A 72,089-nucleotide genomic window follows, 5' to 3' on the forward strand; every position below is an offset into this window, starting at 1 on the left:
TCATAGTCATGAGTATATAGGATTGGAATCTTTGTCGTTGAACCGATGTTGTTGGAAATATTAATAGGATTTGATTGCGACTCGTCCATTATGATCGAAAAAACCTGTTCAAAGATCAGACTTGTAATAAAGCAGATTAGGGCAAAACAATAAATATCAAGATACGTCAATAATGAGATGACGGCTCAATAAATATTAGTAATTGCGGAAAAACCCTAATTGAAACCTTTTCACAGAAAAGATGTGTATCGATTACACAGCCTCCTGCTCTGATACCAATTGATGAGATTAATAATCTTTAATCTATGAAGATCGAATAGATCTTGAACAAGTAATTAAATATAAAACTGTAAGAACATGAAAATAAGAACGAGACAAGGTTGAATCAAACGTGTCGAATGATTAAACAAAATCCTCAGAAGAGCTCGATTAAGAACATCAACTGTAGAGGATTGGTAGGTTACAAGAACGATTAAAGAAATCTGGAAAATACTATCGTTATGCTCTGATCTATCGTTCTAATTTGTTAAATGTTAACCTGATATGCATGCAAGCATATACTTATATATTAAACATAATGGGCTCGCGGTTGGACAGGCCCAAACCGGAATACAAACTAAATAAATAAACTATCGAGCCCAACGACGCAACACTTCAAAATAATCTTCAGCCCAACAAATTCTCAATACATTTAGGACTTAAAGTTATGTTTTATGGTGGAGAATTTGTGAATCGTCATTCACTTACCTTCATATTATTTGCATGTTGGATTACGGCATCCCTTTTCTAATATGTAAATATTGTTGTTGGATCCTAGCCCTAATTTTTCTTATTGGGTGATAATTAGGGATTCATATTCTAATCTATCTTTGTCCTTTCTATTTGTAGATGTCGAACGCAAACAACGCTGCTGCTAGTTCATTCACATTGATGAGCCTTTGTCAAAAGGTCACTTTCGATGGGACGAACTTTAGCGAATGGAAAAGATACATTCGCACGATTGCTCACTATGAGGACAAGGAGTACGTCCTCGATGAGAAGCTCGAGAAGATCAACCCATAAATCGCTACTCCGGCTGAAATGACCGCTTTTGAAACTCACGAGCGTGATGCAACAAAGGTACATTGCATCATGATTGCCACCATGAATGCCGAATTCCAAAAGTCCTATGAGGACATGTATCCGTACGAAATGCACCAAGACTTGTTGGAGAGATACCACCAGAACGCAAGGCAAGAGCGTTACGAGATTTTCACTAACATGATCTCCGCTAAAATGGGTCATGGAGAATCTCTTACCGTGCACTTGCAAAAGATGCAAAGGTATGTCGATCGTCTTCGCAAGTTGAATGTTGACTTTGGGGAAGACTTGGTGATCGACATGGTGCTTCACTCTTTGCCTCCATGTTACAATCAATTTAGGATGACCTACCACATGAAAAAGGAAGAGGTCACCCTAAGCAAGCTCCAAGGTCTCCTTAGGGTTGCTGAAAGCAACCTAAAGGACAAGTCTGTTGCACCCACTCCCAACCCAATCGCTGCTCCTGTTTTGGCCATTGGGCAAGGAAAGGGCAAGAAGAGGAAGGCTCCGTATAAGAGCCACCGCAAGGGAAAGTCCCGAGATGGTTCCTCTTCTAGTGGGACCAAAGTTGATCCTGCTAAACCCTATCCTAACCCTAAGGAGGCAGAGTGCCATCATTGCCATAAAATAGGGCATTGGAAGAGAAGCTGCCCAGACTACCTGCAAGCCATAAGGGAAGGAAAGATCAAGCCATCTTTCGCAGGTATTTATACAATTAAATCTAACGATTCATCTCATTCTATTTCTTGGGTCCTTGATACCGGTTGTGGTTACCATATTTGTTCTGAATTTCAGGGACTAAGAAGAAATAGGGACGTGGAGCATGGAAGAATAAATCTAATCACAGGGAACAGAAGATCGTTGCCTGTGACCAAGATTGGAGTGTATTCTTTAGTGCTTAGGAATGGTTTATCTTTAGATTTGAACAATTCTTGCTATTCACCAAAAATGGCTAGAAACATCATTTCATTTCATGGTTTGTTTAGACAAGGTTTTAGATTTTCTTTTAATAATAAGAATGGTTCTATTCTTGCTTATCTAAATGGTGTCTTATATTTTGAAGCTATACCATGTAATGGAATTTATGAAACCGTTATGATTGTAGATAACTTAGGAAATGATGTTTTATGCATGGATTCTTCCAATGGTATGGATAGAGCATACTCGTGGCATTGTCGTCTTGGACATGTCAACAAGAAGCGCATAGCCCAACTCCAAAAGGAGGGAGTGTTAAAGTCATTCGACCTTAGGGAAGATGACACATGCGAGTCTTGTTTACTTGGAAAGATGACTAAGTCACCCTTCACAAGTACATGTGAAAGGGGTGAGGGTCTATTGGACCTAATACATACCGATGTATGTGGACCATTTAGATCAACCACGAAGGATGGGAACCGATTCTATGTGACTTTTACCGATGACTATAATAGATATGGGTATATCTACTTAATCAAGCAAAAGTCAGAAACTTTTGAAAAATTCAAAGAGTTCAAGAATGAAGTGGAGAATCAATTGGGCAGGAAAATCAAGATGCTTCGACCCGATCGAGGAGGAGAGTACCTAAGTCTTGAATTCCACGATCATCTCAAGGAGTGTGGAATAGTTTCACAATTGACGCCACCTAGGACACCACAATTGAATGGTGTGGAAGAAGGGCGTAATCGAACCTTGTTGGACATGGTTCGCTCTATGATGAGTCGTGCTTCACTACCTATCTCTTTTTGGGGGTATGCCTTAGAGACTGTCGCCCATTTCCTTAACCGAGTCCCTACTAAGAAGGTTGCCAAAACACCTCACGAGATGTGGACAGGGAAAGCTCCCTCGTTGGCACATATCAAGGTTTGGGGTTGTGAGGCTTTCGTAAGACGAGATACTCACGACAAGCTCGAACCTCGTAGTGAGCGATGTATTTTTATCGGCTACCCGCAGAAATCCTTTGGATATCTCTTCTATAGACCGAAGGACAATGTTGTCTTCGTTGCGAGGAGAGGAGTTTTCCGGGAGCGAGAACTCATAAGCCAAGGAGACAGTGGGAGGCAAATCGAGCTTGAAGAGACTCAAGAGTCGATAGATGAAGGAACCTCTACCGCTGGCACTCAACCCGAGGAGGAAACTCCGGTTGAACCGATTGACGAGTCCTTACCTCTTAGACGTTTCGAAAGAGTTAAAGTTCAACCCCAGTTTTATGGTTTCCATATTACTACCGAAGGGGACACGTATATTAGTGATGGTACACTAATAAATTTAGATGAACCTAATAACTTTAAGGAAGCCATGGCAGGCCCGGAGTCTGCGAAATGGAAAGAGGCAATGGACAGCGAGATCCGGTCCATGTATGATAACCAAGTTTGGAATTTGGTTGATAATGTGCCCGGACGCAAGATCGTTGGGTGCAAATGGATCTTCAAGAAGAAGACCGACGTGGATGGAAACGTACACACATATAAAGCGCGATTGGTTGCGAAGGGCTTTACTCAAACTCCCGGAGTTGACTATGATGAGACCTTCTCACCAGTTGCAAAGATAAAATCTATTAGAGTGATGCTAGCTATTGTCGCATTTCATGATTATGAGATTTGGCAAATGGATGTCAAAACCGCTTTCCTTAATGGGAAGTTGGCCAAGGATGTTTACATGGTTCAGCCAAAGGGTTTTGTCGATCCAAAGCATCCGAATAGAGTGTGTAAGCTTGAGAAGTCCATTTATGGACGTAAGCAAGCATCTCGCAGATGGAATCTTTGCTTCGATGAGAAAGTCAAAGAGTTTGGATTTGTACGAAGCGAAGATGAATCGTGTGTATATGTCAAAGCCAGTGGGAGCATAGTTAGCTTTCTCGTTTTGTATGTCGATGACATACTACTCATAGGAAACGATGTACCGACTCTGCAGGAAGTTAAGTCTTGGCTCGGGAAGTGCTTCGCTATGAAGGACCTCGGAGAGGCTTCCTATATTTTGGGAATAAGGATAGTAGGAGAGAGAAGTAAGAGATTAATAGGACTTAGTCAGAACACTTACTTAGATAAGGTACTAAAACGCTTTAGTATGGAAAACTCGAAGAAGGGAGAACTACCGATACAAAGTAATGTCAAGTTGAGTAAGACTCAAAGTCCGAGTACCGAAGCTGAAATAGCAGAAATGAGCTGAGTACCATACGCTTCCGCAGTTGGCTCAATCATGTATGCTATGACTTGTACTCGCCCCGATGTATCCTTTGCTTTGAGCATGGTTAGCAGATATCAAAGGAATCCTGGCAGAGCACATTGGATTGCGGTGAAGAATATCCTTAAGTACCTTCGGAGGACGAAGGAATGGTTTTTAGTCCTCGGAGGGAGTGATGACTTGAAGGTGCGAGGGTATAGTGACGCCAACTTTCATACCGACAGGGACAACTACCGTTCACAGTCGGGTTGGGTCTTTACCCTGAATGGAGGAGCAGTGACCTGGAAAAGTTCCAAGCAGGAAACCGTAGCTGATTCAACGTGGGAATCAGAGTATATTGCAGCGAGCGAAGCGTCGAAGGAGGCGATATGGTTGAAGAACTTCATCGGTGATCTTGGAGTTGTACCTGCCATAAAGGAGCCCATGGAGATTTTCTGTGATAATGAAGGAGCGGTTGCCTTGACCAAGGAACCGAGAGATCATGGTAGATCTCGACACATCGACAGAAAATATCACTTTATTAGACATCGTGTAGAAGAAGGACAACTCGTAGTGAAGAGGATATCATCAGAAGATAACCCAGCAGATCCGCTTACGAAGGGACTGAGTAGGGTTAAGCACTTGCAGCATGCTAGGAGTATTGGGCTGAAGGATGATATTAGCATAGATTAGATAGTAGTAGAAACGTGTAATAGATAAATGTAATTAACATTTGATGATTAAATAAAAGAGTATTATTTATGAGTAATGTTACTGTCTTATGTTGATTGTTTAACTATTGTTTCATTTTGCATGTTTTGACTTCCAGAATAATTTAGTTTATTAAGAATAATCGAATTGTTCAAATTGTCCACAATCGTTCATATGTTGGAAGTAGATATGAATAAAGATTGTCATGAATTGGTGTGTAGATTGTCTAAATGGTATTAGACATAGCAAAAGTTTGCTGCAATGTTCATGAGTGCTTATGAACTAGTTTTGAGCATTGGAACAAACCCGCGCTTGGTGGAATCACCTTATGGAATATGATGAAAAAGGGTGATCGCAAGACGATAATATCATATAGTCTTAAAACCTAGATATATGGTTTGTTATTTGTTAATTGATTGTACATTGATAATGCGAAACCGCATCAGTAACTTGATGTTATAAAACGCATTGTTGTGTATAATTGATTAATGAATAAGTAAATGCATATAAGTCGAAGTTTATCTGTTACTTTTATCCCAAGGAGGTAAAAGCGATATCTCGGCCGCTTGATGATTTGATTTGACTTATGTGCCGGGCCCGGTCAGAACTGAATTGATGTGTTCGGTTAAGTTCTGTGTCAAATAAATCGGAGATCGAGAAACCAAATGCTAGACAAATTAGTTCCATATAAATGTCAGCATGATATCTAAACAGAGGACTGTACGATCCCTTATCTAAAGGACAAGATTGATTAGATCAGAGTTTGACAGCATCCTTGGGAGCTACGATTGCTAATCGGAATATACTTGTATATATAGTTACTAGACTTATCCAAGTGGGAGACTGTTGGAATAGTGTCTAAGGCTGCAACTATATTAGGCAAGTATCTGATCCGGTTGTGCATGGTCCTTTTGGGTTGCCTTCACCATAGCAACTTGACAGGATGATTTATAATGAGAGAAGGAATATTATTAAGGAATAATAATACTGTTATTTGATTAATATAAGTCATAAATTAATTAGGAATTAATTTGGTGACTTAAAGAGATTAATTAAATAAAGGGGTATAAACTGTCAATTGTTTGATAGTTGCACTTTGGGCTATATATCCTTTAAAGATAAAGGGTGGACGATTTCTAGGGCTATGGATAGCCATAAAATCGTCCAAGGCTTATCATGGAAAGGATTTGGATTGCTTAGGGCCTAAGTTATCCAATTAGGGTTTAAGGGTGAAACCCTAGGAGCCTTACTAGTATAAATAGACCCCATGGGTTAAGGAAATCGGCACTTGTGCTTTAAAAAGAAACCCTGGCCAATTTCTATTCCCTCTCCTCTCTCCTAAATCATCTTCTTGCTAGTTGGTGTTTGTAAGCCATTAGAGGAGTGACAATTGTGACTCTAAAGCCTCAAGGACAACAAGATCAAGCAAGTGATTCAAGGTAAGCTTCTAATCTCTGATTTCATATTGTTATTATTGTATATTAGTCATTAGAAGTCTTGGATTCAATGTATGTTCAATTAGAGAAACCTAGATCCAAGCATTAGGGTTGCATGTGCACATATGGATGTTCATATGGTTAAAACCCATCACAAATATGTAAGTGACCGGCGTTGGGTTCTTATCCGACTCTACATCTTCAACCAGTTCTCTAATTATAAGAGCAAATATCCCACAAAAGCGAAAGAAATACGCTGAATTTTTTAAGAAAGGGGAGAAGGATGGGTCGGAGGTAAGAGGTGGGGAGTGGAAAGGATTTTGGAAGAATGAACAATTTTTTTATTTGTTTAAAAGAAACGAAAACCCTCCACGGAGCATCGACTCCAAATTCAGAGATAAAAAGAATAGAGGGGTGATGTCCAGTGGAGCGCGTAATCAGGAAGAGGCGGAGAAGCGAGGTGGTATAAGAGGATAGACGATGGCGGTGACGAAGCAGATTGATGGTGGTGGTGAACGATCACATGTAGGGTGATGGCGGTGAGGTTTAACCGAAAAAAAGAATCGAGAAGCGATGGAGAAAGGAAATAGAGTAACAGAAAAGAAGATAAACATGAAATATAGTCACGCAACAACAACGATGATCACCACGTATACAAAGAAAGGAACTAATTACATAAAACACTCATATAGAAAAACAATCCCAAACTGCAACAAAACATATACTTAAGGGACAATTTATGCCAACCTTAGGTGGATAACTTTAATATATATATATATATATATATATATATATATATATATATATATATATATATATATATATATATATATATATATATATATATATATATATATTAATAACATGAACCGAATAAAAATTTGTGAATATATCAATTCTTAACAATAACAAATGATTATTTATATTTTTTTTAAAATAAAGAATTAACTATTTGTAACACAAAATAACCATATTAAAATACCATTTATTTTGTAAAATCATTTTTTGAGAAATTCTTTTTTCCTTTACATAATGATATCACCATCTTTTATTATCTAAAAAAAACACTTATGCAACAAATTTGTAAAACATATACTATTTGCCAAAGTTGATGGTGCACAAATAATGTTTATTACAATCACATGCAACTCTATCCCACCCCTAAATGTATATAATGTGATGATAACATCAACCGAATAAAAATTAGTGAATACATCAGTTCTTAACAAATGATTTATATTTTTTTAAAAAAAAATAAAGAATTAACCATTCCTATCACAAAATAACCATATTAAAATACCATTTATTTTGTAAATCATTTTTTGAGAAATTCTTTTTTCTTTACATAATGATATCACCATCTTTTATTATCCAAGAAAACCACTTATGCAATAATTTTGTAAAACATATACTATTTGCCATATTTGCCAAAGTTGATGGTGCATAAATAATGTTTATTACAGTCACATGCAACCCTACCCCACCCCTAAATGTATATAATGTAAGGATAACATGAACCGAATAAAAATCAGTGAACAAATGACTTATATTTAAAAAAAATAAAGAATTAACTATTCCTATCACAAAATAACCATATTAAAATACCATTTATTTTGTAAATCATCTTTTGAGAAATTATTTTTTCTTTTACATAATGATATCACCATCTTTTATTATCCAAAAAAAACACTTATGCAACAATTTTGTAAAACATATACTATTTGCCAAAGTTGATGGTACACAAATAATGTTTATTACAATCACATGCAAACCTACCCCACCCCAAAATGTATATAATGTAACGATGACAAATGTGGAAACTAAAACCCCAAAAAGAAACAAATGTCCGCTAATAATTGGAGAGCTTGCACTGTATTTGCAGCAATGGCGCCAGTATCATCGTCTTCGTATTACATCACTCAACATGCCAACCACATCTTCTCTCTCTTCACCCATTCATGGCGGAAAATTCTCCTCTCATCACTTCAGGTCCTCCGACTTTTGATACCGTTTTTTTTTCTCAGAAATTGTGTGCTTTCTTTCTGTTTGATTTGACTTTGGGCGAAATGTATGCAACTGTTTGCTGAATATTTCTACTAAATTTGCGTACTCATTCACTTCAGATTCGTTGTATTATTTACTTTGCATTTTAGACGTGTTGTTTCAAGATGCGATTTCATTATGATTTTGTTGCTAATTCAGGGTCCCTGTTTGTATTTCATTTAAATTACTTAAATTGAATAGCGTACATCTTCTAGGGTTTTGCGGAGTTTGTATGAATCGCATTCTGGTTTTGAAGTGCAACATGTGAATTGCTTCCGGAATGTAGCTCCTTCGTGTTCAGTGCAATGAATTTAGCTTCCTCAAATCTAGTATTCTTTTCCTTTCTCTTTCTTCAAAGTTGCATCTGATTTTATAAACAGAACCAGTATATAACTAATTGCATTTCCCCAAAAATTTTGCTAAGTTTTTGGATGCAAAGATGAGGTTTTGAAGTTGATTCTTATAACACCTGTTCTTATCTTACTATGATTATGTTAATACTCCAGTAACTTTTAAACTACTACAAATGATCAGTTTAGGCTATTTACTTGGTTTTAGAAGTGATTTGACTCTTACTTATCTCATCTAGATGATGAACACAACACTTATGTTTTGCTTGAGACCAAAGGAGAAGATTGTGTGTTGTACACTAGAGATGGAACAGTGGATTACCTCAACAGCCCAGCTAACAAGTTAAAAACGGGAAACTGGAAAGCATGCTTCTTTGTAGTTGGTACTTACATACATCCACTTTCATATTTTCTTCATCCATTTATGTTTATATCAAAGAAAATACTACTACTTAAAAAGATTTTGTAACACTTATTGCAGCAACTGCAAGTCTTGAAAGATTGGCGTTTTTTGGGATGAGTTCAAATTTGTTGCTGTATTTTAAGCTTGAACTCAATCAACACAGTGCTACAGCCTCAAGAAATTTATCAAATTGGACTGGGGCTTGCTACATTGCCCCATTATTTGGAGCATTTGTTGCTGATGGTTATATTGGAAAATATTGGACAATTGCAACCTCTTCTACCTTGTATGCCATTGTAAGTCTACTTATTTAAGTTTCTTTTTTTTACGATAAATGTACTTTATAACAGTTCTTTAACAATAGTTTGTATACATCACTTTATACTCAGATTACAACATAATGAAATCACAAATAAGTTAACCACTATTATATTATTTAATTTTAGGGGATGACATTGTTGACATTATCAGCTACAATGCCTCAACTAATGCCAACATGCTCCAAAACAAACATTTGTGATGCAACAAAAGCTGAAACGATAGTGTGCTTCACAGCGCTTTACTTGGTAGCAGTTGCAAGTGGAGGAATCAAGGCATGTGTGTCGGCTTATGGAGCAGATCAATTTGATGATAATGACAAGGCTGAAAAAAAGCTCAAGAGTTCTTTTTTTAATTGGTATTATCAGATGATGAATATTGGTACCCTTGTTGCTCGTTCTTTGATAGTATGGGTACAAGATAATGTGGGTTGGGATTGGGGGTTTGGGATTCCTACTTTAGCCATGGGAATGGCTGTATTTTGTTTCTTTTCTGGTACTTGGTTTTATAGGAACCATAAACCCAAAGGTAGCCCTTTCACACGTTTCTTCCAAGTAGTTGTTGCTTCTTTTAGAAAGAAAAGAATCAACATCCCACCGGATTCATCGCTTTTGTACGAGATTCATGATCATGCTAATTCTACAACCAAACTTAATCATACAAGAAATTTCAGGTCGATATCTATTCTCTAAACTCTAATAAAGTGGACAAAATATGTAACATATCCCCATACACACGTACCAAGATATTATCTACTTTGGGCAACGAGGCCCTTTCTAGGGGTACCATCATAATCCTGCTTTCGCTCGAGCATGCTTAACTATACCGTATACAGTTCTCATGGGCATGGGATCTGATGCCCTCATGGTCTTAAAACATGTCTTGAAAGGATAGTACCCACCACCCTCGTAAGGAGTGTTTTGAATGACTTTCTGTCTATGTGATATGTGAGATTGGTAATAAGGGTGTGGATACCTTTTTCGTTCCAAGATGTGTTTTAAAGTCGTGAGGACAGCAGATCCCATGAGAACTCTACAGTACTTAAGCGTTCTTGGGCGATAGCAAATCCGTGCCAGGTTACTCAAAGCAGACAATATCTTGGCACGTGCGTCCGGGGATGTTAATCTTATATACTTGAACTTTCTTGATTTTAGATTCTTAGACAAAGCGGCAGTGGAGCTCCCCACGGATCACACAAAAGGATCAACGAACCCATGGACTCTTTGCACGGTTACCCAAGTTGAAGAACTGAAAACCGTATTACGTCTGCTACCAATCTGGATCACGGGCATCATATTCAGCACCATACGTGGCCAAATGGACAATCTATTCGTCCTACAAGGCTCTTTCATGGACACCCAAATCCCCAACACAAGTTTCAAAATCCCACCAGCCTCACTAGGTACATTTGGTACCCTAAGTGTCATAATCTGGGTCCCACTATATGACCAAATCATTGTCCCACTTGCCCGAAAACTCACCGGTCACCCAAACGGACTAACCCTGCTCCAACGAATAGGAACCGGCCACTTCATTTCAATCTTTTCAATGTTAACAGCCGGAATCTTGGAACTCATTAGACTAGACATTGTTAGAAGACACAATTACTATGAAACCAAACCTGTCCCAATCTCCATATTTTGGCAGGTTCCACAGTTTTTAATTATTGGTTGTGCGGAAGTGTTTACACTTGTGGGACAGATGGAGTTTTTTTATGAGGAAGTGCCTGATTCAATGAGGAGTTTGGGGTCAGCTATGCGACTAATGACTATTGCTTTAGGGAGTTATTTCAGTTCTTTACTTGTGAGTGTTATAAAAGTGACTACCGAAGGTGGTGGGCCAGGGTGGATTCCGGATAATTTGAATTATGGGGAATTACACAAGTTTTTTTGGCTTTTGGGTGGTTTGAGTGTGGTGAATCTTGGGGTTTTTGTGGTTGTTGCCAAGTGGCATACAAGTAAAAACTCATATATCGTGAGAATGTAATTCCTTTGTATTTGTATTTGTTAGTTAGCAATTAATCATTACAAAGGTATCATTAAATCTGTAATATATTAAGAGTAAAACTTCAACTTATATTATTGCATCAAAATAAAGCACCAAGCATACGAACACTAAGATTATGCTATGCTTTTTGCAAATAAACAAAGAAAAGAACAAATTAACAAGCTCTACAGGGTTATGCTACATTGATACTCCTCTTAAAGAGTTGTGAGAGTACCTCTAAATATTCGCCATTGGTGGAAGCAGTTTCTTCCTGGACTTCACAAATGGTGGCAGATGCAGCTTTAGCAAGCTGCTGTCAAGATCACTCATAGAATGCCTACCACCTTCTTCACCAATGTGATGTAATTCACTTTTGTTTCTTGAACCCACATAGCTACTGTTTCTAACAAGCTTACCACTTGAATTTGAATCCTCTTTTTCAACTCCATTGATGTCCTTGTTTTGATTCAAAGAAACTCCATTGATGGAATCTTTGTTACTTTTGTCACCAGGTTTGTATTTATAGCTCCATAGATTAGACATCTTTCTCCATCTATTACTCATTTCCTTTTTGTGCCCGTTCTTGACTGTTGTAGAAGCAGAAATGGATCCATTTGAAGCATTGATAGAACTCAAATGCCAATCTTTTAATTCTCTCTCGGTTATCACCAACTTCGTTTCTTGACCATTTGAAGCAGATTTCATATCATCACCTCGGAATCGTGTTGTTTTGGAACTAGAACTCTTCATTGAGCTTGAACTACTTTCTGTATTTGAAGAACAAGTGTCGGAATTAAACTGAGCTGATGTGCCAGAACTTGAACCCTCTTCCTTGATCCGTTGAACTTGTTGATTACTCACTGTGATTCTGGTGTTTACAGGAGGCAACATGAGATCATCAACAATGGGGAGCATAGGTGTAAGCCGAGGAATTGTTCTTGCAATCATGTATCCATCCCAAGAAGCCCTATGTTCTTCGTATGAAAATCGTGGATCTTCTACAGACATACGATGTACATCAATGGAGAATCTAGGTTCTGTATCACAAGATCTTCTTCCCAGTACATAGCTTGGAAGCTCAGATTGGATTTGAGGATCCTTAGATTGCTCCAAATTTGATCTGTTATTATCAGCTCTGGCATTGCAGACCTCGATTTGCTTCTTCTCCTTATGCTTTTGCCTCCATTTCCGTAGCTTCTGACTGAAACCCGAAGCTGCATCCCAGAAATTCCTCTTTTTGTTCTGCAATTCCATTTCGATATGTTCCTTCATCGTTCTCAAATCATTTTCCTCTCCGATCTCATCCCGCACAAACAAATCATCAGAAATCCTAACTCCACTTGAACCACCATTTTCTTCGTCTATCTCCAACAGCTGCTCTGGAATGCCGGAAAACCCTATATTCTTTGATTGAACCCTCACAGGTCCATTCCGTCCGATCTTCGTATCATCAATGTCGAACAGATCCGATAGCCTATTACAAGCCCTTACATCACACGACTTCCGCCGCAGATCCAGACTCGATCCATTCAAAACCTCACATTTCTCAGCCGCTACAGACTTGCTCCGTCGCAGTTCAGGTACAGCTCCTGACGATGAAGCACCGGCATGGCCTCTGGTCCGGCGACTTAAGGGGAAAGAGATAATAGTTTCACGTTCAAGTTCAAGTTCGAGTTGATCGGTAGAAGAGTCTAGACCGGCGAGGCGATCTCGTAGACACAATGCGCAGAAATTGGTGACAGGTTCATTAGGATGGCGATGACAGGCGGAGCGACGGCGAGTGCGGGTCCGGTTTCGGACGTGGGTACGGATTTGGTGATCCAGCGGCATTAGAGGAAGGTAATCAGGTATGGTGCTTCAACAACTGAGAAATGGCGCATTAAATGGATCGAAGGGAAACACCCTCTCACTGTCACTGAGTCACTGCTGTACTAGTAGCCTAGTACCAGAATAGATAGAGAACAAGAGAGATGATGACGAAAGGGGATCCTATAGAAACCCTAGTTAAACCTCGGAATAAAAGTGAATCATAGTAATTAAAGCTAAAGTTGATTACATACATTAAAGTTTTAAGTTTTGAGTTCGAGGTCTTTTTTTCTTAATTCGATAAAATGCTAATTGATCGACCATCCATAAAACAAATGTAACAAAAAATACATACAAATAAATGAGACATCAAAGTAATTTTAAAAGTGCAACTATAATGATGTCTATGATATTTTAGAAAAAGGATAATATGTGTACATATTTTTCACCGTCTAACAATTGGATTTTGTTGTGTTTGATGTTATGAATTATGTTAATCAGTTAATTGATCAAATTGGATGGGTGATCAAACTATCAAGGAGTGACTATATTTTGAACAAATCGAGTTATTTGCATATATGGTTATCTTTTTTTCTTCAATATCAAAGAATGATTACTTACCTTTCTAAATGAGCTTGAAATTTTCGCGAGTGGGTTTGTCCTATACAGCCACTCATTTATTTTTCTGACCTAATTTCTTACAAATTAATTAATATTTGCACTTGCAAGCATTGAATTCTTTTTACGAGTGGAAATTAGAACAATTGGTTAAGGGCCTATGTTGTTGGAGGTTTTGAGTTCGATTATTACAACTTATTTTTTTTACGTCATAAACAAACAAGAACTCATGCAAGACTTTTAGGATTAGAACTCACGACTACGGATATCAACGGGGACAAACAGGACAGGCATCATTGATTTTGGGATATTTTTTATTGGGCTAAAATAAGTTGTTTTTTGAGCTTAAAGAAGTTATTTTTTAGGTTAAAAATAGTTATCTATAACATAATTTTACATGTTAAAAATAAAAATGTTATCACATCTCAAAAACATTATAATAACAACTTAAAAAACATGATTTTTTTGTTGACTTTTGGAAGCTCAAAATCATTATTATTATTATTTATTGTAGTATATTTATGTAATTAATATATATAAATACATAATATACTAATTGGGCCCCATGTGGGTTCAGGACGGGACTGCCTACCCACGTCCTCACCCCCGAAATTAAAACGGGGGTTAACCTTCCTCTCGTCCCCGTCCCCAATTTTTGACATTCCTACTCACGACCTCCTTGAAATGGCCATGATGTGCTAAACAGTTACTTGCAAAAAAAAAAAAAAAAAAAAAAAAACCCCTTAAAAGTAATAAATCATGTGTGGGTATTGTTTAGAGTTTAAAAAAACGAGACTTCTAAGGTTACAACTTGTGGCCTCTATCATAAAGAAAATAAGCACTAACCAGTTGTGCTAAGTAGTTGCTGTTAAATGAAAATGTCATGACCTTAAAAATAGTATAAGTCTCGCATGGGTATTCTTTAAAAAAACACACTTCCAAGAATATAACTCGAGACATCTAGCATAAGGACCATAGATTCTTACGAGTTGTACTAAATAATTACTCGCAAAAAAATGCAATGCTCGCTAATGGTAATTAATTTGTTAGGTATTATGTCAGAAAATGTAAAAAGGTTATGTAGGTCATGCCTCTTAGGCCATCTATAAGGTAACGTTTGGCATGTATGACCGGAGACACAACAAAATAGAACAATTTCCTCTCAAATAGGGTTTAGCATGACTCACACAAAAACAATATAAAATCTTGACCAAGTCAATGAGACTATTTTGTTATATTTTAGTACCACCCAAAATGATGGAAATAGATGAAACTTTTTTTTTTTTTTGACAAAAACACCCGTGTCTTTTGTTTCTCACGTCTCCCTCGTTTCTTCTTCATTTATCAATGGCTTCGAACTCAAAGAAAAGGATACGTACACAGCCATCCATATCATTAAATACAATGGATTTCTAAAGAATAATTCCTTAATCCTCTACTTCTCATCACAAATCAAAATCCTAGCACCTAGATATTTACTTTACTGAAATAAACTTTTGGTGTTCCTCGTCATTCCATGACGACAGAAGTTCTTTAATAATTTCAGTGAAATAGTTTATTTGATTGCACATACAAAAGAATTAGGCACGCCTTCTGACAATAAAAATAAATAATTGTTGATTGTAATAAAAATTTAACGGCGGCTTTTGTTCATCAAATATCACCGCAATGAAGACGTTTCTCTGTGTCGGTGTTTTCTAGTGTTTTGATAAAACAAAAATACATAAACTAATATGTTATTTAGGTTAGATATTTCAGTATAGAAATGGTATCATTGTTCCTCAAAATTTGATTTAATTTTGGGTGATATGCTTGGGTGATATGATTGATCACGTCTAAGGAGTATATAATTGTGAATCACTGATTGAAGTAAAAAAAAGATTTCACAACAGTTAGATAGAGATTTAGGTTTTTTTGTAGCTTAATCTTAAGGAAACGTAAGTTATTTTGTATTATGGACAATTTAGTAATTGTATTATTTTGTTGTGTTTTATTCTATTCATACTAAACACTACAAAAATAAGTTGTTCAGTAGTCTAATCCTGTTCAATTATATCCGGTCAGTTTTGTCCCATCTTGTCCATCCGCCAAACGGTGCATAATGGTCTTTACAACCACGACCTTCTTCAACCTCCATGTCACCACCACAATTCTTCCCCTTGCAACGGGATGGTGTGTACGAGTGAAGATCGTGATCAAAGCGAGAAAGAAGGATAAAGAAGGAGAAAGAAGGCAGAGATGAATAGTTTATGGTCAAATGTGGTGGTGACCACGATCCTCCACGACAACTGTAAGATTTTTAGAGTTTGTGGTGGAGATATGGATACCAACTTGGATCTTGAGTACCCTTTCCAAACTGATATTTCTACCTATGTCTTGGTTGCAAGAAATTCAGCTTAGGATAATCAAAGTGGACACTTACGATTCTAGGCACAGAAATTGTAAGCCAATTTGCTAGAGAGATTCTGTGAGAGCTTGATGAAAACGAGAGCTAAAATTCGTAACCCTCTTCTAAGAAGGAAGAGTCATTTATATATTAAACGAGATTAGGGTTAGGGTTGGGTCGTCATTAGTTGTTTTGTAAGCAAGCCAGGATAATCCATATTTAATGAGGATTTAGGGGCGCTGCCCTTTTGGAAACTGTCACACCCCTAAACCAGACGGCGGAAACGTCCAGGGGCTCGTGAGACTAACAATTGAATTATCATCACAATGAATATACATGAAACATAACACATTCATCACCAACATTACATATAACAACTAGTGTTATTCACATCAAGTACATTGTTATAAGTTACATAGTTTCAAGTTTTAAAAGTACGATAAATGATGTTACACAAAATAAATCCATACATTCTTGCAAATCATTTATGCTTAACGATTACCTGAGAATACAAGTTATTTTGAAAACGGTCAACATATATAATGTTGGTGAGTTCATAAGTATGATTTAATAAAAGTATTTGTATCCTTCGTAAAAACCCAGAAAATCTGATATTTTCTGTAAATTGTCTGAAAATGATGTGAAAATCAAGTATAAATGCATGTGTGAATTTCATAGTTATAACTTGTATGAGTGTAGTTTAGATTCATTGTATTGTGAATAAATGATAAATGTATATGAATAATTTCCCCAGAAAATCCGATATTTTCTGTTTTATAACAACGTCTAGTTTCTTGTATCGTTAAATAAGTCGTTTTGTATTGACACAATCGAAGAGTTTATCTTCGAAAGGTTAAATTTTTGGTATTGAATCCCTATATGAGCCGTTATAACCATGCATGATAATGACTAGGTTGCCCGTCTTGGCATTTTCCAAATGCGGTATTGCTCAAGATTTTGTCGCCCTAGACTGGCCCAGTCTAGCTGTAGTGAACAACTAAGGCGTGGGGGGTCACCCCGTATAGATCTATACACAAACTCCCGCTTTCCTTACCAGGAAACTCTGATTATAACTACAGGCTACGATTGTACACTCAGAGGTGCCAACCGACATGTCTCACTAGATTCTCAACCCCTTTTTGTACTATGTTTAATGTTTACGTATATGTGGTATGTTTTCGTATTCGGAAGGTACATATATAAGTATATGAAGTTTAATGATTACGCAAAGGTATAGTTACAGTCTACTAGCATGTGAAATTTCCATTCCAAGCCCTATTAGCATGTAATTAGACCACAAAGGCCCAATAACATGTAAGACGATAATTTAGGCCCAATAGGCATGTAAATGGGCCACAAGAGCCCAATAAACATGTAATCCATAACTTAGGCCCAAATTAACATGTAAGTGGGTCGCAAGGCCTAATAAACATGTCATGGAAAACATTGGGCTCAATATACACTTAAATGGGCCCTTAGGGCCCAACGGCCAAGTAACGTGAATATTAGGTCCAATAAATAGTTATCGACGTATTTCGTTCATGTGTTTTGTTTCGTTGTTTGTTTTAGCTCGAGGTTTACTAGCTTGATGATAAGAAGCTTTCTTTTTGTAAAAATGACATTTTTGGCCAATAATCCTACAAATTTTAAATTAAGGCCCAAAGTTTTGTAAAAATGACATTTTAGTCCATAATTTATAAAAATTTGCAATTTTGTCCCAAATGTTTAGAAATTCACAAATTTAATCCAAAATTTTATATTTTGACATTTATGGCCTAGTTTTGCAGAAAATTGCATTTTCAGCCTCTTGTTTGTAAAAGTTGTCACTTTCGGCCCAATCTTAGATAAAAGTTACGTTTTTGGTCCCATTTAGGAATAAATGTTATTTTTACCCCAAAATTTGGTTTATTTACATTTATGATTGAAACTTTGGCCAATTTACATTTTTAATCCCCAAAACCTCATTTTTTCGCAATTTTGGGCCTAAAACTGTGAGGCCCAAAAATTTGGCCCATTAAGCTAAAATTTACATTTTTGGCCTTTTGGAAAGTAAGTTTATCATAAAAATCCCTTTTTATACAAGTAGGACCTGTTTGGTCCCTATAAAAACATAAATGTCACTTTTTGTCATTGTCTTTTGTTTTCTTGACAATTTTTGACCTTTAACAAGGTTTTTGTTGAAATCTTTTGTATCTTAAACATGTAATCACTTTTGGCTTGATAATGTGATGTATATAATGTCATAATTCATAGATCTTTGCTCAATATTACTTAAAATTTCGAGATTTGCTAAGATCTAATGCATTTTTACCAAATAAACTAAGAATTCACATAAAACATACATATAACACATAGATCTACACATTTTACTTGCATTCTCCCCCAAAAATCATATGAAAACCTAAAACAAGGGGGTATGAACTCACCTTTGCTTGATGTTTCGGTTTTTGAAGAAGAATGGAAAGAAATGAAGTGATTTTCGGCCCTAGCAAATTCCCTTGAGTAGTTTTCGAACTTAGGTGATTCTAATGAGTTAGAACATGAAAGGAGGTTATGTAAGAAAAGATTTTTAGCATTAAGATGGATAATATGTGTTTATATATAATAAACACTTACCAAGAAGTTGAAACCTTGAAGATTACTCTTGGAGCACAAGCAAAACCTTGAGATCTTTGATGAAAGAAGAGGATGATTTTAGAGATGTTTTGGAGAGAATTTTTGAGTGTGTGTGTGTGTGTTTTTGGCTCTCGGCCGAGAGTAGAGGAAGAGAGGGGAGAGAGGTAGTGAGGTGACTTGTATGGGAATATGAGAGACTATGCCTTGATACATGGTGAGTATTATGGAGGTGGCACCTCCAAAGTCAACTCTCCCCCCCCCCACCACCACCATTTCATTTTTTTTGTTAAATGGTGTTGGGCCGAGAGTTTGGGCCAAGAAGGGTAGGGATGGAATAGTTTGAGCCCATTAACATCTAGCTAGGATTTTTGGAACCTAAACATAAAATTTTCGTCCCATTAGGCTCATTAGATAGCTCATGGCCCATTTTGAAAGAAAAAGGGAGTTTGTGGCCCATTAGGGCAAATTAATTCATTAAGGGCACATAAGGCCCATTAAGGGTAAACTAATTTTTTTTGGACCCAAAATGGCCCAAAAGGCTAAGTTTTATGGAAGTGGGTCCAATTAGACTCCAAATAAGGTTTCTAAGCCCAAAATGGTTGAATTGGATGCTTATTTGTCCATTAGGCCCAATAAAGAAATCCTAGTCCAATATGGACTTAAACCATGGTTCTTAAGGCTTCAAACTCTTTGATGAACATAAATGGTGAATCTAAATGAGCATTGAGTGAGATTTACTTAGAGTATATGTTTTACAATAGTTGAATGGTTACACAGGAATAAAATTTCCTAGCTAAGATGTTAGTTGTGACATCATCCCCGGACCCAGGGGCGTTGCCCCCGGACCCCCCAACTAGTCGTCGAACATGCTTCTAGTTCGATCTTATACATGCATGCATTCTGCACAACCCCGTACATATATTAGAATACAAACTATGAAGCCTTTTAGCTCACATGTTAGATACAGTTACTTGTTACTTAAAATGACATAGTGAAACTAAAATCACCAACAACAACGAGCAACCACGGAGGGTCGGGATAGAGTGCACGACCGTTGTTCGTGACCACGTCGACCACGACGAGCCTCGTGTTCGGTATACCGGAAGGTCTTATGAGACTAGGGAGGTTATTAACAAGGTAAGTGGTCATTCATTGATAATTGAAAAATAATTAGTTTTCGAGGTATGTATAAGTTTCAAATATATTTATTTTTAATGAATAACTCGGTCAAATATCATAAATAGTCGTTTATTTTGCAACATAAAATTTGTGAAATCAAATTTTAGACTTACAAATTTTTAAGGTTGGGTTTAGTTACGGAAAAACAATTTTCATTTTCCGGTTTTCGTTTTCCCTTTTCATTTTTCATTGGAAAATTTAGAAAACGTGTTTAGTTAAAACTTATTCATTTTTCATTTTCAGTTTTATAAAATTAGAAAACATGTTTAGAAAACAGAAAATTTTCATTTTTCGTGAAAATTAAAAAAAAATAGATGAATTAAATGCGTTTTCAAAATTCTCATTTTTCTTGGAAAATTTTCTCAGAAAACGGTCTATTTTTCCGCAACTAAACGCACCCTAAGTTTTTGAAAAGTCTCATTCGTATTAAATGACGAAAGCTTTGTTTATTCCTAAATAGAATGATTTTTTTTAATTAATATATAGTTTTAGTTTTTTGATAGGTTCTAAATCTATTTGGGATTAGATTCATTCGTCTTTCAACAAATCAATAAAGAATTACAAATAATAAAATAAAATAAAATAAGAAAAGAAACCTCCCAATGGTTTTAGCTTTATGCGTGTGTTTGTTTTTGATAAATTGGTATTTTCCCCTTGACGTGGTTTTCATTACTCAAAAGAATATATACAAATACAAGTATTGGGCTACAACAACTACATGGGCTAAACTAATACAAATGGGCTACACATAATAATACATATACACTAATACACCCCCGCAGCTTGAGCAGGAGGTCAAGGCAAAATGCTCAAACTGGATCTGAAATCCGTGAAGAGAGATGATGGAAATCCCTTGGTGAAGATGCCGGCGTACTATAGAGATGAAGGGACATGTAGAACACGGATTTGACCTGTAGCAACCTTGTCTCGAACAAAATGGATATCCATCTCTATATGCTTGGTGCGTTGGTGCCGAACATGATTGGATGATAAGTACACATCACTAACGTTGTCACAGTAGACAATGGTTGCTTTAGCAAGCGGAGATTGAAGTTCTCGTAGTAGATTGTGTAGCCAGCAGGTTTCAGCTACAACATTGGCGACACCTCTGTATTCAGCTTCTGCACTTGAACGAGAGACGGTCGGTTGGCATTTTGAGGACCATGACAGAAGATTGTCACCAAGTGGAGCGTCTAGTGGACGGGCACCCTCCCCAGTCTGCATCAGAGTACGCAATGAGGCCCGTAGTTGAGGATGGGTGTAGCTGGAGTCCATAATCAAGGGTACCACGTACATAACGTAGAATACGCTTTAATGCATGAAGGTGTGGTTCCCTGGGGTCGTGCATGAAGAGGCAAATCTATTGCACGGCATAAGAGAGGTCCGGAAGGGTGAATGTGAGGTATTGAAGACCACCCGCCAAGTTGCGATATAAAGAAGGGTCCAAAACTGGAGGGCCTGAAGGATCCAGTTTGGACTGAGTATCAGCGGGTGTGCGAGAAGGGTTGCAGTTAGTCATGTTGGCTCTCTCAAGAAGTTCCATAGCATATGTGCGTTGAGAGAGGAATATACCCTTGTTGTCACGAGTGGCTGCAATACCCAAAAAAATATGATAAGTCTCCTAGATCCTTCATGGAAAACTCAGATGCTAGAAGAGAAATGATGCGCTGCATGAGATCTGTGGTGGAAGCTGTGAGGAGAATGTCATCCACATATAGTAGCAAATATGCTACTTCAGTGCCCCTGCAAAAAATAAACAAATAAGAGTCGCAACGGCTGTGTGTGAAGCCGATGTTAGTGATGTAAGAAGCAAAGCGTTGAAACCATGCATGAGGTGCTTGTTTTAAAACATAAAGAGACTTCTGAAGGTGGCACACATAGTCAGGATGAGTAGAGTCCCGAAATCCTGGTGGCTGGTGCATGTAGACAGTCTCATGGAGATGGCCGTGTAAAAATGCATTTTTGACATCGAGCTGGTGGATAGGCCATTGTCGAGAGATAGCAATGCTCAAAACAGTCCGAATGGAAGTCGGTTTAACTACCGGGCTAAAGGTCTCCTCACAATCAATCACGGGTTGTTGACTTTTTCCATTCGCTACCAATCTCACTTTATAGCATTCAAGGGAGCCATCCGCCTTATGTTTCTTCCTGTATAACCACATAGAGCGAACAATATTGGCTCCTTGGGGCCTCGGAACAAGAGTCCACGTCTTATTATCAATAAGAGCTCGAAATTCATCTTGCATGGCAATAGACCAATTAGGGTCTTGAAGGGCTTGGAGGTGAGATTTAGGCATGGGAGATTCGGTAGTGGTGTGTAGATTTAGGCGTTGGATGGGTTTAGAAATGTTGGAAAAAATGTCACGATATGAAGGAGGAATGTCAGAAGGAGATGTATCAAGGAAAGAGTATGAGGGTGGATGATTTGGAGAAAAGGATTTAAAAGGAAAGATTGTTTCCTTGAAGACCACATGGCGAGATATAATAATATTTCGAGTAGTAAGGTCAAAACATCTAAACCCACGGTGATTTGAAGGGTAACCAAGGAAGATGCTAGGGGTGGATCTTGGAGCAAGTTTGTAAGGAGTTGGAATATGTGGATAACAAAGACAACCAAAGATACGAAGATGAGAGAATTGTGGAGGTTTTTGGTATAATTTGGTGAAGGGAATGTCATTATTTATGGAGGATGAGGGTGTGATGTTGAGAAGGTGGGTGGCCATGTGGAGCCCTTCAACCCAAAACGTGGGTGGAAGATGAACTTGGAATAATAAGGTACGAATTATGTTGTTTATAGTTCGAATCATACGTTCTGACTTTCCATTTTGTTGGGAAGTGCGAGGGCATGAGAAACGAAAGGAGATCCCATGTTGATCAAAAAAAATTGTGAAAGTGTAAAAATTTACCAAAAACATCATATTTATATCGTAAACAGTAAACCCATAAAAAATGGGAGAAATGATCAAGAAAAATAATATAGTACTTTATGCCGCTGGTGCTTGGAATCGGAGATTCCCACAAATCATAATGTATAATGTCAAAACAAGTAGAAACATTCGAGTTTGATTTAACAAAAGGTAATCTAATGTGTTTTCCAAGCTGACACGCAAGACAATTGATATGAGACGAAGTCTTATTACATGAAATAAAATGACTGGAAACCAATTTATTGAAAACACTAGCGCCCGGGTGGCCAAGGCGTTGATGCCATAAAGATGAGCTGTCGACGAAGAGGGCAACATAAGACTTGAGAGACGAAGGAACAAGATATAAATCGCCATAACTGTCACACCTAAGCAGGACCTGATGGGTTGCCAAATCCTTCACAGAAAATCCAAATGGGTCAAATTCAATAGAAACTATATTATCAGACGTAAAACGACACACAAAGATTAAGTTTTTGATAATATTGGGTGTGACAAGGATGTTATGAAGATGTAAGGGTCTATGAGGAGTGTGTAATTTAGACTGGCCAGAGTGAGTAACAGGAATAGATTGTCTATTGCCAACAAAAACGGAATTTATATTGCAATTATTTGTAACAGACGAGAGACTACCTGTATCGGAGGTGAGGTGTGAAGTTGCTCCCGTATCCATGTACCGGTTTGCATCGATTCCATCATTCAGCGACATGGAGTTGAAAGCTTGAGTTAAATCAGTCGGTTGATCTTGTGCCATTGGAGGGAACCATTGCCACGGAGGTTGAAGGGTAGGAGAGATCGAGGTATGGAGAGCGTGGGCAGCGACATGTCCAGGTGCAGTAGCAGCAGAAGAGGGTGATGGTGGAGGGCCAAGGATGCTTGATTGTTGAGTAGTTGGTGGAGTTGTGGCAGAGAAGCGACGAGGCTGTTGAGGACCGAGGCTGCTAGGTGGGTATCCGGGCTAGAATGGGGGGTAACTCCATGGGAAGGGATGCCAAGGCAGTTGGTATGGCTACCAAGGCAGCTGCTATGACTGATGACTTGCAGAAGACGCAGCAGGAGGCTGGCGGCGTTGCTGCTGCTCGGTGTTGTGGCTGCCATGGCATCGCTGCTGGCTGGGGCGGCGATTTCCACGGGATGAGGTGGAGCTGTTGCGGTTGTTTTTACTAGCAAGTAGAATAGATGGGGATGATGGGTGGTCCGAGTGGGATGCTTGAGGAGGGCGAGAATTCTTGAACCTTTGTTCTTCAACCAAAAGTTTTGAGCGAGCTTGAAGAAAAGTGGGTAGAGGATCTCGGTGGCGTAGGAGGGTGGCAATGTGTTCATATTGAGGAGAGAGGCCATTGAGAAGACGAGCAACGAGTGTTTTCTCGGGTATAGGGTTGTCAATATTCGCCAAGAGATCTGATATGGATTTCATTCGTTGGCAATATTGAGCAATGAAAAGATCGCCTAGAGTCATGCTTCTTAGTTCACTGTCAAGTTCAATTGCTCTGGCGTCCTTGTTATCCCGGAAGAGATTTTCAAGACTTAGCCAAACCGTGTGGGATGTGGAGTTCTTTGTGAGAATCATGTTGAGAAGGGATTGTGTGAGGGTGCCATAGAGCCACGTTTTAACCACAGAATCAAGAGTGAACCATTCTTCATCTTTGTCAGAAGTGGGTTTGGAATCACCTGTAAGAAAATCACGAACACCAAAGCCACGACAATGGGTTTCAAATAATTCTCGGCATGCATCATAATTGGGTTCATTGAGATCAAGAATTATAGGAACATAAGTCTTGATATTGAGAGCACCATAGGGTTTCTGATTTTTGGGATTGGAGGTTTCACCAACCATTGTTGAGATTGAGAAGAAGATGGGGAAGTAGATGGAGGGTGGGTTGGTCGGCGGCTAGGTTTAGGCCCGACAACAGTAGGATCGAGAGGAAGATGGAGAAGAAGGAAAGTAGGTTTTCTGGGAACTAGTCTCTGATACCATGACAGATTGGTATTTTCCCCTTGACGTGATTTTCATTACTCAAAAGAATATATACAAATACAAGTATTGGGCTACAACAACTACATGGGCTAAACTAATACAAATGGGCTACACATAATAATACATATACACTAATAGTTTTGTGACTTAGGCTCGAGGGAGTGGTCTTGTCATCCCTCTCGCTACAACCCTTGCCATAAGTTTCTACACCACCCCTTAAGCCTCGTTAGGAGACTCGCTAACGATGACTCGTTACACCCACAACGAGAAGAGAGATGAGAGAGTTGAGGAAATTTGGCTTTGATTGGGCCTTTTTCTTTTGTTTTTTTAATCCAAGCCCTTGATTGGTTCTTTTTTATTTGTTTTTTTTTATTTTTTATTTTCTAAATCCAAGTGTATATGTGATTAAGATAAAAGCTTAGGTGGAAAGTAAAAATATATTGTAGCAATGTGCTTAGCATGTGTTAGGAGCGTTACCATTCTCTCTAGCCTTACATCTAGTATTAGCGGGAAAAAAAATTCAATATAACTCTTACAATATACACAATAAAAGGGTTCATTGTTGTCTCGACGTCATTATTGACAATCGAAGAGAGCTTGACCAACATGTAATTATCCCTTAGAACCTTTGTTGGGTGTGTGATTTAGGTAAATTTCAATCTGCTTCTTTTTTGTATTCTTTCATACATCCAAAACTACCCGTCAGCGTCACTTCTCTTTATTCAATACCAACTAAAAATTTGTCAAGTGATAATAGCCACCAAAACCATCGTCTCATCTTCCAAGATTCAACAATCTACATAAGCCCCATACAACTTTTGATGCAAACAATAAATTTATATTTTTTTCATAATCATATTCTAAAGATTCGGACAATCATTTCTCTACTTAGTCAATTTGAATTTTATCACAATGGGATCTAAATTTATTGAATCGATAAAAATTACTTATAGAATCTATTTTTTGAATTTGATTATTTTTACCAAAATTTAAAATAAATAAAAAAAGGTGTCAAAATACTCTATAACTATTTGTTTTTATGTTACTCTTCCACAATGAAAACTTCATTTTTTAATCTTTTGAAAAGTTATGATATTAGGTTAAAAAGGTAATTTGGCTTCTATCTAAAGAGTTCCAAATGAGTAAGTAGAATGTAATTTATCAAAAAAAAATTTATTTAAATCAATAATTGTTTTCACTTTAATCTATCCAAACTCTTAAAAGTTCTTATTATCAACACCAAATTGCAATAACTTATTAAGAACTTTCAATAAGGAATCTCAAACATACTTATAGTCGTGTAGCATCCTGATGGATTCCCACATCGCCATGGATAACCTCACTCCAACTTCGAGCCTATATAGTTGAGATCAAACCTAAATATAACATGGTTTAGCCTGGAACACGGCAAAGGCGTCAAAACATCTACCCACATACTTGGCGCCCATGTCTTTACTACTAGATAGTGCACCTCCACAAACTTAATATTAAACAAAACATTTGAAAAAAAGAGTTAATGCATGCATCATGAACAACACAAACACTGTGTCTCCTCGTAAACATTATATAAACCTTCTCTATAAGAGGCATCAGTAGGACAATTCACTCCTAAATTCCATCTATCGCTCTTAAACATTCTCTTAAGTACTCACCCTAATTTAGGCATCGGAGCTTAATCCCAAGACACATCCTTTGTTTATGATGGCATGAGGCTATCTTTGCAATCGACATGTCTTGGATCCACAAGTTTACTTTAAGAAGATCCCACATTCTCTATATGTCGTCCATATCCATCTCCCTCCATGATTTGGTTGCATCATTGGCCCCATACGTAGGACTGAAGCCCATGCCTAACATTCACCCAAAAAAATTGGTTCTTCTAATCTTTAATTGATGGACACATATTGTCAACACAAACGGTCTGCATTTATGTTTATGTTGAGAGAAGTAAACCACTTATCGGTTGGGGAAATGCGATAAAAATATCAAAACAAGTCAAAGCTTCGACGTGATACCCAATTTCATATATATATATATATATATATATATATATATATATATATATATATATATATATATATATATATATATATAGTATAATGTGGTTAGGTACCTAAGCTTATATAAAGTTGTTATATATATATATATATATATATATATATAGAGAGAGAGAGAGAGAGAGAGAGAGAGGTTCAAATGTTTTTACTATCTATTGTGTGCCTGTATCATTGATTCTGGACCAATCATTTTAGTTATTTTAAGAAAATAATTAATGCTTATTAAATGCTGAAGATGTAATTAATACCTATTATATCTTCAACATGTAATATGCATTAATTATTTTTTTAAAATAACTAAAATGATTGGTCCAGAATCAGTCATACATGCACACAATAGATAATGAAAACAAAATAACCTAACCCTATATATATATATATATATATATATATATATATATATATATATATATATATATATATATATATATATATATATATATATATATAATTTCTCAATTCAGGCATATTAAAAATAAATTGATAACCAAAGTTCGATACGGTTTGGTTATCGATTACTTTTTTATGTAAAAAACCAATCTACTTGATCCGAATCAATTGAAACCCGAAAACATACCCTATAAACACCCTTAGATCAAATATCATTAACTGCTAGATAACATTAGCATTAGCATTGGGAAAGACACGACGTTACAAATACACATTGACAATGGTAACCATAGACCCACCTCTAGCACCTTCATATGTATGCCCGTTTTCCAAGGAGGCGTCATGGGAATATCATCCTGAACTATCAGAAACTCGATGTCGTCATCATCCAATATACCATATTGATGACAAATATAAATTAATTTGCTCTCCATAAACAATGGAAGCAACTATAGAAATACAATGGTCATTTGTTACAATCAACAATACAGAAAGCTTAGAAACAAAACAAATTGGGTTGTGATGAATTGATAAAACATGTGGAAGATATGGTGAACAATTTATTCACGTGTGTTCAAATCTTACACTCATTTATGGCCATGAAGATTCACATGCATGGAGTCCATGGCATGAAGCATAACCTTATGCTTGTAGCGGATGGTTAGTTGGTTCAAAAACCCTCGTTAGGGAAGTTCCATTTTTTCAAAAAAAAAAAAAACTTAGAAACAAAGGAAAAATTCAAAACTAGGGAAGAAAACAGTTATAAATGGTGAAAAATACAAAAAACCTCCTTGAAAAATAACCAGGGCAATGATAACCTCATGTATGATAAGTGACAAACCGCCACTCGCATGGTTACCACAACGGAGACAAGACCGAAAGTGGTTGGTTAGTCAGAAAAAATCATCATCAAGCATGCATGGGGGAACACTACCCGATCACAATAAGTCTATAACCACATATTCAAAGAATTTGTTACGCTTACCGATATAGGCTTAGTAGTGTACCATCCTCATGGATTCCTACCACGGTGACAACCTCACTCCAACTTCGAGCATACATAACTGAGGCCGCACCTAAACATAACATGGGTGACAAAGCATCTCGCGACATACTTGGTGCCCACAATTATGCCAGTAGATCGTGTGCCTTCCATAAATTAGGGATGAATAATGGGTTGGACCCGAACCGAACCGGTCTGAAAACCCGAAACCTGAAATTCTTAAATTACTTTGACCGAAAACTGGACCGGTTTAAGGTGTGCGGGTTCCGGTTCCGGTATGCCCGTCCGGGTCTTAAACCGGGTTTCGATTCTTGGACTGAATTGGAGCTTTTGTTGGACCATTTATTGGGTTTTATATAACTTGCTGGACCATACGAGACCTTTGTCAATTGTTATTTTTTTAATTTGTTTGATACTTTTTCATATGTTTCTAAAATAACTAAAGGTCCAATATGTGTACGTAAAATAATTATATTTTCAACCGATTACCAATTAAAAAGGACCGGATGTTATCGGGGTGGACGTAGGATTTCACAGTAAGGGTGTTACGAGAAAGTCTGGGGTTGCACAAGAGTATAAAAAATAAAATTTTCAAAAAACTTTCTACCGCGTCCGGAAAATTTAGAGGTTGTCGGTGCCATCATGGACCTACCCTAAAACCGCCCTCGGATGTTATAACTTATAACCGAATACCAAGACTTAGTTAAGTCCTTAACTAATAAAATGGTTGAAAAAAAAACCTTACTATGAGTAGGTTGAAGCCTTCAAACTTGAGATGCTTTAAAGTTCCATATTTTTGCAATATCGAATATAAATTGTTAGCGTATATTCAGAATATATCTACTTTCCTTGTAGATGTATTGTAATTAGCCTTTTCCTAAGTTAGCTTACTGTTTAGTTTATGTACTTTAGTTTAGATCTCATTGTAATAACACAAAATAATAAAATATACAATTCGATCTTTTGTATATCAAAAGCTTTCATAAATTTTGACTTAAAATGATGTACACTTATTTTTTTACAATAATGGACACATTAGATATTTAAATCGGTTAATTCTTTTTTATACCCAGATTACTATAGAACAGTGAAAAAAGTTGTAAGGTTTGTATGTCGATCAAAAGAAGAGTAAGAAAAGTTATCAATAGTAGAAAAGTTATAAGGTTTGTACGTCGATCACAAAAAAATTGAAACCGGTCCGATCCGGATAAAATCGCAAATTCTAGATACGGTCCGGTCCTAATCTGAAGATTGAATTTTGTTAAAAATTGAAATCGGAAACCGGCCTGGATAGATGTATTTTCGGTTTAGTCCGGGTCCAACCCTAGTTACCTTGTAAAATGTGGTTAGGAACAAGTTTCCTCCTCACATCCCGCATACTCGTAGTAGATCGATTAATGATTAAGAAAATTGCATGTAATTTTTTAAATATCATTGCTCGTACCAATTTGACTTATATTTTATAGTTTCGATCAACCAAACAAATAATCTGTATGACTTTTGGTAACTATTTATTATCATTTTTTTTTGTTACTATGATAACCAAGTAATTCATGTGGTCCACGCCAACATCAATTTTTACACAGTGATGATTTGAGATTTAAACAACGCAAAATTTGAATCTTCCAAGTATTAATATTGGGTAATGAAAATTAAGTTTAAGAAAAAACCATGTATTTTTGCCATCAATTAAGTATATTACATTCTTGGGGAGGGATCAGTGGATCATGTGATTGAGAAACAAGCAAAAAGTAGTAATGGAGTCCACGCCATGTCCCCGGGCCGGCTCTTCCGTGAACACAACACACGGCGAGCCCGTGATAAGATGGTTTTGTTTGCACCAACACCCCCTCGTTGTTTATGAAATTAACAAATTTAACCTTCAATTTCACGATACACAAATCTTTCACGAAAGAAAGACCATATCACTAGAAGTTTCCATTCCTTTTCAATTTTATTAGCATGATTACAAAGCATATATAAATTAATTTGCATAAATAATATTTATTTGAAAGTTAGTATCAGGGGGCGCGGACGCGCGGTTCCACTATGGTGATCATAGTGACATCGACAACTCATGTTTTTTTAAAGACAGTGTAAAAAAAATTTTAATTTTTTCGTTTTTTCTATTATTGTGTCACTACGTAAAAAAAAATATGTTGCCGACAACACCTACTATCAAATTTTACGTCTATCTATGGTTAGCATATTATTTAAAACATGACGTTATATTATTATGTTATAGAGTATTTTGAACATATAAATAATAGTTAATTTATTTAATATACTCCATGCTATATTCTTCTAATAGTCGGTTTGAAAAGCACTCTTCAAACAATGAAAGATGCTACTCTTACATCGTATATGACATGTTGTCTCGAGTCATGGCAGCTTGTTGTAACAAACTCTAAAGTTTAAGAGGATAAATGGGTAATTGGGTACCGTATTTGTGAAAACATTAGGGGTATAATGATCATTTACGGAATCTCAAGGGCTTAAAATGAAAATCTCAAAAACCTTATGCGAACTCGGATCTCTATGCTCTTCAATCTTGTTATGCGCGCTTTCACTTTCCTTACAACGAACTCCCACGTGTCATCCCACACGTGCCACGCGAAATATCACATATTTATAATTTCTCAGCTCACTCAAAATATCATCGTCGTCTTCACTTTCGACCACCACACAATCATACGTGACCTCACCGACCTCCGTTACTTATCTTCTCTCTTTCTCTTTCACACACACATTACACATTGCAGAAGACTAAGCATATCCCATCGGGTACTTTTCTGAAATCGCTTTTTGGAACTTTCCATCAAAATATCTGTTTGATTTTTGCTATTAATAGACTTGTCTGTCAGTATAGTTTCAAATTTGAGACTACATTGCAATCCCTGAGAGGCTTTTGCTTTTTTCTGTAAGTGTATTCGAAGGTTGATTACACTGTGTAAGTGCTTTTGACCCTAACTCCGAGTTATAATTATCTAGTTTGTTTTTGTTAGTTCTGTTAGTGATTGACTAAATTTGCTATATTTCTATATCATTTTTCCAAATTGATTTCGCTTGTGTTTGGGTTTGTCATATGTATCTCCCAGCGGTTTATGAAAATCTCAACAATATTTGTTTCGGATGTGCCCCAAAAATTGCTAGCATTCGTATATTTTTTTTTTATTTTTTTTTGTGAAATTCGGAGTTAATATTTTTATATACCCACAATCATTGTATGCTAATCGCTTTTTTAGTTAACGAAAGGTATTTCAGGCTTTTTATTGAACTATCAACGTCATATTGAGTGAAACCTGCAATTCTAGTGTGATGAGGTGTATCATTTTTGACTTATGGTAAACATAGACTTCTGTGGTGTTTAGAATTTTAGATGCGGGTTCAAATTCAGTTGAGTGTGTCAAGAAAAAAGATTACGATTATGATTTTTGGCTTATCGAATGTTATAAGTTCTATTAATTGATTACTAACTATCATTTGATTACCAGATTTGGAGACTAGTGTACAATTACCTAACTATCTATCAACTTCTGTCAATTGATTATATGATTGACTCTAATATTTGCAATAAATCATTTGAAAAGATCACATCCAAACACCCCTCTCATGTATGTGCACGAAAGTTCATGAACAATGGTTATGTTTGACTGAATGGCTGCCTTTCTCTTTCTACATTCTTGTCTGTAATATAACTTACCAAGTTAACATCTTAGTAGATCATTCATTATCTTTGTAGTTGTTGCTATTTGCTTTATCATACCTTATAGGGAAAAGATCCAACATATATATTCCATCATATCATTGTTACAAACTCAATTAGTACACAACTTTTTTGAAGCATCAAGGACCACGAATTTCCATGATTCTATTACTTTATTGTCATACAGATATCTCTTTTCCAGTATCTTCAATCAAGTCTCATTTGTTCATCCCTAATTCCCCTCTTTCCCCAACAACTTTGCAGTATATACAGTAGAATAGTCTCTGGAAGTTCCAGGGATGGAGACTACCACAAAGTCCAATGGTTCTTTCAATAAGACCCCTGATAAGATCCCTGTTGCTGCTCATCCCCTAGCAGAAGATCCAACAGATATTGCATCCAATATCAAGTATCATTCTCAATACAGTCCACATTTTTCTCCTATCAAATTTGAGCCTGAGCAAGCATACTATGCAGCTGCAGAAAGTGTTCGTGATCGCCTGATACAAGTAAAAATATTCATCCTTGAAGTTGTTATCATATCATAAGTCATAACACGTTCATAATCATACATGTTGCATCTTTTTTTTATTTGATCTTATGAATGTTCCCAAAAAACATGTTTATCTATCTTCTAACCTAACCATGCTTCCTTTTTTGTTCACTGCTTCTTCAGCAATGGAATGAGACCTATCTTCATTATCACAAAGTTGATCCAAAGCAAACATACTATTTATCCATGGAGTTTCTTCAAGGGCGAGCATTGACTAATGCCATTGGGAATCTTGATATTCAAGATGCATATTCCAGTGCTTTGAACAAACTGGGACATGAACTTGAAGAAATCACTGAGCAGGTAATCCTTTAAAATCTTTCTAACATGATTAATCTGTTCTTTTTTTTTTTTTTTTTTTTTTTTTTTTTTTTTTTTTTTTTTAAACTATTTCACCATAACAATTGTAGGAGAAAGATATGGCACTTGGGAATGGTGGTTTAGGGAGACTTGCATCTTGCTTTTTGGACTCCATGGCAACTTTAAACCTACCAGCATGGGGGTATGGTTTAAGGTACAGGTATGGCCTCTTCAAACAGAGCATTTCTAAATCAGGGCAAGAAGAAATGGCAGAAGATTGGCTCGAGGTCCGGACCCCACCCCACCTCATATTTCCCTTTTACTTATTTCTCTACAATTAATCATTTCTAATTTTCTTTATTATTTCAGAAGTTTAGTCCTTGGGAAGTTGTCAGGCATGATGTTGTGTTTCCTGTCAGATTCTTTGGTCGTGTTGAAGTCCTCCCCACAGGATCGTAAGCATAACTACAAATATCTTGATTTGACTTTGACTTTGACTTTGACTTTGAATTTGGCTAAATATGTTGCAGCCGAAAATGGGTTGATGGAGAAGTTCTACAAGCCCTAGCATATGACATCCCAATTCCTGGATACAAAACTAAAAACACAAATAGTCTTCGCCTTTGGGAAGCCAAAGCAAGTGCTCAGGACTTCAATTTGTTTCAGTTTAATGATGGGCAATATCAGTCTGCTGCTGAGCTACATGCTAGAGCTCAACAGGTTGGTTGTTTTTTTACCTATAATAGCAATGTACTTACATTTTGTTGCCAATAAAGTATGTTGCCTATATAAGTAAAAAGAGTAAAGTATGTTGCTCTTTTTATGTAATTTGCGTAAAACCTAATCACATTTTGAATCATATTTTCCCAACTCGATAGAAATTTTGTCTTTTTAGCATGGAAATACTATAACTAAATTTTTTTTTTATCTCCAGATTTGTGCTGTTCTTTATCCTGGAGATGCTACAGAAGAAGGAAAACTGCTTAGACTAAAGCAACAATTTTTCCTATGCAGTGCATCACTGCAGGTTTGACAATGTTTTTATTTTGCATTTGTGACAATTGATGATTTATAAGTATTAAAGATAATAGAGTTTGAATGTTAATGTTTTTTAGGACATTATTTCAAGATTCAAGGAAAGAAAAGAAGGAACGAAACGTGAGTGGTCAGAGTTTCCTACAAAGGTTGCAGTGCAACTGAATGACACACATCCTACTCTTGCAATACCAGAACTTATGAGATTGTTGATGGATGAAGAAGGGCTAGGGTGGGATGAAGCCTGGGATGTGACTTCAAGGTGCTTTTATAAATTTTATAAAAAAAAAAACATGTTACTTTTTGCTTTTGGCCTTAAATAATAACAAAGAGGTTGCTGATGAGTGTTGACCAGGTCAATTGCTTATACAAATCACACTGTTCTTCCTGAGGCATTGGAGAAATGGTCACAAGTTGTGATGTCAAAGCTTCTTCCTCGCCACATGGAAATTATAGAAGAAATCGACAAACGGGTATTTAGTTTTAAATATCTTTTTTTCTCTTGAATTCAAAAATAACATATACTTTTCAAATATAATATATGTTTGTATAATTTCTTCAGTTTATTGCAATGATAAAGTCAACACGTCCTGACCTTGAGAATAAGATTTCTGATATGCGGATTTTGGATCACAACCCAAATAAGCCGGTTGTCCGCATGGCAAACTTGTGTGTGGTTTCTGGGCATACGGTAAGTTGTTTGAATACTATAAATGTACGAAAAGCCAACTAATTTTATTTTGTGTTTTTTTTTTTGAGGGATAGTTTAGGCTCCATGAATTAATCCCATTTGTTTTTATCTATTTTAACAGGTTAATGGTGTAGCACAATTGCACAGTGACATCTTAAAAGCAGAGTTATTTGCAGATTATGTGTCAATATGGCCAAACAAATTCCAAAATAAGACCAATGGCATTACTCCTAGACGTTGGCTCAGATTTTGTAGTCCTGAACTTAGTCAGATCATAACAAAATGGTTAAAAACAGACAAGTGGGTCACCAACCTAGACCTACTTGTGGGTCTTCGGGAGGTATGCTGCTTTCATTTTCTTTCTATTTAATGTAAAAAATGACCAAAATGCCCTCTACTGTGAGCATCTACATACTTCCTGCTGATTCATATCCTCTCTCTCTCCAAAAGTTTGCCGATAATCCAGAACTTCAAGCTGAATGGGAGTCAGCCAAAATGGCCAACAAACAGAGATTAGCACAGTACATACTGAAAGTAACAGGCGAAACAATTGACCCAAATACCCTTTTCGATATTCAAGTGAAGCGCATCCATGAATATAAAAGACAGCTGTTGAATATCTTGGGTGCTGTTTATAGGTACAAGAAACTAAAGGTACCTACGTTACAGTTTACACCATCATTTCTAGTTAAATACTGAATAGATAGATTGTATCATAGAAGAAGATTCTAGAACATTCCATACTGAAACAGGAAATGAGCCCTGAAGAGCGAAAAGCCACAACACCAAGGACAATCATGATTGGAGGGAAAGCATTTGCAACATATACAAATGCTAAAAGAATAGTCAAACTTGTGGATGATGTTGGTGCTGTTGTGAACACTGATCCTGAAGTTAATGAATACTTGAAGGTAAAAATGGTTTCATATCTCATTTTTTTTTTTTTTTTTTTTTTTAGAGGAGGGTAATTTTGTATTATTGCAGGTGGTTTTTGTGCCTAATTACAATGTATCTGTGGCGGAGGTACTTATACCAGGAAGTGAGGTGTCACAACATATAAGTACAGCTGGCATGGAAGCCAGTGGGACAAGTAATATGAAATTTGCACTCAATGGATGCCTGATTATAGGAACATTAGATGGGGCTAATGTTGAAATCAGGGAGGAAGTTGGAGAGGACAATTTTTTCCTTTTTGGAGCAACAGCAGATCAAGTTCCCAAGCTCAGGAAAGACCGAGAAAATGGACTGGTGAGAATACAAAAAAAAAAAAAAACATTTGGTTTGTGTATGGTTAATTAAATATTATAATTTATTTGTTTTTCTGAATTTGCAGTTTAAACCGGATCCTCGATACGAAGAGGCTAAAGAGTTGATAAGATCAAAGGCATTTGGAAACTATGACTACAATCCGCTTCTTGATTCTCTAGAAGGGAACTCAGGGTATGGGCGTGGGGACTACTTTCTTGTTGGACATGACTTCCCAACATACATAGACATTCAAGCCAAAGTGGATGAAGCGTATAAGTAAACATCTTTCAAACCTTGTTATATATGTTTATAAAAATGACCAAAATACCCTTTACTTTACTGATTTTGTTATTGTGTTACATTACAGGGATAGGAAAAGATGGATAAAGATGTCGATTCTGAGCACAGCTGGCAGTGGGAAGTTTAGTAGTGACAGAACAATCTCTCAATATGCAAAGGAGATTTGGAAGATAGAGGCATGCCCTGTGCCATAATAATAATAATAATAATAATTGCATAGCTCCAGCCTCCACCTTAAGTGGTAACGTATTGGTATTTTAGCTACTTTTTAGAAAGTATAGTGACAAAGAAAGGTGGTTGGATATAATAAATAAGTTTCATTTCATGTTTATATTGTTTATTATGTATTATGTATTTTTCTATATTATGTAAATCAGGTACTTGGTATGCCTATAAGAGAGCGAATTTGTTTGCATTTATTACCCCCTTGATCTTTTTATTTAGAGTAAATTATATTTTATGGCATTAAAAAAATTTCTCTTGAAATTTTGGTCCATATTTGAAGTTCTTGTAAAATGACTATTTTTTTATTAACGAGTATGGTTAATTTTTGCAATTTTGTTCCAAAAAATAATCATTTTACTTGAAACAAGGACCTCAAATAAAGAGCAAAATTGCAAGAGAAAACTTTTTGGAACCAAAATTGAAGAAACCAGCTGTAGGGAATAAAAATGTAATTTACGTGGGACCAATGAACAAAAACACCAAAATTTACATGGACCAATCAAATTCACCATAGCAACTGCTAATCAATCTAAAAAATTGTTGAGATTCTGTTTGATCTTTGTCTGCCATTAGATCTATCAATATACAATAATAGCACAATTTATAACAAGCATGGATTAGACATTGAAACACACTTACTTTGAGGTGCTAATTCGTCTGTTGTAGGTAGTATCCACAAATTGGTAATGATTAAGTTAGTATACGATCTTATATTTTATTATTATTGTTAATTGCTATCCTCTCATATTTAGAGGATTTATTTACCAGATGTAGGCTAGGGCATCCTTATTTATTTCCATTGTATTTTGAATGGTTGATTGAGAAATAATTTTCAGTCTTCTTCCTCCTGTAAAATCCAATATGGTATCAGAATGGGTTTCACAAACCTAGCTCTTGATCTTGATTCAGAAAGATGGCAGGAGATGATAACCAAGACAAAAAACAAGGATGGAGACGGTTCTAGCAGTGGGATCACCTTATTACTAGGTGCGTATCTACTAAGGGCAAAAGCAGGTCCTAGGACCTACTAAATTTTCAATTTCATTTAGAATATATATAGTAGAAAAATTAGGAATTACCTTAGAAAAAATAAAGAACATACATTGAGTTTGTTTTTTTTAAATGTCTTAAAAAACCATTTTAAAAGGAGAAAAAATAAACTACTAAGGGCAATTTGTTATTTTAAATTATGGGATTGATAACAAAAAATTAACCATTCTTAATCAGCACTTTCAAAATATCAATAAATAAATAAATTGCTCTACTAAAAAAAGCCTACATGTCAAAGACTTCCACTCTCCGTTTTAGTTTTTCGTTAAACCGTACGGTTTTTTGCAGTTATATTTCAATTGGTTTTTTAAAATTTTTAATTGGTGGTGGCTGATCGGTTGAATCGGGTTGAATTGGTTGGTCCAGTTTTTTAAGGTACCCGATCCGACCCCCACAAGTGTTGTTGATTTTTTTTAATGGCTTCACTTAATTTGGGAACCACATGAATTTTTGTTCTAGATTCTTCACTGCTTATTACATTCACCCATCGGACTACCCCAAACAACTACATGTAAACAAGGTCCTTACTGACAGCAACTTCGCCGATTGGAGCCAAGAGATGACAAACTTCTTGTTTGCCAAAAACAAGATTGAGTTTGTTGATGGGACGATCAAGAAACCTGAGAAAACTTCCAAGGACTACATGCCTTGGATGTGAGTTGATGTTATGATAAAGGGTTGGTTCTTAGCCGCTATGGAGAAGAACATACCAAATAGTGTTAGATATGCAGATACAACGTCAGAGATGTGGTCAGATCTGAATGAACGCTTTGGAAAGGAAAGTACCCCTAGGGCGTACGAATTAAAACAAAAGATTGTTGCTACTCGATAAGGTGGCGCTTATGTATCAACATATTTTCCCAATTGCGATCCATATGGGACGAAGCTCAATCCATATATATATATATATATATATATATATATATATATATATATATATATATATATATATACCTTTCCTAGATGCTCTTGTAACAAGTATGAATGTGATGTTAACAAAAAAGATCCATGAACATCAAGAAAAAGACTGTCTTTATGAATTTTTGATAGGTTTGGATGTTGAATTCACGGTCATTAGAACCCAAATCTTGGCAACAAAACCAGTTCCTTCACTCAGAACAACGTATCACATGGTGGCTGAGGATGACATGAAAGGAGTTGTCTCAAATGAAAATATAAGTTCACATGAATCAATTGCATTCAAGGCCTTTCAAAGGCGGAATGGACCTCCTGGTTCCAACAAATAAAGAAGTGGAACCAAGGCTGTGAAAGAAGGAGTTGAACATTATACTGAATGCAACAAAGATGGTCATAAGTGTGAGGGTTGCTTCAAACTGATCGGGTATCCAGAATGGTGGCCCGGAATAAAAGGAAAAAGAACAAAAGGGAAGGCAAAGTGTGTCGAGATAGAGACGAGTCCCATTTCAGGTTTGACAAATGAAGACTACCAAATTTTCTTGAAGCATTTTTTGGTACAAGGTAATATCAAGGATACAAAAACCGTTGTTAACATGACTTATAAAGAAGACGAAGAAGGTGAGTGGATCCTTGATTCAGGATGCACCGAATGCATTACTTATTTATCCAACATTCTTGTTAACAAGGAAGACACACACTCTGAAGATTCTGTTGTTATTCTTAATGGGGATTCCATCCCAGTTAAAGGGAAATGGGACTACATCCTTCCAGGGGGAACAAAAGTGAATGGAGTCCTTTATATTCCAAAATTCAAATGCAATCTTCTTTCTCTTAGTTGCCTTAGTCATGATCTTCAATGTTCCATATCGGTTTTCCCTGATTTTTATGTCATACAGGGTCTATAGAAGATGAAATTGATTGGTGCGGGGAGATATTGAGGGGGACTATACCAAATGAAGACGTGTCAAGGAAGAAAGGCAATGGCTACTACCATTGAGACGTGGCATAGAAGACTTAGGCATGCATCTAAATGAAAGTGTTAAGCAGAAAAACAGATAACTAGCAAAACTATAAGCACACAAGACACAGTATTTACGTGGTTTGGCCAAGGTGACCTACGTCCACGAGCATGAGGGGAGTATTCGTTTATTTCAGAGCTCTCAAATAGAGGTTACAAGTACAATTACACAGAGATTCGCCTATCACTTTAGAATTCAAGATACAAAAGGAACTAACATTCATCCTTATTTATGCTTGAGGGATCAGACCTAAAACCCTAATGGGCCATGCCCGCCCATTGACCCATGAAAGGTGTCAACCAATCATAATCCGCCATGCAACATCTTTTGGAACATTCTTAAGCATCATCATCTTCTAGGCATACTTGGATCAACATGGCACAACAAAGGAATCAATATGGAGCATCATGTACCAAGATGTTCCATGATAGCGCAACAACTTCTTCATGGCGCAACAACTCTAGATGGCGCAACATGGATATAAATGGTGCAAGAGCATCAAGTATGGTGCACAAACATCAATCTTGAAGCAACAACATCACCATGGAGCAAAATACACATGCATATCGAAACAAGGCCATTCATGGTACAACAAGAAGCATCATGGCACAAGAGGAGAACAAGATGGTGCAAGAGGGAGTGTTGTAACGCCCGTAGATCCGTGCTAGTCAATTTAGAGATAATAGGGGTCGAAAATGATTTTTCGGCAAAAGATTATTTAGAATAAATAATCTTAACCAAGTTGTAGTATATGTTACAAGGTTTCCGTACATATAAAGAGCGCCGAAATCCGAGTTATAACGAAGAAGTTATGACCCGTCGAAGTTTCGCGACGGAACCGGCACGGCACCGGGAAGTGTAAATAGTGAATTTACGATAGAGAGAATTTTATCCTTAGTGATCTAAACAAAAGTCGTAGAAAATGTTAAACCGAGAGTGTCCATAAAAAGAACGACCAAATCCGACTTCGTATGAGGAAGTTATGATTTTTTTAAGATTTGGCATAGCGGTGCATGGTCCGAAACTCGAATTTTAGTTCGAGCGGTTTTTGGCTTACGCGAACTAAATGAGAGTTTAATATCTCATTAATAGGAACTCAACGACAAAAAGACAGACGAAAACGGAGTCCGTATGTAAAAGTTATGAATTTTACGCGGACATTTAACAATGTAATCACCTCCTACTGTTAAATTTAAGATCGGTCGAGAATTAGCCGACGGAGTAAAAAGGAAAGTTGTAGATTTTATTTTTACCTACGCGTGGATATAAATAACGTCAAAAATGGAGCTCGTATGTGAAAGTTATGGACGAAGCTTAGTCTCTACTTTTCGAGCGCGGCGAATTCGGTACAGTTTTGAATTTTATGCGGCGAATACTGTTAAGTTTAATATCTCATTAATAGGAACTCAACGACAAAAAGACAGACGAAAACGGAGTCCGTATGTAAAAGTTATGAATTTTACGCGGACATTTAACTATCGACAAAAACCAACGCGTGGAGTCTAAATGAAAGTTGTAGTACTCGTAAATACCAACGCGTGGATATAAATATCGACAAAAACGGAGATCGTATGCGAAAGTTATGAACGAAGCTTAGTCTCTACTTTTCGAGCGTGGCGAATTCGATACAATTTTTGTAAATATGAGATAGAAGGAGAATTAGCCGACGGGGTCTAAATGAAAGGTGTAGTACTCGTAAATGCCAATGGGTGTATATAAAGAACGTAGAAAACGGAGCTCGTACGCGAAAGATACGGACGAAGCTTGGAGACTACTTTACTATAAAATTCCTATAAATAAGAGATGAACTCTTCATAATTTATTCACACCATAAGCCTTTCTTTCTCTCTCTAACTTCTCTCTAACCTCCCTAAACCCCTCCCAAGTCTAGGTAACCTCCCTAGCATGAGAAGAAAGCCCCGGAGCACCCGACGGCTCCGAGAAGAAAAGCTTTCGGCTCGGAAACGCTGCTCCAGAGAAGCCCGGTTTTTAATAAAAACCCGCTGTAAGTGAGCTACGCCTATACTATTTTTAATATAGCTTTTATTTAATTATAGTAACATTATTAGGACCTTAAAATAATTATTTGGGCTATTATTATGAGTTATATTGAGTGTTATTTAACGCTTATATAATAGTAATAATAGCTAGACTATTAATTAGTCGCGGTTAACGTTAAAAACTAAACCCTAGTGGTATTGATACTAGGTTTTGTCGAGGAAAATTGTTTTGAGATAACGAAGTGTTGTCTGAGTTCGGAACCACCACCTAATCAAATGAGTGCATAGTTATTTTCATCTTACACAAAGATATGAAGTATTTTATATAAACTACGTGCTATGTGTGAATATTATCTGTATAATTGCTATCTATGCTGGATGAATGATTTTATACATGTTTTAAATGATTTAAACTATATATGTATTTTATATCTATGATAATGTTGGGGTAAAACATGGGTAGATGTAATAGATGGAGTATGAGTTGGATGATGCGTTGAGAGATGAAATAGACCGTGAGGTGAGGGTGAGAGGTGGACGATGTGAGAAGCCTTTTTCCCAAATGATGGCCCCATCATTCAGCAGAGTATGGATGACAACCACAGACTATTCTAGACAGTCTAGTGGAACACTAGCAGGCTCGCAACCTGTAGGTGTTGTGAACGATGTGTTCACTGGTGTACTCTAAAAACCCATTGACATGTATTGCGAGCGGATACTGTCGATAAATGAAATAGCCCTGGAAGCTATGGATTTAGTGCATGTTGAGTAAACCCTGGCAACGATGGATTTTGTGCCGATTCCATAGGATGATTCTTAGGAATGAATTAACGAGGAGTAGCTGATTCTTAGGGTAGACCCTTAAGAGTAAAGAAGATAATGAGGATGGGTAATTGGGTTAACTGTTTGACGAGTAAACATAATAATTATATTATTGTGGGTTGAAAACCCTATGTACTCACCAGGTTTCCCAACCTGACCCACTCAGTTTATTTATATCACAGATGTTGATAAGAAGTCACATTACACTAAGAGATTTAGGAGATATAGGTCACTAGTGATAATGAATGTAAGTTCTGTTTATGCTTATGTTTCTGTATTGACAATGACATCCCAAATGTTTTAAAATTAATAAAAATACTTTTCTTCGAAAATGCTTTGATAATGTATTTATCATGTTTTACTGGGAACAAATTCTGCAACATTTTGATTAAAAGAGATACTCTGATTTTTATAAAGCAAAAACAAAATCGGTCTTTTCTGGCCGTGAAAATGGGGATGTCACAAGTGTCATGGCGCAAGAGCATCCCTCTTGGCCCATCCCTTTATCAAATGGCGCAACAAGGATCCCTTGTTGCTCCATATCCCTCCCAAGTGCTCCAAACCTCTTCCAAGTACTCTAAACCTCTTTCAGGTGCTCCAAACCCCCTTGTACATGATCCATTCCTTTGTCACCTGATCTGTTCCTTTGTCTGATGATCCATTCCTTTCTCAGAAGATCTGTTCCTTTGTCACATTCTCCATGAACCCCAAGTGATCCATTGAGGTCCAAGTGCTCCAAATGATCCATTAACATGATCCAAATGCTTGAGCCACATTTAATAATCTCCACCTTGACTTGAGCATCCTCTAAACTCCACCTCGAACAAGAACTTCCTCTCCCTTCCTGCCATTCGTCCCCGAAGGGACCTATCTCCTGCAAACATCAATCAAGTCCAAACAAAGCTTGAACTTTTCTGCGGGCAACGACTTTCTCAACATATATGTTGGGTTGACCTTGGTATCAATCTTCGGTATTAAAAACTTGTCTCCTTTCAGAATATCCCAAATGAAATTCAGACTGACATCGATGAGCTTCGTCTTCCCGTGATACACATGGTTTTTTGCAAGACTTAAAGCACTTTGACTGTCACAATACAAGACAGGCCTCTCCACCTTTAGACCAAGACTCTAAATAATCCCTTTCAACCATATCTCCTCCTTTATTCCTTCCGTCATGGACATGTACTCGGATTCAGTTGTGGAAAAAGCAACGATATCTTGTAATGTTGACTTCTAACTGACCACACATCCGAATAAAGTGAATATGTAGCACGTCTGTGACTTGCGCTTCGAAAAGTAACCACCATAATTAGATTCAACATATCCCACCAAGTCACTCTCTGTATTTGCTCCATACACCAAGAAAACATATGTTGTTCCCTTCAAGTATCGCAAGATCCACTTTACATCTCCCCAATGAGTATTCCCTAGATTACTCATAAACCTGCTAACCACACTAATTGCATGATCCAAATCAGGTCTGGTACAGACCATAGCATACATGAGACTTCCAACAACACTTGAGTATGGAACCCTGCTCATGTACTTCCTCTCTTCATTAGTAGTGGGTATAGTGCTTGGACCAAGTTTAAAGTGAGCCACCAAAGGAGTTCCAACTGGCTTGGAATGATCACAATTAAAGGATTGCAGGACTTTCTCAATGTACTTTTGTTGAGAAATACATAACCGCATTGATCTTCTGTCCCTTTGAATCTCCATCCCCAGTATCTTCTTTGTTGCTCCCAAATCCTACATCTCAAACTCATCCTTCAGGGTAGCCTTCAAGTCATTTATTCCATCCATGTCCTTGGTTGCAATGAGCATATCATCAACATATAACAACAGATATATGTAGGAAGCTGGTGACAATTACTTTGAGTAAACACAATTGTCAAACTAGTTCCGAGTGTAGCCATTCGAGATCATTAATGAATCAAATCTCTTGAACCATTGTCTTGGAGACTGCTTCAAACAATACATGGATTACTTCAACAAACATATATGATCCTTCTTAGAATCAAGGAACCCTTCTGGATGGGACATATAAATCTTCTCTTCTAAATTCCCATGAAGAAATGCAGTTTTCACATTGAGCTGCTCAAGCTCCAGATCCAATGCACTCACCATGGCCAAAAGAACCTGAATTGTCTTATGTTTCACGACCAGTGAGAACACCTCGTGATAATCATTCCTTCTTTTTGAGAAAACCCTTTCGCCACCAACCTTTCCTTGAACCTAGCTGGTTCAACTACTGGTATCCCTTCCTTCTTCTTAAATATCCATTTGTATCCCACTGGCTTCGCTCCCTTTGGTAATGGAACAGGATCCCATGTTTCATTCTTCTCTAAAGAGTGCATTTCTTCATTCATGGCCATCAACCAGTCATTAGCTTCTTTACTCGCCACAACCTCTTTATACAATTGAGGCTCCTCAATGCCAATGTTTTCTCCAGTTGCTAAAGCAAAAGCAATGGAGTCAAGTTCACCTGAATTCAAACATTCTACATATCTATCAGGTTGTCAAATGACCCTCCTTGACCTTCTCTTTGCTATTGATTCAGACCCATCATCATTCCCGACATCATCACCACTGGACGAAGATACCATGGGTTGCTCTTGGGTTTCATCTTATCCAGGTTGTTCACTGCTGCCTTGCTCTTTGTCAATTATCACAACTTTGCCTGGATTTTGAGTTGCAAACTCCACCTTCTGGCTATCACCCTAATCTTTGTTCCATAATTGACTTGTATCACCTATTTCCTAATTACCCATGGCAGATTCATCAAAGGCCACATCTCTGCTCATGATAAATTTAGTATTTCTTCCTTCTTCTCTACACCATAGTCGATAACCTTTTACTCCCATCACATATCCTAGAAATATGAACCATCATTCACATGAGCATATTCGGGGCATCTAAATATATGTAAACTAGAATAGTTAGAGTGTTTCCCAGACCATACCTCTTGAGGAGTCTTCAAGTCAATAGCAGTTGATGGTGATCTAGTCACCAGATAGCAAGCAGTGATAACTGCTTCTGCCCAGAATTGCTTGGATAAGTTAGCAAATATCCGCATGCACCTTGTACGTTGAATGAATGTTTGGTTCATTCGTTTTGCCACTCCATTTTGTTGTGGTGTGTACCTTGTATGTTGCATGAATGTTTGGTTCATCCGGAGCATCCTATCACATGATGTATAAACATGACTGGTTCGACTCCTTCAAAGAGTGGGATGACACAGTCAAGATGGGTAATGATTGGGTGAGCAGTATCAAAGGTAGTGGCATGGTGCAGATCAAGATGCACGATGTCACTACCTTTGATACTGCTCGCCCAATCATCACACATCTTGACTGTGCCATCCCAATCTTTGAAGGAGTTGAACCAGTCACGATTATACATCATGTGATAGGATGCTCCGGAATCCAAGACCCAAGCATCAACAGAACTTGATGTGCATACAGTCAGTACATCACCATCGTCCCCTTCATCAGAACTTTCCTGAACCACAGCAGCAGTGTTATTGTTGCTTGATTCACTCTTGGACTTCCCATTCTGTAGTTATGGACAATTTCTCTTGAAGCACCCCTTCTCCTTACAATTATAACACTTGGAATTCGATGAACCTTTAGACTTCGATTTAGAACGTGATCTCCTTCTATTTCCCCTTTCCTCTATCTTGTCATTCCTCTCCCTGCAAACAAACTAGAACTGGACACCTCCTCTCCACCTAAAACTTTTCTTTTCAGTTCCTTGGACATCAGAGAGTCCTTCGCATCATTCACAGTAATTTTTGTCCTACCATAGAGCATCGTATCAACGAAATTCTCATATGAGTTAAGAAGAGAACATAAGAGAATGAGTGTCTGATCTTCATCTTCAATCTTCACATCAACACCTTATAGATCTAAGATCATGTGATTGAAGTTATCCAAATGATCTTTCACTTGGGTACTTTCATACATTCTGAGAGTGTACAACCTTTGCTTCTGATACAACCTGTTCGTCAAAGAGTTGTTCTGGTACTTGTCATAAATTTTATCCCAGAGCCCAGAAGTAGTTTTTTGATCCACGGCCTACCTCGGTACTTCATCTGTTAAGCTCAACATAATGTCACTATGTACCTTCGTCAGAATGTCCACCTTCTTTATCAGCCGCCATGTCCTTTGGCAGTTTTTCCTCTCCTTCTAGTGCTGCCGCACATCCTTGTTGAACGAGAAGAGCCCCCATCTTCACCTTCCACAAAGTGAAGTCATTTGCATCATTGAACTTCTCCAAATCAAACAAGTGTGTAGACATCTTCAATCACATAAATACAAATTGCAGCTCTGATACCATTTTTTTGGAAGAAAAACAGATAAATAGCAAAAATAAAATCACACAAGACACAGTATTTACGTGGTTCAGGCAAGGTGACCTACGTCCACAGGCAAGAGGGGAGTATTCTTTTATTTCAAAACTCTAAAATAGAGGTTACAAGTACAATTACATAGAAATTTGCCTATCACTCTATATTTCAAGATACAAAATGACCTAGCATTCATCCCTATTTATACTTGAGGGATCAGACCTAAAACCCTAATGGGCCAAGCCCATTGGCCCATGAAAGGTATCAACCAATCACAATCCGCCATGCAACATCTTCTGAAACATTCTTGAGCATCATCATCTTCTAGGCATTTTTGGATCAACATGGCACAACAAAGGAATCAATATGGCGCATGTACCAAGATGGTCCATGATGGTGTAACAACAACTCTAGATGGCGCAACAGGGATATAAATGGAGCAAGAGCATCAAGTATGGCACACAAACATCAATATTGGAGCAACAACATCACCATGGAGCAACGGGCACATGCATGGAGCAACAAGGCCATGCATGGCGCAACAAGAAGCATCATGGCGCAAAAAGAGAACAAGATGGCGCAAGAGGGAGTGTCATGGCGCAAGAGCATCCCTCTTGGGCCATCCCTTTATCAAATGGCACAACAAGGACCCCTTGTTGCTCCATATCCCTCCCAAGTGCTCCACACCACTTCCAAGTGCTCCAAACCTCTTCCACGTGCTTGAAACCCCCTTGTACATCATTCGTTCCTTTGGTACTTGATCCGTTCCTTTTTCTGATGATTCTTTCATTTCTCAAAAGATCCGTTCCTTTGTCACATGATCCATTAAACCCAAGTGCTCCATTGAGGTTTAAGTGCTCCAAATGGTCCATGAACATGATCCAAATGCTCGAGTCACATTTAACAGAAAGCTTGCTAAAATGGATTTTCTCAACACAAATAGTGATGATCTGGGTAATTTTTGTGATTCTTGTGCTAAGGCAAAACATACTAGATTACCTTTTCCTTCCAGTTTTATTAAAACTAGTGCTCCATTCGAATTAAATCATTGTGATATTTGGGGAGGTTATCGAGTGTCATCATATACAAAAGCTAACTATTTCCTTACAATAGTTGATGATTTTAGTAGAGCGGTATGGATACTTATTCTTAAACACAAAAGTGAGGTAAGCCAATGTCTTAAAAACTTCACAAAATGGTTGAGGTTCTATTTGAGAAACAAATTAAAAGGGCCAAGAGTGATAATGGTGGTAATTCACCTTTAACGACATGCTTGAGTTTTACAATAAATTGGGAATTTTGTTAGAGACCACATGTCCCCATACTCCTCAACAAAACGGTGTTGTTGAGAGGAAACATAGGTACCTACTCGAAACTGCTCGCACCTTAAGAATCGGTGCAAATCTTCCAAAAAGGTTTTAGGGAGAATGCATTTTGACCACGACATATGTGATTAATTGCCTCCCATTTAAGGTCATTAAAAACAAAACTCCTTTTGAGATAATTTGGAATGAAAAACCGAGTTATGATTTTCTCAAAGTTTTTAGATGTCTACGTTATTTTAAAAACACCGAAACGAAAGGAGACAAGTTTGAAGAGAGGGGGAAGTTGGGGGTCTTTCTTGGATATCCTCCTAGAACTAAAGGTTATAAAATTCTTGACCTGAGACCAGAAAAATAATAGTTAGTAGAGAATTCAATTTTCATGAAGGAAATTTCCCTTTCAAGGGTGTTCAAGAAGAAAATGAGAGTAGGAAATCTCCCTCTCTCTGGCTCGTGCTATCATGTCATCGAGTGTCTTGCAACTGGATCTACTCACAAATTGTCTGATATCACTCCTCAACATCTCATGATACCTCGCCTTCCGCATCTCCTCTTCCGCCACATACTATGGAACTAGTAACGCCCTCTCTCATAACATAATAGTGATCTTTGCCACCGTCTCAGTAGTCTGAAAAAGGTCCTGAAACTCCCATGTCAACTACTGGACGTCAATCACCAGTGCAAACTCAGCCTGAAACCTTGTCACGAAATCCTTCCAAGTCATCGACTCAACCACCTTGCCTCCCAGGGTGTTTCCAACCTCCTCCCACTGGTCTTGATCTTTGTCTTTTAGAAGACAGGATGCAAGTCGGACCTTTGCCTCCTCGAGACAGAGGTTAGATCAGAAGGTGTTCCTGATGTCATCCAACCAACGCCTGCTCACAATTGGGTCCTTCTTCCCGAAGAACTCTGGGGCTCCACATGCCTAGAACTCATGGAAGGTCAAAATGTGAGCTCCCATCATCGCCACCATCTCATAACGAAAATCGCCCAAATGCTCATCTAGAATCTCCATGATACCCTCCCACTACTTCCTGAACTTTCACCTATCTCTGGAGTACTGATTGGTTTTACAACGTTGTCATCATCTGATATTTATTCTAACTCAACTTGATCTTTCTTTTCTGGTTGTTTGTCACTGCCAGAGCTCTTTGCAATTTCATCCTTGTATAGAGCACTTCCATTAAACACCACATCCCGACTTTTGATAACCTTTTTATTCTCGTTATCCCAGAAGCGATACCCCATCCATCCAACCCGTAACCTATAAAGGTGTACTCCCTTTCCTTCGCCTCTAGTTTGTCTCTCTCTGAGTTTTTAACTTTAACATACGAGACACAATCGAATACCTTCAAGTGTTTGAGAGAAATCTCCCGACCTTGCCATTCTTATTCTAGAATCTTGAATCCTATGGGGACTGAGGGTCCTCTGTTGATTTAATATGTAGCTGTGTTGACCGAATCTACCCATAACATTTTTGGTAAACATGAATGTAGTCTCAGACTTTTAGCCCTCTCTTTTAATGTCTGATTCATCCTCTCAGGTACTCCATTCAGCTGAGATGTATGCGGAACCGTCTTCTGCATTCTGATTCCCTTTTTCAGCACAATAATCAACAAATTTTTTGCTAATGTATTCGCCCCCATTATCTTATCTGAAACACTTGATTTTCAAGTTTGTTTCATTCTCTATAATAGCTTTCCATTTCTTAAATGTGCTAAAAACTTCAGACTTATGCTTCAAGAAATAATCCCCAACTTTCCTTGTGCAGTCGTCAATGAAAGTAACGTAATATCGGGATCATCCCACTGAAGAAACTGAAATGGGACCATAAACATCTGAATGAACTAACTCCAACTTCCTGGACTTGGGCGGATGACCTATCTTTGTGAAAGTAACCTTCTTCTGTTTACCCAGAATACATGGCTCATTGAAATCAACTGTCAAAGTCTTCAGATCTAGTATTCTTCCTTTGGAGGCTAGCATCTTCATTCCCTTCTCATTCATATGTCCAAGTCTTTGGTGTCATAGACTGGATGCCCCAACTTCTTCAACAACATGTGCTTCAGCATCAGAAACTTCCACCATATAAAGTGTACATTGCTTCTGACCTCTAGCAACAACTAAGTTTCCCTTTGTCACTTTCCATTGATGATCACCAAAGGTAACATGGTGACCTTCATCATCAAGCTGCCCCACTGATATTAACATCCTCTTCAAGTCTGGAATGAACTTGACATTCTTCAAAGTCCACATCGTACCCAAAGTCTTCTTGAGGACCACATCCCCAACTCCAGTAATATCCAAGCTCTTGTTATATGCTAATCTGACTTTCCCTTTGTACTTCTAGAAATTATGCATTACTTCTCTGGAATGACTAGCATGAAATGAAGCACCAGAATCCATGATCCAAGATTCTGTCGAGTTTTCGACACACCAAATGAGCACATCATCTTCAAAATCTATTGTCACATTCACTTCCTTCTTGTCTTTATCTGCCAAAGACTTTGGTCACTGATTTAAGAAATGACCTTTCTATATGCGATCCCAACATGTAATATCCTTTTTGTTCTTCGACTGGACTCTCCTTCTTGACTTCGATCTTCCTTTACCACCGCCTCATCTGTTAGACCCTCTTCCTTTGTCTTTAGTACTTAGAAGTCTACCAGAAGCTTCTTCGACACCCCATATATGCACATCCTCACCAAGGATTAAGTCACGCATACATTCAAATGTCAGCTTAGCACCTCCGGATGAACTGCTAACTGTTGTCACTGTTCCGGACCAGCTTCCAAGCAGCGAAGATAATAATAGCAGCGCCATGACTTCATCTTCAAATCCAATATCAACCGAAATCAACCTTGAGATGATTGAATTGAATTCATTAACATGATCAATCACCGAGCTACCCTCCTTCATATTCAGATTCACCAACTGTCGAAACAAGAAAACTTTATTCGTCGTTGAGGGTTTTTCATACGTGTTAGACAACGCCTTGAGCAGCCCAAACATTATTTTTTTTCATTGACAATTTTATAAGCAACATTCTTTGCCAGTGACAACCTAACTACACCAAGGTGTTGTTTGTTTTTTTGAAGCAAAAATCCATGAAGTCTGCGGACCACCTCTACTGCAACATCCCAAAATTTACGACAAAAATTTTCATTTTAAATTAAACAATTACAAAACCATTTGTCTGGAAACATCATAGAATCACTTCATATCAAAATCAATGTATCCATAGTCAAAACATGTTAAGATAAAAACAATATCAGAGTATAAATCTCAAAGATCTCATGTGCGGAAAATGTAGTGTGATGCGCTGCAATCATGCCGTCTCCTTTCCTTCGAAGAGGAAGTACCTGAAACCAAAACTGAAAACTATAAGTACAAAGCTTAGTGAGTTCCCCCATCATACCACATACCATACAATAACATACTGCCTAGCATATTTGGGTGTTGGCCTACCCCTTCGGTCTCTTTTAATCGGTAACCGCCTAGCATATTTGGGTGTTGGCCTACCCCTTCAGTCTCTTTCAACCGGTAACTCCCTAGCATATATGTGTGTCGGCCTACCCATTCCGTCTCTTTCAACCGGTAACAGGGAATATTTCACCCCTACCACTACCACATATCATCCTAGTACATAAACAGATAAGTCACATACTGCCTATCATATCTGGGTGATGGCCTACCCCTTCAGTCTCTTTCAACCGGTAACGGGGACTATTTCACCTCTCCTACCACTATCACATAATATCATAGTGATGTGTGATTTAATATGCTTATATTTTATTCAAGTTAATTTTATAAAAACAAATTACTTAACTAGACTATTAAGCACACTAGGCAGTGTACCTAATCGTGCAATAGTATAGCTATGGTAAGAACGAGTGTCGATCTCAAGGAACGGTGTTTTAGTTAACTTTATTCTACTATTAGCTAATTACTAATTAAATTATAAAGGTTTTGTTTTCCTAGTTTTGCAAGGCTAGATACTTAAATTACCAAATTAACTCAAGATTCACTTAATTAAACTAACACTAAGCTAAGCAAGCAAACAAGTATGAATTAACCAAGGTGAGAAAAAGACTTTCGTTTAGCTTCGGGTTTGTTGTTATTATGATTGTTTCATAGAAGTGCAATGGATTTAGTTTCTTTGGCTACCGATTCCTAAGATGACCAAATTGGTATTCACCAATTCAATCCTTTAGCAAACTAGCTTATTTATTCGGTGATCAAGCGGACAAACTTACAAGTTCACTAGTGTTCAGTTCGAGTTGCTTAGACTTATAATTAATTGACCAATTAATTTTATTGATTCAATTCTATATATGATTCTTCTTCATATATTGGCTCTTATATTTTTTTACCCACTTTTCTACATACCCCTAGGTTTTAATCAAAACTCTAGTCTTATGATTTTGCAAGTCACAAGATCATAAGATTCAAATTCAATTAAGAAAAATAGTCATTCTATCCTAATAAAATTCAGCAATAAGCAGATTGAAAGCAGTTATAAAAAATACTTGAGGTTCTTTAATAAGCAAAAGTCAACAAATAACCAAATCACAAAATCCTAACTATGAAATCAACCATATTTAGTCAACTCATCCTAGCCAAACGAAAGTCATGAGTGTTTAGCTCATGATTTCAGCAAACAAAATCATAAAATCGATATTCAAAAGTAAAGACATCATTATTCCTAATGAAAAATCGAAAAGTAGAGTTTAGTTTCCTTGGATCTCCTTCGCCTAATGGTTGTGATTGAGTTCCTCGCTTCCAATTGTAGAGACTAAATGTTGAAAAAGTCGAAGTGTCTGTTTCTTTAGTTTCGCATTTTTAATTATTTTACTAAGTCTTCTTTTGTGCGAAGCATATAGTTCAGGACTTAGTATATTTTTTGTACACTCAGGGTTCCTATAAATAGGGACTGAGGTTAGAAGTAGAGAATCAGATGAACGAGTGATTCATCATTCGCAAGTTTTCTCTGCTTAGTTCTGTAATCAGTTCCTTATCAATATAAGATCTGATTAATATTTACTTCTTGTGTTCATACTTTTCATTCAAACAATAATGATTGCTTTCTAAATCTCAATAACAATTCTCTTCAATTGGTATCAGAGCAGGATTTCAAACTGCATTGATCTGATTTTCGTTTTAGAATCAATTGCTTTTTGAGTAGTTACGTTACTCAAAATTTTCCGCGCATTTTGGTTCTGAAAATCTCTCTTGGTCTTCATATTTGAATCGATTCTGCATTTGAATTGTTTAGTCGAGTGATCGATTAGCAATCAGTGGTCAATTCATTTGATCAATTCACAAATTCATCAAGTTTTTCAAGCTTTCAGAAAATTTTCGTGTTCATCAATGGCGAACTTCAATATGAATGCCATGACTTCTTTGTCTCACTTACTTGATTCTTCAACCAAAATTACAATGTTAATCCCTGAATATTATGATCAGTGGGCTGATAGAATGGAGGATTACTTAAATGGAATTGATGAAGAACTTTGGAATTGTATCAATGGAACAATTCAAGCTCCTGGAAATGTTCAACCAATTGGACAATCTGCTACTTCAAGTGATGTTGCTGAACAACAAAACTGCTTAAAGAAGAATGAGAAGAGATGTATGAGGGAACAAAGAAGTGCTCTACCTCCTGTGGTTTACAATTACATTCGTAGTTGTAAAACAGCCAAGGAAATTTGGATCACACTGAAAGAGAAGTATCAAGGTAGCGAAAAGACGAAGATCAATTCTGTTAAGCAATGTCTTGTTGAACTTAAGGAATTCAGACAAAAGGATGCTGAAACTCTTGAAAATTACTATGATCGTCTGAATGGGCTTCTCTATCATTGCAGCAGGTATGGAATCACAAGATCTCCCATGGAATACAATCTTACATTCATAATGGGCCTTCGCAAAGAATGGCGTAGTGTGAGTATGATGATAAAGAACCAAAAAAGTTTTGATACTTCCACATTGAATGATCTCTACAATCAGTTGAAAACTCATAAAAGCGAGGTTATAGAAATATATGAAGAATCGAAACAGAGTCTAGGAGGTCCTTTAGCTTTGGTTTCAAAGATTTCAGAAACTGATGTTGGTGAAACAGAAGGATCAGACAATGAAGGTTTCTTAATGAACTTTGATGATGAAGCAGTTGCATTCTATTCAAATAACAGAGTTAAGAAATTTTTCAAAAAGCCATTCAATCCAAAAGGAAAGCCAAATGATGCGAAGAATGGTTTCATAAAAGCTGGAGGTGAGGAAAAGAAGAAAATGGAAAAGGTTGAAGAAAAGCAGAAAGATGCGAAGGAAGAGAAGAAACTAAAAGGTGATTCAGGAATTTATTGTCATTACTGCAATGGTGCAAATCACTTCGCAGCTGATTGCATGCTGAGAAAGAAAGAGGAGAAGAAAAGCAAAATCAAAGATGAAGCTTATTACTCAGAAAAGCTTGAAGAGGTGCGTGCAAAGGCAAAAGGATTGTCATTAGTTGCGAAAGGAGAGTCTGATGAAGAAGATAGTGGAACTTATCAGATCTGGTCTTCAGGATCTGATGATGAAGAAATGAGGCATCCAACTCATGGTGCAATGTTCGCAAGTTATGAAGATAATAGCGAAGAGAATGTTTCTGGACGTTGCTTTGTGTCCAAGTCCACTGATAAATCTCCAATGACCACCAAGGTACGTGCTATTCTTGAATCATTTAATATTCCTTTATCTGCTTATGATGCTGAAATAACTTCATTTGATGATATTGTTGCTTATTTTGATTCTGTTATTGTGTCTACTAGTACTGAAGCTCAAAAACTAAATTTGCAACTAGTTGAGACAAGAAGAGAATTAGAAATAAAACCAAGCAGAGTAGATAAACTTGAATTACAATTGAAAATGTAAATTGTGATAGGAACAATCTAGATAAAGAAGTTAGGTTGTTGCTAGCACAAAGAAACATTTATTGTAACTCTACTAAACGTTTGTATGCAAAATTGACAGCTTTACATCATTCATCTGAAATAAGCAAAGAACAACATAGGAAACTTTTACCTTTTCTTGAATATGAGCGCGAAAAAGTTGATGTTGTTTCTTATGACTGCGAAAACACAATTGCTCAATTTGACAAAATACCTGATGATAGATTCGCATATGGTATTGTCAAAATTGATGAAATTTTGAATGCTGATGAGTTGGTTAGTATTGTAAATGAAAGTTTGACAAAGAATGAACAAGTGAAAATCTTAAAGAAAACTAAAACTTCAACTCTTGATTCTCAACTCAATTATGTTGATGTCGATGACAATTCAGATAATATGAGTGAAATCAGTGAGATCGAAGAGGAAGAAGAGGTCGATTGTTCTAAATTGCCAATCATTAATATCATATCTAAGATCAAAGGTAAAGAAATTATAGTTGATTCGATAGTAAAGGATGAAAATGATAAACCCTCTACTTCGCAACATTGTGACTTTGATAAAGTGGAAGTTGAAAGCTAGAAGTCTGATGACACTGATGAAGACAAAGAAGAAGTGAAGGATTCACATGAAACACCTCAAAGAGTTGTTGTTAATCAAGTGTTTGGTGATACAAAAGAATTTGACAAAATTCTTAATGACAAAGGTGCACATTATTTGGAAACTAACATTATGGTTTATCCAAATTTTACATGTACAGATAACACAATTTTTCCAAATCAAGTCTTTGTCAGTACTGGAAATGTTGAGAAAATTAAACCCGAATTCAACAAAATGGTTGAAAATGATAATCAAAGGTCAACTAATGAAGGCTTCTTTGCAAATCAAAATACAGTAGAAAACAACTTAACTCAAAATTCTTATATTTTTCAAAGTCAAAAATCATCACAAAAATGGGTGGTTAAAGGTGAAAAAGAAAACAAAGTTTATGAAAGAGATGAAAAACCAAAGATGGAAGTGAAATTAAATTCTCATGAATTTAAATTGATGGTTGGAAATTATTCAATAGAAAATAATGTTTCAAAAAGAAAAGCAAGAAAAGCAATTTTTTGGCAAGTTATGTCTAATGATAAACCAAAAGTTGAAAAGGCACATATTTCAAAGACAAAATCATCAAAATTTCAGAGAATAAATCACCAAAAAGATACAAGTTTTCACAAACCAATATATTCTGTTGACAAAATTCCAATAAAAAATAACGATAAATTTGTTTGAAAATATGACAACATTAGAAAATTTGAGACTTCGCAAAAATTTGTGAATGATCGTAAGTTTCACAATGTTGGCAAATTAACGAATAATTCATCAACTTTGAATGTCAAAACTCAAGCTAAACCAAAATTTTCACCTAAACAACCAAATTTTCCAAATCCTTCGATCTTAAAACCGACCAAAGTTTCATATACAAAAGGAAAATCTGATGTATGTACGATCAATCGTTGGCTTGAAGGGCAAGGAAAACAATATCAAAATAGGAAGTTTTCAGAGCAACAAATAAAGACTGCATTTGACAAGTTTGTGAGTAAGTCTACTACTGGTAGTTCATCATCTCATGATTCGCAAGTTCCGGTACAAAAATGGAAACTAGTTATGAAAGTTGTGAATGTTGTGAAAGATGAGATGAAAGTCAATGGAAATCCAAAACTATTGAACAACTATATTTCAATATTTAGATCTGATGATGTTGATTTAATGGATAGTGTCTCAGACAAAGTGAAAACTTGGTGTTTAAATTCAAATAATATGTTCAAAACTACTAATAAATGACCCAATAAGTCTTGGGTTCCTAAAATTTTTCAATAAATGCAGGTGATATGTGACGAGCAATATGATGCGAAATGGTATATTGATAGTGGTTGCTCTCGTCACATGACTAGAAGAAAGGAAAATTTGCGAGATTATAGAAGCTTGGAGAATGCTGGAGTAGTCAAATTTGGAAATAATCACAAGTGTCAAGTGAAAGGATATGTCAAAGTCACAAATGGACAATTCACAGTTAACATGGTTGCTTATGTTGAAGGTCTTCAACATAACTTGATTAGTGTTTCGCAACTTGTTGTAGGTACTGGAAATCAGGTTGTGTTTAACAAAGAAGGAAGTATCATTTCAAATGCAAAGACAAATGAAGTACTTCTTAAATCCAAAAGATATAGTGACATGTTTACACTAGACATCAAACCAATTGTGGGAAAACCTGCAGTGTATTTACTCTCAAAGGCTTCCAATGATGTTAGCTGGCTCTGGCATAGAAGATTGTCGCATTTGAACTTTCGCAATATTAATAAACTTGTCACTAAATATTTGGTTCGAGGTTTACCTATACTCAAATTTGACAATGATACTTTTTGTGCAGCTTGCGAACAAGGAAAACAACATAGAAAAGGTCATCCAATTGTGATTGATTCAAAGATTGTGGAACCATTGGAACTTCTTCACATTGACTTATGTGGACCATCAAATGTTGCTACAATCAATAAAAAGCGGTACATTTTAGTCATTGTTGATGATTTTTCTCAATTCACATGGGTATTTTTTCTCAAGGTAAAATCTGAAGTTGCTCAGACGATGATTGATTTTATCAAAAAGATTGAGATTAGTCTCAAAAAGAGTGTTCGTAGAATTACAAGTGACAATGGTTCTGAGTTTAAAAATCAAACACTGGATTTCTTTCTCACAGGCAAAGGCATTTCGTATAATTTCTCATCACCGTATACTCCATAACAAAATGGTGTTGTTGAAAGAAGAAACAGGTCTCTATGCGAAGCAGCCAGAACCATGTTAACATATTCGAACTTACCTCAATATCTTTGAAATGAGGCTGTATCGACTGCATGTTTTACTCAGAATCGGTCATTCATTCATCGAAGATTCAATGTCACTCCATATGAAATACTCAACAATCGAAAACCTAATGTCAAATTTTTCCATGTTTTTGGTTGCATGTGTTTTATAATGAATCTAAAAGATAATTTGACCAAGTTCCAAGCTAAAGCTGATGAAGGCATATTCTTAGGATATTCGCAAAATTCAGTTGCATACAGGGTGTTAAACAAGCGAACAAGAAAAGTTGAAGAAACTTTCAACTTAACCTTTGATGATTATTATCTTAAACAAATGGATAGTAAATTTGAACATAAACCAATCCTTGTTGATTCAGATACTCAAATCGAAAATTCCGAAATAAATGATTTTGTTTATAACTTAATTTTTGGAACTCCTGACAGGGCAATTGATGCGAAAGTACATGCTCTTGATAATCAAACATCAGAATCCTCAAAACATACTGATGATTCAATAATAACTATAACGTCTATATCTTACGAAAGTGTGCCTGAAGTTTGTATGGAGGGGGAGCATACAATCACCAATGTACAGAGAGAGCAAACTTTCGAGGGGGAGAATGAAAATATGAATCATCAAGTTGAGGGGGAGCATTCGCAATTTTAACTGGAATATCATTTTGAAGGGGAGCATCAAGATGAACATCATGTTGAGGGGGAGCATGATGAAACAGAGACAATTAATCTTGATGAACATGATGAATTTCATGAATTAAATGATAATTTTTCTGTTGCAGGATCTGAAAATGAAGATATATACGAAGATGCACCATTGGAATTTAATCCTGATTTTCCACCACTTGAGAAATGGACAAGAAATCATCCCAAAGAACAGGTGATAGGGAATCCACAAGATGGTGTGTTGACAAGAGCTCAAATTCGTACGAAAAATGAGGTACTGAATGCGAACCAAGAATTGTGTATGTTTAATGTTTTTATTTCGAAAATAGAGCCAAAGACAGTAAAGAATGCTATGGAACACTCAGATTGGGTTGTTGCTATGCAATCTGAACTGGCTGAATTTGAACGAAATAAGGTTTGGAGATTAATTCCTAAACCTTCTGATGTTTCAATTGTCGGATTAAAATGGATTTTTAAAAATAAAACTGACAAAGATGGCAATATTATTCGTAATAAAGCTAGACTAGTTGTTAAAGGCTATTCGCAACAAGAAGGAATAGATTATGAAGAAACATTTGCTCCTGTTGCAAGACTCGAAGCAGTTCGCATATTTTTAGCTTATGCGGCTCACAAAGATTTTGACGTTTTTCAAATAGATGTTAAGTGTGCATTCTTAAATGGAGAACTAGAAGAAACAATTTATGTTGAACAACCACCAGGATTCATAAACGAGAAACATCCTGATCACGTCTACATACTAGACAAAGCAATTTATGGGTTAAAACAAGCACCAAGAGTCTGGTACACAACACTTACTGGTGGTTGTCGAGGCCAACACAAATAATAACCCTAAATATTACACACTAAAATAGTGTATAGTGGTAAAGGGATCGAATCCACGGAGATTGGTTCAATTTATAACTCTATGAAAAATCTCTTTGTAAAAATACTTGTAAAATGACAATAAAAATAAAATGGGGGGTTTTGGTGTTTTGAAATACTTGAAACAAACTAGAGTTAACTATGATTTAAATAGACAAATGCAACAAAAATAAGAGTTTGATGTAAAATCAATAAGGGAGAGATGGTTGACTTAAAGTTTCCTCACTTTGACTTTTTATGAACATATCATTAGAATCCAATGGTGCAATACTTTGATTTAAATCCTTAATTTGGCTATAGCAATCCAAGGAGCTTGAGATTACCTAGACTTTTCTTAATTGTTGAAATGGTTGGAGAAGCTCATAACAATTTCCTTAGTCAAAGTCACTAATTCCAAATAGCATGTAATTAGTGAAAGTCAACTAGCATTAAGAACCAAAAAGTCACCAAATCCAAGAGGGGTCAAATGCTTTCACCACCATGTTGGAGGAAATGTTTTTATGATTGTGTGAAGCAAAAACAACACAAAAATCATTTGTTGCTTGCTAATTTGATGATCATTTACTTAATCAAGAAATTAGCCAACTAATCACCACAAACATATTTAAACTCATGAATAAAAACATACTAGTAGTGATAATATGATAAAACACAAAACAATTCCATAAAGATTTAAGAACAAGTTCATGGATTCTTCAACATCCAACAAAAGTTCAAAAGATTCAACAAAAAGTCAACCAAGATTTGTTTAGCCAAGCATGGCTAAACTCAAATGAACAAAGTTAGATAAGATTGTACCAAACATTTGACAAGATTCAAGAGATGAAAAGAAGATATTCTTCAAGTGTTCTTGGCCTCCAAAAGTGCTCCAAACTCCAGAGAGAAAGTCTCAAAATCGGACCTTCAAGATAAGGCTAAAGAGGCACACCAAACTTCCAAAAATAGAGCTCTTAGCAAAATCCCGAAATTTCCCTAGTCAGGAACCCACGCGGGCCGTGGGGAATCTTATGCGGGCCGCGAGCTCCGACGGGTAATTTTGGACTTCTTCAAGTTTTGGGCCCCCACAGCTAATCCATTGGCCCAGTTCGAATCCAATCAACTCCTAGCCCATTTTTCTTCAATATATCTTCAATTAAAGCCCAATTTGTCTATCCACATAACTCTAAACTTCCGCAAACTCCCAAATATTGATCTTGCACACTCAAGAATTCTCCCACATCTTTCAAATTTAAAGCTCAATTCTTCCAAGTCTTCAAGCAATTGACAGGTCCACCCCATGAGTCACCTTCATAGCCATCAAGCATGAAATCCCCAATTCCTTTCAAGCCCAATCGCCTCCCAAGAGTGCCGCCCCGCTAGTTTCCAAGAAAATCTGCAATAATGCTCAAGAAACTAGAAAGTACCCCGAAATGGTCATAAAAATAACAAAAGGGAAAATATGCATGGAAGTTAACTAAAATGCGAATGAAATGTACTAAAATAAACTATAAAAAGAAGTAAATAAAATGAAGCTATCACTTACAAATTTTTTGAAACAATCTAAATTTAAACAAGGATCAGTTGACCCCACATTGTTTCGCAAGAAAGTTGGGAATCATCTCATGTTTGTTCAAATTTATGTTGATTATATTATTTTTGGCTCAACTGACCCAACATTGTCAATTGAATTTGAAAATCTAATGAAGAGTCAATTTGAAATGAGTATGATGGGAAAAATTAATAATTTTCTTGGTTTAAATATAAGACAGAACAAGGATGGAATTTTAATCAATCAAGAAAAATACACAAAGAACTTGCTTGAAAAGTTTGGAATGACCAACAGCACAAAGTTGAGAGTACCTATGGCAGTGGGAACAAGTGTAACAGCCCGGAATTTCAGGTATTTTTATAATATTGTTTTTGGGGTGTTTCAGGAGGGGACTCGGCGAGTTGGAGCCAGACTCGCCGAGTAGGACCACAGACTGGGTCGCGGGTCCGCGATTGGACTCGACGAGTCCATTATGGACTCGGCGAGTCTACGCTGTTCAGCGGAAACCCTAGCCGTTTAGTTTTGGAACGTATATAATGCACTTATAGGCCGTCATTGTTCGTCTTTAGTCGACTGAGAAGAACCCTAAACGGCTGTGGGCATCTAGAGCAAGATTGAAGGATACTAGGGCCTTGAGGAAATTGTTGTGCAAGGAGGAGAAGAGTTTTGGCTAAAGGAACAGCAAGGGATTCGAGTTCTGCGGTTTGGGGACACAGAGAGTGCGTTATTCAGGTAATATTTCGGATCTTTTCTGTTATGTTGATGTGTGCATGGATTTAGGGTTATAGAACCCATTTGGGGATTAGATGGATTAGTACCTTGTTACCCAAACAACTATAACCCTGTATTAGGACCTTTAGAGGTCCAGAAGGTCCCATGCTTGTGTATTTCGGGACAATACGTATCTCAGGAAGCAGTCTGATCGACTGCATGGCAGGGACTCGCCGAGTCCGACGAACAGACTCGGCGAGTAGCTTGGAGATTGAATGGAACTCGTCGAGCTGTTCTTCAGACTCGGCGAGTGGAGTCGGGGTGGCCCCGCGATTCCTCCACGAGGATCTCGTCGAGCCAAGAGGGATACTCGGCGAGTAGAAAGGGAACAGCAGGGAAAGTTGGGGAGGACGTTGGTGGTTGTCGAGGCCAACACAAATAATAACCCTGAATATTACACATTAAAATAGTGTATAGTGGTAAAGGGATCGAATCCACGGAGATTGGTTCAATTTATAACTCTATGAAATATCTCTTTGTAAAAATACTTGTAAAATGACAATAAAAATAAAATGGGGGGTTTTGGTGTTTTGAAATACTTGAAACAAACTAGAATTAACTATGATTTAAATAGACAAATGCAACAAAAATAAGAGTTTGATGTAAAATCAATAAGGGAGAGATGGTTGACTTAAAGTTTCCTCACTTTGACTTTTGATGAACATATCATTAGAATCCAATGGTGCAATACTTTGATTTAAATCCTTAATTTGGCTATAGTAATCCAAGGAGCTTGAGATTACCTAGACTTTTCTTAATTGTTGAAATGGCTAGAGAAGCTCATAACAATTTCCTTAGTCAAAGTCACTAATTCCAAATAGCATGTAATTAGTGAAAGTCAACTAGCATTAAGAACCAAAAAGTCACCAAATCCAAGAGGGGTCAAATGCTTTCACCACAATGTTGGAGGAAATGTTTTTATGATTGTGTGAAGCAAAAACAACACAAAAATCATTTGTTGCTTGCTAATTTGAGGATCCTTTACTTAATCAAGAAATTAGCCAACTAATCACCACAAACACATTTAAACTCATGAACTAAAACATACAAGTAGTGATAAGATGTTAAAACACAAAACATTCCCATAAAGATTTAAGAACATGTTCATGGATTCTTCAACATTCAACAAAAGTTCAAAGGATTAACCAAAAGTCAACCAAGATTAGTTTAGCCAAGCATGGCTAAACCCAAAGAAACAAAGTTAGAGAAAATTGTACCAAACATTAAGCAAGAATCAAGAGGTAAAAATATGATGTTCTTCAAATGTTCTTGGCCTTCAAAAGTCTTCAAAACTCCAGAGAGAATCTCCAAAAATCGGATGTCCAAGAGTCTCCAAAAGATGGGCACCAACCTTCCTCAAATAGCTCAAAAGAAGAATTTCCGAAACTGCCCCTGCAGGAGGTTGCGCGACCCGCGTGCTGTTGCGCGGGTGGGTTGCGCGGGTGGTCCCTGAATGTAGCATCTTTGAGGTTTTGGGCCTCCATAGCTTAGCCCACTTGGCCCAGTGCGAGCCCAATCAACTCCTAGCCCATTTTTCTTCAAGTTTTCTTCAATTTAAGCCCAATTTGGCTTCTCCAAATGATTCATAGCTCGTAAACTCGCCCGATTAATAATCTATGCATGCTTGAATACACTCCCGCATCTTGCAAATTTAAATGTTTATTTCTCTCCAAGCCTTCTAATAATCATCAAGCATGCTCCATGCATCATCTCCACAATCACCAAGCCTAACATCCTTTTTGTCTACCAAATCTCATCGCTTCCCATACGTCCCGAACACTCCCGCTCCGCTAGACCCAAAAACCTGCAATTATGCTCACAAGATTCGAAAGTACCCGAAGTAGTCATGAAATAACAAAAGGGAAAATATGCATGGAAATTATCTAAATTAAGAATGAAATGTGCTAAAATAAACTATAAAAAGAAGTAAACAAAACTAACTATCAGACGTCTAGACTCGCCGAGTCGCCTTTACACTCGCCGAGTCCGGTCAAGTTGACCGTTGACCGTTGACCGTTGACCAGAGTTGATCTAAGTCTGACTTCTTAGGGATAGTCACACTTAGAAGATATAAGTGTTAATGAGAAATATGTGATGTTATAGGGAGGTTGTAGCTCGACGGATTGTGCACGAGTGATTTCAGGATTTGCTAACTTTCAGCATTTACGAGGTGAGTCTTCTCACTATACTGTACCCGGAAGGGTTTGACTGTGTGACCGGAAGGTCAGATATGATATGTGATATGTATGCTATATGTGGTAAGTTATTTGTTATATGTGCTATGTATGTTATGTGGGCCGGAAGGCAATATGTTATGGGCCGGAAGGCGATTATGTTATGGGCCGGAAGGCGTTGTGCTGAGGACCGGAAGGTCAGGGCCTGGAAAGGCGTATGTGCGTAAGTTGTATGTTGGGGAACTCACTAAGCATTTATGCTTACAGTTGATATGGATGTGTTTCAGGTACTAGCGAGGACCGTGGGAAGGCGCCGGCGTGATCAGTACACACTGAAGAATGTTTTTATGATCTTGGGATTTAGACAGCTTGTATTTGACATGACACTTAAATTATTTATGCCTTGTTTTGAATAAAAAAATACTCTATTTTTAAAAGGAAAAATTTGTTTGAAAATTTGCGTTGTTACAATTGGTATCAGAGCCTTGGTTTGAGGGATTCGGGTGCACCTTCGGGGGTAACTGAACTCAAACCGAGGATTTGAGGGAACTTTTTAAATAAAGGCATAAACTTTTGTGAATGGTTTTGTGATAAGCAAGAAAGAAACAGTGTGTACGATCAGTCAGTGCCCGAACGGTAAAGATCCCCAAAATACCTTACAATATTATATGATATGAATTGATATGCATGCTAGAAGACTAGGTATTCATGATAGGACTAGAGTGGCCTGATTTGTGATGCCTTAGTCTAGGAAAGTTTGCCGATATGAGATGCTTTGCTAGTGTGCGAGTAGATAGTGCATAACAGAAGTAGAGTACTCACTATCCGGGGTTTGGGGAGGAAGATTTGGGATGAATGCTGATGTGGTGTGGTCGGTAGTATTGGGCCCGTACTACCGAAGACACCGGATCAGTGGGAGACCCAAGTAAGAATCCCTGGATAACGGAGACTGAGTAGGGTTGCGTTATCGAATATGACTATACTCGATGGAGTCTCTGATAGTTTTATGTTGTATTTCAGAGACATCATGGTTCGACCACGCCTCGGAGCGAGTTCGAGCGGTATGAGTGACGAGGAGATTCGTCAGATGATTCACGAGGAGGTAGCTGCGGCGATCCTGGCTGAGATCCCGGAGATGTTTGGGTCTATTAAGACCACCCTGATGGAGACGTTTGAGGAGCGGTACGCCGCATTGACTGAAGCTGCAGCCGCTGCAGCTACCGCAGCTGTGGCCGCTGCCAGGCCACAGGGGGTGACTCGCTGCTGTTCCGGGAGTTCAGCAACACGAAGCCACCTGAGTTCGATGGGACGCAGGATCCGATTGCTGCGATGAGGTGGATCGCGAATATAGAGGGGTGCTTCTACACTTGTTCATGCCCGGAGCACCTGAGGGTACGGTTCGCTTTGAACCAGCTACGTCTGGGAGCGAAGGACTGGTGGAAGTTCGTGACGGCGAACTTCACTTTGGCAGAGATTACAGCAGTGACATGGGAAGGGTTTACTGGCATGTTCAGGGATGAGTACGTTCCCCCGGTGGAGAGGGAACGATTGGTTCAGGAGTTCTTAACCCTCAAGCAGGGTACTTATTCGGTTGCGGCAATCACGCGGAAGTTTCATGAGAGGGCGATGTTCTGCCCCGAGCTGGTGTCCACAGAGCAGGCTCGGATGAGCCGGTACTTGGGAGTTTTGAGGAGGGATATCAGGGAGTTTGTGTCGAACTCCACCTATCATACTTTTACTGAGCTTCAGGCGAATGCCAGGAAGCGTGAGATCGAGTTGGAGACCCAGGCCAGGGAGGAGGCCGAGTCTCAGCAGGTGGACCGGCGGCTGGCTCAGTCTCAGCCGGCAGCCAAGCGGACCAAGTCCGCCGATTCGAGGACGGGAGGTCCGAAGGGCCGCACTTGCGGAAGGTGCGGCAAGGGTCACGATGGGGCGTGTCGAGCTGGTGCTTGCTACAAGTGCGGCAAGGAGGGGCACATTGCTAGGGAGTGTCCCAAGGGTTTATAGTTTGCTTTCATTGCAACCAGACCGGCCACCGGAAGGCCGAGTGCCCTCAGCTTCGTCAGGGATCTGCACCTACTGCCAGGACTACTGAGACTCGACCGGTGAAGGTCGAGGCCCCGAGGGCTCGTGGGAGAGCCTTTCAGCTGACTGCGGAGGAGGTCCGCGCTGCGCCCGATGTTGTGGCAGGTATGCTGTAATTCATGTATTTATTTTAATGTCGAGATGTTATGCTTATGTTATTATATGCGTAGGTACTTTCCTTATGAACTCTGTGCCTGCTCTAGTGTTATTTGACTCGGGTGCGAGTAGGTCCTTTGTATCTTTAGCCTTTAGTCAGCATATCAGCGTTAGTCGCGAGTCGTTGAGTCGACCTTTGAGAGTTTCTATAGCTGAAGAGAGAGTGATTTGTGCCACGGAGGTTCTTCGAGGGTGCGTGCTAGAGATTTTCGGGGTTGAGTTCCCTATTGATCTGATTCCTATTGCGATGGGTGATGTCTGTGTCATCGTGGGCATGGACTGGTTGAGCCGATTCGGTGCTGTCATCGACTGTGAGCGTCAGCTGGTGACTATACGAGACCATAGTGGGGGAGTCCTTTCGGTGTACGGCGAGGGTACCCGTTCAGGATCAGCTTTTTGTTCGGCCTCTAGGGCGAGGCAGTGTCTACAGCAGGGCTGTAAGGGTTTTGTGGCGTATGTGATGGATACGCGGGAGGTTTCCGTGAGACCGAGGTCAGTTGAGGAGGTCCCAGTGGTGCGTGAGTTTCCGGATGTTTTCCTAGAGGAGCTGCCGGGAGTACCTCCTGTGAGGCAAGTAGAGTTTGGTATCGACCTGGTTCCTGGGGCCGCGCCTATCGCTAAGGTGCCTTATCGTCTTGCACCTCCAGAGATGCAAGAGTTGTCCTCGCAGCTCCAGGAGTTGCTGGGGAAGGGATTCATTCGGCCGAGCAGCTCGCCGTGGGGAGCACCTATCCTGTTCGTCAAGAAGAAGGATGGTTCACACCGGATGTGCATTGATTACCGGGAGTTGAACAAGTTGACGGTCAAGAACCGTTACCCGTTACCGAGGATCAATGACTTATTCGATCAGTTGCAGGGAGCATCTTGGTTTTCCAAGATCGATCTGAGGTCAGGGTACCATCAGGTGAGAGTGCGGGACGAGGATGTCCAGAAGACAGCGTTTAGAACGCGACATGGGCATTATGAGTTTGTGGTGATGCCTTTCGGGCTCACCAATGCCCCGGCTGTGTTCATGGATCTCATGAACAGAGTATGTAGGCCGATGTTGGATCGGTCAGTGATTGTATTTATCGACGACATTCTGGTGTATTCGAGATCTAAAGAGCAGCATGAGGAGCACTTGAGGGAAGTCCTTGAAGTATTGAGGTCGGAGAAGCTTTATGCAAAGTTCTCCAAATGTGACTTCTGGTTGCGGGAGGTCCAATTTCTAGGACATGTTGTTAATCAGAAAGGGATATTGGTCGATCTGGCCAAGGTTGAGGCGGTGATGAGTTGGGAGGTGCCGAAGTCACCCTCTGAGATCAGGAGCTTTCTTGGGTTAGCAGGGTATTATCGGAGATTCATTAAGGATTTCTCCAAGATCGCAGTGCCGCTCACCAGATTGACCCGGAAGGGTGTTGCATTCTCATGGGGGCCCGAGCAGCAGACCTCCTTTGAGACACTTCGCCAGAGGTTGTGCGAAGCCCCGGTGTTAGCTCTCCCGGAAGGGATGGGAGATTTTGTAGTATATTGCGACGCATCGATTTCGGGACTGGGTGCAGTGTTGATGCAGAGGGGTCATGTGATAGCGTATGCATCGAGGCAGCTGAAGCCTCATGAGGCGAGATATCCCACGCATGATTTAGAGTTGGGGGCAGTAGTGTTCGCTCTCAAGATTTGGCGTCACTACTTGTATAGGGTTCGATGTATGATATACACGGACCATAAGAGTTTGAAGTATTTGATGGATCAGCCCAACCTAAATATGCGTCAGAGGAGGTGGTTGGATGTGGTCAAGGATTATGATTGTGAGATCATGTACCACCCAGGCAAGGCTAATGTGGTAGCCGATGCATTGAGCCGTAGGGCGGAGAGCACTCCATTGTGAGATGTATGCTTGAGACTGACTGTGATGACTCCAGTATTGGATGCTATTCGTGGGGCACAGGCCGAGGCTGTGCTACCAGAGATGCAGAAGAAAGAGCGGGTTGTGGGGCTAATTTCAGAGTTCGTTAAGGATGGACGAGGGCTTATGACGTTTCAGGGTCGGATTTGGGTACCGTTCGTGGGCGGTACGCGTATTACTTTGATGGAAGAGGCTCATAGATCGAAATTCTCGATCCATCCCGGTGCTACGAAGATGTATTTGGATTTGAGGAAAGAGTATTGGTGGCCCTGTATGAAGAGGGACGTAGCATGGTTCGTTGAGAGGTGTTTGACCTGCCGTAGGGTTAAGGCCGAGCACCAGAGACCGCATGGCAAGTTACAGCCATTGGAGATCCCCGAGTGGAAGTGGGAACAGATCACTATGGATTTCATCACCAAATTGCCAAAGACTGCTAGGGGAGTTGACGCAATTTGGGTGATTGTGGATAGGTTGACGAAGAGTGCACACTTCCTTGCCATCAGCGAGAGTTCTTCAGCGGAGAAGTTGGCAGAGATATATGTGAGAGAAGTGGTATCTCGGCATGGAGTGCCGATCTCGATTGTTTCAGACCGTGATGTGCGCTTCACTTCCAGGTTCTGGAAGAAATTCCATGAGGAGCTGGGTACTAAATTGCATTTTAGTACTGCATACCATCCCCAGACAGACAGTCAGAGCGAGCGGACGATTCAGACGCTGGAGGACATGCTTCGAGCGTGTGTGTTAGACTTCGGGGGTAGCTGGGATGCATATTTACCCTTAGCAGAGTTTTCCTACAACAACAGCCATCATTCGAGCATTGGTATGCCACCTTTTGAGCTGTTGTATGGTAGGAGGTGTCGGACCCCCATTTGCTGGGGAGAGGTGGGACAGAGAGTGATGGGCAGCACAGAGATCGTGCTTCAGACGACAGAGCAGATTCAGCAAGTTAGACAGAGGTTATTGACCGCCCAGAGCCGACAGAAGAGTTATGCAGACAGGCGCCGATCCGAGCTTGAATTTCAGGTCGGCGACTTCGTTCTCCTGAAGGTCTCTCCTTGGAAAGGAGTGATTCGATTCAGGAAGAGGGGCAAGTTGGGACCCCGGTATATTGGGCCATTTCGTGTGAATGCAAGGATAGGCCGGGTAGCCTATCGGTTGGAGTTGCCAGCAGAGTTGGGACAGATCCACGACACTTTTCATGTGTCGCAATTGAGGAAGTGCATAGCCGATGAGTCGGCAGTGGTTCCATTGGAGGATATTCAGGTGGATGCGAGCCTGAATTATGCCGAGAGACCAGTGGCCATCAGGGATCGGAAGATCAAGGTTCTGAGGAACAAGGAGGTACCTCTAGTGGTTGTGCAGTGGCAACACCGGAAAGGATCGGAGATGACTTGGGAACCGGAGCGTGAGATGCGGGAGCAACATCCGGAGTTATTTACAGAGTGAGACTTCGAGGGCGAAGTCTAGTCCTAGTGGGGGAGAGTTGTAACAGCCCGGAATTTCAGGTATTTTTATAATATTGTTTTTGGGGTGTTTCAGGAGGGGACTCGGCGAGTTGGAGCCAGACTCGCCGAGTAGGACCACAGACTGGGTCGCGGGTCCGCGACTGGACTCGACGAGTCCATTATGGACTCGGCGAGTCTACGCTGTTCAGCGGAAACCCTAGCCGTTTAGTTTTGGAACGTATATAATGCACTTATAGGCCGTCATTGTTCGTCTTTAGTCGACTGAGAAGAACCCTAAACGGCTGTGGGCATCTAGAGCAAGATTGAAGGATACTAGGGCCTTGAGGAAATTGTTGTGCAAGGAGGAGAAGAGTTTTGGCTAAAGGAACAGCAAGGGATTCGAGTTCTGCGGTTTGGGGACACAGAGAGTGCGTTATTCAGGTAATATTTCGGATCTTTTCTGTTATGTTGATGTGTGCATGGATTTAGGGTTATAGAACCCATTTGGGGATTAGATGGATTAGTACCTTGTTACCCAAACAACTATAACCCTGTATTAGGACCTTTAGAGGTCCAGAAGGTCCCATGCTTGTGTATTTCGGGACAATACGTATCTCAGGAAGCAGTCTGATCGACTGCATGGCAGGGACTCGCCGAGTCCGACGAACAGACTCGGCGAGTAGCTTGGAGATTGAATGGAACTCGTCGAGCTGTTCTTCAGACTCGGCGAGTGGAGTCGGGGTGGCCCCGCGATTCCTCCACGAGGATCTCGTCGAGCCAAGAGGGATACTCGACGAGTAGAAAGGGAACAGCAGGGAAAGTTGGGGAGGACGTCTAGACTCGCCGAGTCGCCTTTGCACTCGTCGAGTCCGGTCAAGTTGACCGTTGACCGTTGACCGTTGACCAGAGTTGATCTAAGTCTGACTTCTTAGGGACAGTCACACTTAGAAGATATAAGTGTTAATGAGAAATATGTGATGTTATAGGGAGGTTGTAGCTCGACGGATTGTGCACGAGTGATTTCAGGATTTGCTAACTTTCAGCATTTACGAGGTGAGTCTTCTCACTATACTGTACCCGGAAGGGTTTGACTGTGTGACCGGAAGGTCAAATATGATATGTGATATGTATGCTATATGTGGTAAGTTATTTGTTATATGTGCTATGTATGTTATGTGGGCCGGAAGGCAATATGTTATGGGCCGGAAGGCGATTATGTTATGGGCCGGAAGGCGTTGTGCTGAGGACCGGAAGGTCAGGGCCTGGAAAGGCGTATGTGCGTAAGTTGTATGTTGGGGAACTCACTAAGCATTTATGCTTACAGTTGATATGGATGTGTTTCAGGTACTAGCGAGGACCGTGGGAAGGCGCCGGCGTGATCAGTACACACTGAAGAATGTTTTTATGATCTTGGGATTTAGACAGTTTGTATTTGACATGACACTTAAATTATTTATGCCTTGTTTTGAATAAAAAAATACTCTATTTTTAAAAGGAAAATTTTGTTTGAAAATTTGCGTTGTTACAACAAGACTTACTCCTTCATTAGATACTCCTGCAGTTGATTTAACTCTATATCAAAGCATGATAGGGTCTTTATTGTACTTAACTACAAGCAGACATGATATTATGTTTTCGGTATGTAATTGTGCTAGGTATCAAGCTAATCCCAGGGAACCTCATTTAACTGCAGTGAAAAATATTTTTCGCTATCTTAAAGGGACAATTTTGTTAGGACTTTGGTATCCTTCAAAATCGGTATTTTTCATTCAAGCTTTTTCAGATTTTGGTCTAGGAGGATGTACTTTGGATAGAAAACGTACAAGTGGTGGGTGTCAACTATTGGATGGGAAATTGGTTAGTTGGCAATCGAAGAAGCAAACTTGTGTTGTTATATCCACTGCTGAGGTTGAATATATTTCAGCTGCTGCTTGCACTTCGCAAATCATTTGGATTCAGAGTCAACTTCGTGATTATGCTATAAATATGAAAAAGATTCCCTTGTATTGTGATTCTCAAAGTGCAATTCGCATTTGTCATAATCCAGTACAACACTCAAAGACAAAACACATAGTTCTTCGATATCATTTTATCAAAGATCATGTGGAAGATGGGAACATTGAGATACATTTTGTTAAAACCACTGAACAACTTGCTGATATTTTTACTAAACCTCTTGATGAAAAATCATTTGTAAGAATTTTAGCAGGTTTGGGGATGATCGATGTGAATTCAGTTACAAAATCAATAACTCAAGAATGAAAGGATCATTCAGCAGCTCTGAGTCAAAATCATTCAGAAGTTACTGTTCATTAAGAGGCTTCGCATTGCTTCGCATTCGCGCATCTGGTAACTAAGGTTCAATTTAATTTTTTTTTGAAAAACTTGAAAAATCAAAAATATTTTCTTTTGTTTTTTTTTTTATTTTTGAAAATCTAAAAATCCAAAAAGATTTTATTTTGTTATGTTTTTATTTTCGAAAAATCCAAAAACCACAAAAATATTTTTTTTAACCTTGTTCTTTAAGTTTTGTGTTTTTAGTTTTAGTCAAGAGCTTAATGCGAAGAGGTCATGCTTATATGTTTCTATGGGAAGGTATTATTTCTTTCAACTTTGTACTAGTTAGGATGTCCCTAGAAGCATGTTGCAGCATGTTGACCCAAGCCTCATATGACTCAATGTGTGAGAAACAAAAGCCTTAATGAAATTATCTCATGAAAATTTCTTCCCAATTAGGCTTATATTCGCATTAGTCAAAAGAGC

At 38.2% G+C, this 72,089-nt stretch overlaps 4 protein-coding genes across 5 annotated transcripts; 2 read left to right on the top strand and 2 right to left on the bottom strand.

Annotated features, from left to right (window-relative positions):
* The first annotated feature begins 8,202 nt into the window (after positions 1-8,202).
* On the top strand, positions 8,203-11,555 carry LOC145066134 (protein NRT1/ PTR FAMILY 8.2-like). The gene is made up of 5 exons (XM_079013320.1): positions 8,203-8,354; positions 8,998-9,141; positions 9,240-9,457; positions 9,608-10,152; positions 10,634-11,555. The coding sequence occupies exons 1-5, from the start codon at positions 8,324-8,326 to the stop codon at positions 11,463-11,465; spliced, it is 1,770 nt and encodes a 589-aa protein (XP_078869446.1). The 5' UTR covers positions 8,203-8,323; the 3' UTR covers positions 11,466-11,555.
* Positions 11,532-13,474, bottom strand: LOC145066135 (uncharacterized). The gene has a single exon (XM_079013321.1). It carries the CDS (start codon positions 13,293-13,295, stop codon positions 11,703-11,705), a length of 1,593 nt encoding a protein of 530 aa, XP_078869447.1. The 5' UTR covers positions 13,296-13,474; the 3' UTR covers positions 11,532-11,702.
* Positions 13,475-24,018: 10,544 nt separating this feature from the next.
* Positions 24,019-24,831, bottom strand: LOC145067271 (uncharacterized). Its single transcript, XM_079014451.1, has one exon. The coding sequence runs from the start codon at positions 24,829-24,831 to the stop codon at positions 24,019-24,021; it is 813 nt and encodes a 270-aa protein (XP_078870577.1).
* Positions 24,832-31,062: 6,231 nt separating this feature from the next.
* PHS2 (alpha-glucan phosphorylase 2) lies at positions 31,063-36,677 on the top strand. 2 transcript variants are annotated; one of them, XM_079012569.1, is made up of 17 exons: positions 31,074-31,206; positions 31,292-31,372; positions 32,393-32,637; positions 32,805-32,984; positions 33,092-33,268; positions 33,351-33,436; positions 33,512-33,701; positions 33,916-34,008; positions 34,097-34,278; positions 34,372-34,489; positions 34,579-34,707; positions 34,829-35,047; positions 35,158-35,361; positions 35,460-35,618; positions 35,692-35,955; positions 36,041-36,231; positions 36,323-36,677. In XM_079012569.1, exons 3-17 carry the CDS (start codon positions 32,428-32,430, stop codon positions 36,447-36,449), a joined length of 2,529 nt encoding a protein of 842 aa, XP_078868695.1. In that variant the 5' UTR covers positions 31,074-31,206; positions 31,292-31,372; positions 32,393-32,427; the 3' UTR covers positions 36,450-36,677. The 2 variants fall into 2 exon arrangements, with proteins under 2 accessions (XP_078868696.1, XP_078868695.1); XM_079012570.1 differs by lacking the exon at positions 31,292-31,372 and having other exon boundaries at positions 31,063-31,206.
* The last annotated feature ends 35,412 nt before the right edge of the window (positions 36,678-72,089 follow it).

This window comes from Lactuca serriola, chromosome 8 (genome assembly GCF_051521515.1).
Source record: "Lactuca serriola cultivar US96UC23 chromosome 8, Lser_US96UC23_V15, whole genome shotgun sequence".
Classification (NCBI taxonomy): domain Eukaryota; kingdom Viridiplantae; phylum Streptophyta; class Magnoliopsida; order Asterales; family Asteraceae; genus Lactuca; species Lactuca serriola.

Bases quoted from the DNA above. Each gene is read 5' to 3' on its own strand.
- LOC145066134 (XM_079013320.1), top strand. From the start codon at position 8,324: ATGGCGGAAAATTCTCCTCTCATCACTTCAG. The intron at 8,355-8,997 runs GTCCTCCGACTT...TATCTCATCTAG, and splicing joins TTCTCCTCTCATCACTTCAG to ATGATGAACACAACACTTAT. The intron at 10,153-10,633 runs GTCGATATCTAT...TCTTGATTTTAG, and splicing joins AATCATACAAGAAATTTCAG to ATTCTTAGACAAAGCGGCAG.
- LOC145066135 (XM_079013321.1), bottom strand. From the start codon at position 13,295: ATGCCGCTGGATCACCAAATCCGTACCCACGTCCGAAACCGGACCCGC.
- LOC145067271 (XM_079014451.1), bottom strand. From the start codon at position 24,831: ATGGTTGGTGAAACCTCCAATCCCAAAAATCAGAAACCCTATGGTGCT.
- PHS2 (XM_079012570.1), top strand. From the start codon at position 32,428: ATGGAGACTACCACAAAGTCCAATGGTTCTTTCAATAAGACCCCTGAT. The intron at 32,638-32,804 runs GTAAAAATATTC...CTGCTTCTTCAG, and splicing joins TTCGTGATCGCCTGATACAA to CAATGGAATGAGACCTATCT. The intron at 35,956-36,040 runs GTGAGAATACAA...CTGAATTTGCAG, and splicing joins AAGACCGAGAAAATGGACTG to TTTAAACCGGATCCTCGATA.